General features: G+C 40.1%; 1 protein-coding gene across 3 annotated transcripts; it reads left to right on the forward strand.

Moving 5' to 3' along the window:
• Nucleotides 1–856: 856 nt before the first annotated feature.
• Nucleotides 857–59,076, forward strand: slc17a9b (solute carrier family 17 member 9b). 3 transcript variants are annotated; one of them, XM_060836373.1, is made up of 14 exons: nucleotides 857–1,116; nucleotides 1,341–1,539; nucleotides 8,196–8,393; nucleotides 14,541–14,680; nucleotides 21,466–21,565; nucleotides 25,172–25,302; nucleotides 25,428–25,524; nucleotides 31,676–31,772; nucleotides 33,468–33,555; nucleotides 40,516–40,550; nucleotides 40,649–40,764; nucleotides 43,169–43,224; nucleotides 50,597–50,626; nucleotides 57,070–59,076. In XM_060836373.1, exons 2-14 carry the CDS (start codon nucleotides 1,418–1,420, stop codon nucleotides 57,210–57,212), a joined length of 1,353 nt encoding a protein of 450 aa, XP_060692356.1. In that variant the 5' UTR covers nucleotides 857–1,116; nucleotides 1,341–1,417; the 3' UTR covers nucleotides 57,213–59,076. The 3 variants fall into 3 exon arrangements, with proteins under 3 accessions (XP_060692356.1, XP_060692357.1, XP_060692358.1); XM_060836374.1 differs by having other exon boundaries at nucleotides 857–972; XM_060836375.1 differs by lacking the exons at nucleotides 857–1,116; nucleotides 57,070–59,076 and adding an exon at nucleotides 50,824–51,534 and having other exon boundaries at nucleotides 1,201–1,539.
• The last annotated feature ends 13,013 nt before the right edge of the window (nucleotides 59,077–72,089 follow it).

The following is a 72,089-nucleotide window of genomic DNA, read 5'->3' on the forward strand; positions in this document are numbered from 1 at the left end:
TGGCTGTGTGTGAGCATTGAGTTACAATAGTCTTCCTATTTCTTTGGAGAATGATTTGTCCTCCTTATTCTTTCTAGAATATATCTCTGATATTAAACGATGTTTATCCACATTTAAATCTGTCTGAAGTAACTTAACCTGATTAATTCTAAAGTGAGCAAATCTTCAACATAAAATGCTTAAATTTACATTACTTACGTCAGGATTTTCAAAATATCTTCTCTGGAATCTAATGTGTTCCAGAAAGGATCCCAAACGATCAGCAAAATCATCAGATTGTGCTATTTGACTCATTCGTATCGCTATTTCGGTTAACATATTTGGAATACAAAAAAAAATCTATTTCAGTTCTTCTTGTCAAGTTTTTGTTTCAAACTTTTCCAATGATAAATTACTATCTCCACAGTTCTAATAGAAATTATTGACGTGAACTTGTCATCAACTATAACTCCTTACTGCCCATGGTGGCGATGTCCGAACTCGTCATCTTCATTAAGGTCTGCTTCCCAATTTAACTAAAATAATTAAAACAAATCAATTTTTAAAAAAAAACAGCAAAATGTACCCCCATTTAAAATAGAGATTGGTATTATTATTGTGTCGCATAATGACACAGTTAATTATAGACCGTTTGTGTGTACTGACAAGTGGGTACAAAAATTGCTACAACAAAGGTTGCGCTCCTTCTCTTTCAATGATTGTCCAGTCTTGCAACAGTTGTGGCATCTCTGCTAGGACTGTATCAACGTTTGCACGGGATTCTAGTATCAATTTTTGTACAGGACATCACATTTTCCCGCAGGGAACTTGGAAACCCCCGACTGACAAAAGCGGACATGACACTCAAATGAAACAACGCCCGACGTACAGGAAAAGTTCTTCGGGCGCTAGCGATGCATATTGTTGTTGTAACCGAGGGTGTTTTTCTATTTCTGCGAGGTTCGTTGTGACACACGCCTTTGTAGTCCCACCGTAAGTGATTTCGTTGGTTCTTTGTCGGCAACGATCAAGAAACTGTTATAAAAACAACAAGTTATCATGAGGCAACGTCCGGGAGAATAACATTGTGCTGGGGCCAAAGGCCGCTCTAGGATTAGAGTGATGGCTCTGTCAGAGGTAATTGTGGCTCGGAACTATGATTCTTCACTACGTTTGCTTCCATATTTTGCGGAAGTCCCTAAATTTATTTAGATGTACCCGGAAGTGCTGAAATGGTTTTCGATGTGACACGTATTACTGGCAGATCCGGATCGGAGGAAAAGGAGGACAGTGGAGTTTGGTCTCAGAACGGTGGAGCAATGCTTTAAATTGAATTCGTATTTCTGTTTTACTCCAAGCAGAAGTGACTCCGTGGCTGATGTTTGCTGCTTAGCTTTCCTGGAAATCGGATGCTGTTGTTGCTCGGAAACTTCCTTTGATGGCTCATGCTGTACACGATGGTAGCCTTAAGAACAGCACCATGGGCTTCAAGCATTCGGACGAACGACAACTTGTGCTAGCAAATGCCACAACTAACTCCAATGCAAAATTCTGGTCAAAGTAAGTAAGGGATTTATTACCAAGCTCTCCCATAAGTTTAAAAAAAACCCTCTATTTTGCCCGTCTACTTCCCGAATAGGTATCAGAAAATAGCAATCGCTGTCTAGACTGTCCTGCTGATCGGTGGGAACTGAAAATCCCGAGAACTCCATGTTTCAAAAGGGGCAGGAAAAACAACCAAAGAAATTATGGACCAATTTGATCTAATGCGGCCAAGTTTCAAAACTTATTAGGGACAGTGTGAGTGAGCGCTGGACAAATATGAACTGTTCAGAGAGAGTCGACAGGGATCTGTAAAGGCTAAATGAAGTCAAACAAATATTTCCTAAACGTGGAAATCTACGACAAATAAAGTAGATAAGAGGTTATCAGGAAAGGTTAAGGTTAATATTATGGAGAAGGCTTTTGATAATGTTGCCTAACTCAAAAATCGTAAAGCTAGAGAATGGGTGTTGGTAATCGAAATCCCATATTGACAAGACGTATAAAGATGCCACCAATTTGCTTAGCCCTGATTTTAACCAATCAAAACCCACTCAATACGCAGCGTTAAACAGCAGCCTCCGTGAGTCTAAATGCCGAGAAAAAGCGCGCACATCAATTCGTAAAGATCAATAAATGTACAAAAGTGGTCAGGAGGGTTAATGTGGTCGTTAAGAAAGAAAACAGAGCTGGCGTAATTTCTACTGTGTTAAGACTGAGAAACAATGAGGTTGTGTTAAATAAAAAGAAAAACTCTTGGAAATAGCAGGTCAATCAGGATCTGTCTAAAAAAAGCAGACCTTTCATTGATCTGAAACATTAATAGTACTGTTTGATAGATTCTGCCATCTGGTATTTTCTACTTTCATTTCAGATTTCCATCATCTGCATTGGCTTGCTTGTCTGTTAGGAGTCATGTTAAACTTATATGGAACCCAGCACAACTGAAAGATATACCCTTCAACAACAAAAGTTAAACAGACACAGGATCTTTCTACAGAAAGCAAATGGCTGAGGGATTATCTGATAAAGGTCTTTAAGATAATTAAGGATTGCAGTAGACTGGATGTAACAAAAAATATCCTACTTTCAGGAAGTCCAAAACTATCAGTTATAAACACAACATAGTCATTAGTACTATGGGAATTTCAATTGAAGCTTTCTTTAACCCAAATAGTATAAGGATGTGTAATATGCTGTCATACAAAATATAACTTTGGCATGGTGACTCAGTGGTTAGCATTGCTTCTTCACAGCACCAGGGACCTGGGTTCCATTCCAGCTTTGGATGACTGTCGGTGTGGAAATTGCACATTTTCCTGGTGTCTGTGGATTTCTCCTGGATGCTCCAGTTTCCGTCCACAGTCCAAAGATGTGTAGGTTAGGTGAATTGGCATGTTAAATTGTCCATAGTGTCCAGGGATGTTTAGGCTAAGTGGAATAGTCATTGAGAAATGCAGGTTTATAGGGATAGAGTGGGAGGAAAGGGGAGCGGTAGTGGATCTGGGTAGGATGCTTTTCAGAGGCTCCGTGTGGACATGATGGGCTGAATGGCCTGCTTCCACACTGTAGGGATTCTATGATTTAAAGTGAATAGCATGAGGAGATAAGGCTAGAGGAATGTTTTGATGGGGTAGGTTAAAAATGAAACAACACCAAGTTGTGCGATTTTTAACTTTGTCCACCTTAGTCCAACACTGGCTCCTCCTCTTGATGGGATAAGAGGAAGCTCGTAAGGAACATAAATGGTGGCATTGACTAGTCACCTAAGACAGCCCATTAAGTCTGTTCCACCATTCAGTGGGAACTTGGCTGATTTGCTAATCCTCGACTCTACTTTCTGTCATAATTCTTGTTTCTTTTACTGATTAAAAGTCTGTCTATCTCAGCTGCAAATATAATTAATGAGTCTCATCAGCCCTTTACTGTAAATAATTGCACTAATTCTCTCCCCTGTGAGAGAAGAACTTCCTCCTCGACTCTGTCTTAAATGTGAGATTCCTTATTCTGAGATTATGCCCCTGGTCCTAGACTCTCTCACAAGTGAAAACAGCCATTCTGCATCTACCCTGTCAAGTCCTCCAGATTATTGTATGTTTCAAGAAGGTTATGTTTCATTCTTCCCAATTCCAATAAGTACAGACCTAATCTTCTTGACGTCGTCATAAGGCAATCCCTCCATACCGAGTATGATTTGTTTCTGTGCTGTCAACTGTGTGTGCCTTTACTAACACAAATGATATGTAAATATAATTTGACTATTTAAATATAGTGCACTTCCACTTTTACCTTTGCCTGATTTTACATTGACCCTGCCTCTGTTCTCGAAAAGAAGTCCAAATGCAGCACTAGTCTCATTGTTTGATAGAGAATATTTGACAATTTCCTTAACAAACAATTGGCTAGAACCTACCCCACTAGTTGTGCAGTTTTATTATGTTACAAAATGTATAATTTAAGAATACTATTTGTGACATTGCTGAAACTGTGGGAGCAAAGAAAAACCTTATAGCAGTTGTTATAGGCAGCAATAACGTGTTTGGGCCAAAAACCAAACTACATTATAATTGGGTTTATCAAACCACGTTATAATTGGGTTCATTTCTCTTTTCTGTTCCAATTTTAGACTTGATGAATCTTTCAATCCATTCTTTTCAATAAAATCCAAAGGATTGTTCCATTCCAGAAAACAGGACAATCTGGAGGGGTCAAATACTCACTTGTGGAAGACCAGTTAGTCTAGAGGCCACTATTGATATTAAGAAATCTTTTCTGTACAAAGTGAAGTATGAGTTTGAGAGGTCTGGTGTGAGGTTGTTATGTTGAGGAAGCCGAGGGCAGCACACGCTTGGATTGAAAGAAGACACTCACTGAGGAAGTCTTAACTATCCTTTAACACTCTTGATGGGCTGCAAACAGGTTCACCTGAATTGGGGGATGCCCCACTCAGGCGAAAGTTGAAATTTCATCTTGGCATCAATTTGGCCATGGGATTCTGAACTCCAGAGTACACTGTGAGCCTCACCAGCTGCCAAACAATAACATTGAAACCATTAAAATCTTGCTGTTCCAGGGTGTGACAAGGACAGTTAGCCTGACATCAGATCTTTGTGCAGGAATCTGTTAACTTTAGTGATTATGATGAGGAAAGCCAGGTGGACCTCATAGAATGTGAGTTCCCTGACTGGGGTGTTAATCTGGAGCAATTAGGCAACTCCCCCTGACAGATAAGAACAGGAGTGTCAGACATCCTGTTCACTCTGTGAGCTGGCTCTGAGGGAGTTGGAACAATGTCAAAGACTTTCTTCATGTAAGTAAAAGATGACTTTGTGACAGGCCTCTGTGGAGTTATTTCATGAACAATGTGCTTAGAAAATCCCAATAATATTAAAGTCTGATTTATAAAAGGGTAACTGTGCTTGACAAATCGATTAAAGTTTTGTGAGCATGTAACTAACAGTGTAGGTAAAAGAGTATTCGTTGGTGTACCTGGTACCCAACAGGCACTCAGTAAGGCTCACACAAACAGTTAATAGCCAAGTTAAGGGCTCATGGAGGTTTTTTAAATGTATTATCATGGATAAAGATTTTGTCCAATTAATCAATGAGCAGAGAAAAGTGGGACATTTTCAGATTGTCAGACTGTGACAATGGAATGCTGCAAGGATCGCTGCTGGGTCCTCACTTATTTACAATCTACATTAATGACTTGAAGAGGCAACGAGTAATATACCTTAATTTTTGAAACAGTATAAAGCTAGGATGTAAAAAAGGCTTTGAGGATGATACAGAGAAGTTACAAAGAGATATATATGGGCAAAATGAGTGGACAACAAAATGGCAGGAGGAGTATATTGCAGAGAAGCATGAGGTTATTCACTTGTATGAATAGAAAGGCAGAATTATTTTTAGAAGGCATCAAACTTGTTCAGAGAAACTTGAGTGTGGTTTTACAAGTAACACTGCTGTGGATCCTGGAAATCTGAATTAAACACACTGAGAATGCTGGAGAAACTAATCAGCTTTGGCAGCATCTGTGGAGAGAGAAACAGAATTAATGTTTTGAGTCCGATATGATTCTTCTTAAGAACAGTGAAGTTAGCTTTCCTATAAAGCAAACAATTAGGAACACAACTGCCATGTTGGCTTTTATTGCAAGGGCATTGAAATACAAGAATAAAGAAGCTTTGCTACACATATGCAGGACTTTGGTGAAAGCACACTTGGAATTCTGTGTTCAGCTTTGATCTTCGTCTTTAAGGCAGACAAACAGAGATTCAATTGATTAGTCCCTCGGATGACAGGTTTGACTTGTAATGAAAAACTGAATAAATTTGGTCCCTATTTTCTGGAAGTTAGAAGAATGAGAGATGCTCTCATTAAAATATGAGATTTTGAAGGATCTAGACAGTGTAGACATTGAGAGATTGTTTCTGACAGATGGCAAGGTGTTGGAATAAGGAAATGAACATTTCAACAGAAATGAGAAGAAATTTTGGTTCTTTAGAATGCTGATGTTTGCAGATGCTCCATTGTTGAAGATATTTAAGGCTGGGATGGACAGAACTTCTGTCTCTTGGGAAATCAAGGAATGTGGGGAGTGGGCAGGTAAGTGAAGACCAGGCTCAGGCTTGATTCCGTAATAAAAGCAAAAATAGTTGGAAATACTCTGCAGGTCTGGTATAGCTACTCACTTCATTTCTTTCTCCGCACGGGCTGCCAGAACTGTAAAACATTTTTTTTAAAAGATGTATTTCTCTAAATATGAAGTACTTTATTTTCATGTTGTCATTGTTGCTATTTGGTTCTAGAAACAGTTGATGTTTGCTTTCTTCCACCTCTCCATTAATATTAACACAGTTGTGATTGAATGGTTATTAATCTGAAATGTGCATTCTATCTTGCCACAGACGTTGCCTGACTCGCTGAGTTTTCTCAGCATTTTATCGTTGTTATTGTTATCAGTAAAAATCCATCAGCTGAGAAGGAGGGCCATCAAAGTTGTATTTGCCTTTTGTTTATGTTCAGTTGTTTGTGCCTCAAAATTGGAAATTGGACCTTTTCCATAGAAAGTCCTGACCCTTCCTGTGCTGGGAACTACTGACTGGAATTTTAGGTGAATGGGTTGATCCATGGCCAGAGGGGATGCTTTCTGTCCAGTATGAAACCCTTAAGTATTGAAGAAGCTGCATCCTACTGGTCGGGTAAAGGGGAGGAGGGCACTTCCATTTTGATTTGTCCTGTCAGCCATTTTAATGACTTGAAATTGGCCAGAGCCCCCAGGGGTGGTTTGTGGATTCAACTGCCTCTATATAAACAGGTGGAGTCTTAAAGGCTACATGGAATGCTGAGCCACTGGCCTTCTGCTAGGATTCCTGATGAAGGGCTTATGCCCGAAACATCAATTCTCCTGTCCTTCGGATGCTGTCTGACCTGCTGTGCTTTTTGAGCACTACACTTTTTGACCCTTCTGGAAAATTCCAGACAACCTCTGATATTTAGCCAGAGTCTTACCTTAGTTGGCTTATCGCTACTTATGGTGGGGAGTCTTTCTGCCCCAAGACTACATTAGAGAAAATGGACAGGAATGGGATAGTGACAGTAAATGAGCACTCAGCAATGTGAACTTATATGCTGATCCCCTGCCTCTGTTCTTGCTCTGCAATGGACTGAACATTTATCCCCTGAACATTTATCATTTGGCAGCACCCGACACTAGAAGTGATATTGCTTTTTACTGAGTCTTTTATTCAATAGTTATTTTCTGTAACATGGTCACTGTTTCCCTTTGTGCCCTGGCGCACACTATGTGTTCACAGTGTGGAACAGCGTGCATCAATGTCAACACAACATAATGAATCATTGGATGAACACATTTTGCTAATTGCACTAACCTGGAGCTTAAATAAACACTCTAGGATTGGTCTGGATAATGATTTACTATTTGGGATGTATACTTCTTAAAAAAAGCAAAGAATAAGTTTGCAAATGTTCCCACATATTTCAGAACCCACATGATATTTATTCTGTGAGTTTCCATGCATATGATTAAATCTTTCACTTTTGAGAATTATGAAACAGATAAAAACATAACTTCAATCTCCTTCAATGAAGTAAGCAATTGCTATTACCTAAACTATACAGAATAGACGATCACTAGTTTGATTCCTGTCAAAGATTGAATGGTTCAATGTTTTCAGTTGAACAGTATTTGAATATTAAGGCTGAGAGGAATAAAAAAAAATGCCTGTACCCTTGCTGTTGATTTCCGTTTAGGAAAATAAGTGTAGGCTTCTAGACATTATGTAAAAGCAGAACTGGACCTCCCTGTGATGTTGTTCAGTCAAAATATCTCCTGATGTTCATAGTGTGGGTACAAATCGTAGAAAATTTCACTGACTGCAAGGATAAAAGGATACTGTAAACAGTATGACTGGGGAGAAGAGAATATTAGGTATCTCCTCTAGGACATGCCTACCTTTTATTATAAACAATACAAGTTATGTTTTCAGTATATGAATAATAAAGCATTTACTGTGAAGTCAGTTAACTGTTCACATTCACATTCTTTGGAAAAAGTGCCAACATCACTGCTTGCATCACAGTGCCTGCAGAAATGTTTTCATGGTATCTTCAGAATGATGAAATAGCTTTTCACTTTTTGATTCCAACAGGTTTGAAGCCAAGTCATGGATTGCCTTTTTGTTTGTGGGCACGTGCCTAGTGTACTGTGTCAGAGTAACACTGCCTATCTGCATAGCTACCATGGCAGAACAATTTGGATGGGACAAGACACAGTCTGGAATTGTACTCGGAAGTTTTTTTTGGGGATATTGCCTGACTCAAATCATAGGTGGCCATATCAGTGACAGGTGAGAAAGAGATCTTGTCTTAGTCGTGGAAACTTCATATTTGGGTACTTGCATGTTGTAAGTCCTTTGTTTTTAAAATATACTATAAAGCAGTATTTTACCTGCAGCATAATCAAGTAAAATGTAGATATTTTTTATCTGCTTTTGGTTTTGGACTTACGCTATGGGAGAAATCTTTAATTGCTATCTAACCTCAGAACAACAGACTTTTTTATACATGCAGATGGTAATTATTTGGCTTGAACATACTGTACTTTGCAAGTAAGTTTAGAAAGCAAACCATATTTAAGAAAGAAATAAATTGTTTTATCATGCACATGCCACCCTGCATCATATTGGTATTTGGTCTATAAATGACACAGACCAGCAAACAACACAGCTTCTTCTTGTGCCATACTTCTTAGAAGCTTTGCATTTCATTTGATTTTTTGGATGTGAGGTCATGGGCAAGGCCACCATTTAATGTCCATTCCTAACTGCCCTTGCGACCATGATAATAAGCCCACTTTTTTGAACTGCTGGAGTCCATGTACCAACCCTGGAAGAGACGTCATCATTTTGACCAAGGAACAGTAATGTAGGTGCAAGTTTGTGATTTGGAGGTGAATCTGTAGGTGATGATGTTCAGCTCTGTCTGCTGCTCTTGTCTTTCCAGGTGGCAGATGCAAGTTTGAAAGATGCTGTTGAAGGAAATTTGTGAATTTCTTGAATTGCTGCAGTGCATCTTAAAGATGGTACCCACTGCTGGCTAATATAGGCTGTGGTAAAAGATGTAAATTCTATTCACTGCCGTTCACCTGCCTCTTAATGCCACACATTCAATCAAATGATGTATTGATGTTAAGAGTAGCCAGTAATACCTCAGCACTGGATTCTTATTCCTTTGCTGATGATTGAGAGTAGACTGATGAAGAGGATTTGATTTGTCCTGTATTTTATAAATAAAAATAAGTACTCAGTGGTATTTATTAAGGTTTGAAAGGCCCGATATCTACCAGTAAAAGTGGTAATACCCCTACCAATACAATCTTTGGGAGCCGAAATGATTTGAGTCCCTATTTGGTGATCCTACTCCATGCAGGACATTTAATTGCAGAGCCCCCTCTACTCCCAATGCGAAAAAGACCAGGAACCATGACCCTGACAGCTAGCAGCTAGTTCAAGTCTGGCAGCTGTCATTTATCCAGGGAGTGACAGCAGCTATCAATAATATACTTGGGCCATTACTAGAGTTCCTTATGCATGTACTGGAGAAAGGTAAGCAGACACTTGGTAGTATAGAACTTTGAATTAGGATGAAAAGTAGAAGTACTGTCACAGCTTTCCATCTTGCATTCATCAGGATAGATACAACATTCCCACCCGTCCCCCCCTCCTCTACATTGATTGCATTGGCACCACCTTGTGCTCCCATGAGGAGGATGAGCAGTTCATCAACTTCACCAACACATCCCACCCCGACCTTATATTCACATGCACCATCTCTGACACCTCCCTCCCCTTCCTGGACCTCTCCATCTTCATTAACGATGACCAACTCAACACTGATATTTTTTACAAACTCATCACTCCCACAGCTACCTGGATTACACCTCTTCCCACGCTAACCCCTGCAAAAATGCTATTACGTATTCCCAATTCCTCCGCCTCCACCGTACCTGCTCCCAGGAGGACCAGTTCCACCACAGAACACAGCAGATGGCCTTCTTCTTTCAAGACCATAATTTCCCCACCCATGTGGTTGAAGATGCCTTCCAATGCATCTCATCCACGTCCTGCATCTCCACCCTCAAACCCCACCCCTCCAACCGCAACAAGGACAGAACCCCTGGTCCTCACCTTCCACCTCATCAACCTCCACAGAAACTGTATCCACCGACATTTCTGCCACCTACAAACAGACCCCACCACCCGGGATATATTTCCCTCCACACCCCTTTCTGCTTTCCGCAAAAACCGTTCCCTCCATGACTATCTGGGCAGGTCCATGCATCCCAACAACCCACTCTCCCCTCCTGAAACCTTCCCCTGCTATCGCAGGAATTGTAAAACATGCGCCCACACCTCCCTCCTCACTTCCATCCAAGGCCCCAAAGGAGCCTTCCGCATCCATCAAAGTTGCACTTACACAAATTTCATTTATTGTGTCCATTGCTCCTAATGTGGTGTCCTTTTCATTGGGGAGACTAGATGCCTTCTCACAGTGCAGTTTAGGGAACATCTCTGGGATACCCGCACCAATCAACCCCACCGTCTTGTGGCCAAACATTTCAACTCCCCCTCCCACTCTGCCAAGGACTTGCAGGTCCTGGGCCTCACCACTCGATGCCTGGAGGAAGAACGCCTCATCTTCCGCCTCCGAACACGTCAACCCCAGGGACTCAAAGTGAACTTCACTGGTTTCCTCATTTCCCCGTCCCCCCACCTTACCCCAGTTCCAACCTTCCTGCTCAGCACCGTCCTCATGACCTGTCCCACCTATCCGCTCCACGCTCCTCTTCAACCTATCACCTTTATCCCCACCTTCATCCACCTATTGCACTCTTAGCTACCTTCTCCCCAGCCCCACCCCCCTCCCATTTATATCTCCACCCCAGAGGCTCCCAGCCTTATTCCCGATGAAGGGCTCCTGCCTGAAACATTGATTTTCCTGTTCCTCGGATGCTGCCTGGCCTGCTGTTTTCCAGCACCACTCTAATCTTGACACAGAAAAGAGCAATAATTGTCTTGCATGGGAAAAGAGCAGTGATTGGTTGGCAAGTTACCTCTGGCAGTCAAAGGATTGGCATGGCAAATGCACCAGGGAACTATTGCCCCACAATAGTTTCTGTTTAAGAAAAAGGCTCAATTCATAGACATTTTCATCTTCCCTACAGAGGACAGGTCCCTGTCTATCAATGTATTCAGCTTCCAGCAAATAAAAGTGAGGCGCATGTGAGCCTATCAATTTTAATGCAGTTCTTAGTGTAATTTTTAGCACAATCCAGATTGCAAAGTAAGTGGTTTCTTTTAAATTTCAGAATCATATTTAATAGAGTCATTGAGTTGTACAGCACGGAAACAGACCCTTCGGTCTAACATGTCCATGCTTACAGATATCCTAACCTAATCTAGTCCCATTTGCCAGCACTTGGCTCGTATCTCTCACAACCCTTCCTATTCATATACCCATCCACGTGCCTTTTAAATGTTGTAATTGTATCAGCCTCCACCACATTCTCTGGCAGCTCATTCCATACATGTGCCACCCTCTATATGAAAATGTTGCCCCTTCTTACCTTAAACCTATTCCCGCTAGTTCTGGACTCCCCCACCCCAAGGAAAAGACCTTGTCTATTTACTCTATCCAAGCACCACATGATTTTATAAAAGTCTATAAAGGTCACCCCTCATCCTCCGATGCTTCAGGGAAAACAGCCCCAGCCTGTTCAGCCTGTCTCTATAGCTCAAATCCTCCAACCCTGGCAATATCCTTGTAAATCCTTTCTGAACCCTTTCAAGTTTCACAACATCCTTCTGATAGGAAGGAGACCAGAATTGCATGCAATATTCCAAATGTGGCCTAACCAATGTCCTGTACAACCACAACATGACCTCCTGACTCCCGTACTTAATGCACAGTCCAATAAAGGAAAGCATACTAAATACCTTCTTCACTATCCTATCTATCTGCAACTACATTTTCAAGGAATTATGAACCTGCACTCCAAGGTCTCTGTTCAGCAACACTCCCCAGAATCCTCCCATTAAGTGTATAAGTCCCGGTCTGATTTGCTTTTCCAAAATACAGCACCTAGCATTTATCTAAATTAAACTCCATCTGCCACTCCTCAGCCCATTTGCCCATCTAATCAAGATCCCTTTGTACTCTGAGGAAACCTTCTTCGCTGTCCATTACATCTAATGTTAGACATTAGGTTTTGAGTTTTATAGGCATAGGCTCATTGAATACCATCATAAACTACCTATTTCCAACTGCTAATGGGATGCACTGCTTGAAGCGATCTCCCAGTCATAGGGATGTCTGACTTAAGTGTCAGCATGGCACCAGCACTGAACATATAGCACATTACTCATTTGTGTGGTAAACCGAATGTCTTTCTCTTGACTGCAGCATCCTGTTAGTCGCTTATATCGCTTGTGTTACTACTTAATAGGCAGAGCATGAAACAACCCACTTTAGGTATTATTTGCCTTTTTGAGATACTGTATTTAACCTTCAGAGTAATTTGAGATAGACTCTACTTTTTGTGTATGATTGTGGAAGCTTTCAGCTCATTTGTGAGTGCATGTGATATACTGCAAACAATGACCCGAATGGGATAGCCATTATCCCACAGGACAGCTTTATTGCAGTGTATTTCAGCATCATGTTCTGCTCTGCAGAGTGTCCGGTCTATCTCTAGTCCTTAGCCTGCACCTTTCTATCCAATCAAACTCCATCTCCTTGGATCTCACTTCTAGGGGACTTTAAAATTGTCCATTAATTCTATTTCATATTCCACAGATGCTACCTGACCCGCTGATTGTTCCTGACTTTTTCTGTTTTATCTCTGGGTTAGTGTTAATAGTTTAGGGATAAATGTTGGTCAAAGCATTGAGTGGATTATTATGCTCTTCTTCAAATAATGTCCTTCCAAAGATGCAGTCTCTGAGCATATTTTTGTTTAACATCTCATTAAAAGTTATTATGTCTGGCATCACAGCGCTCAGTACTACACTGGTGTCCTCCTGGGATTACGAGTACAGGTTTTTGGAATTGAGTTTCAAACCACAAGCCTCTGACGTGGGTGAGAATGCTACCAGAGAGTTGGAATTTACTTTGAAGGAGCTGTTATTAAAATGCATTATTCATTTTTTGTTTTTAGTTGTGTTCTAGTATTCCTTTTGTATTAGATACACATTACACTGTTGCTTTCTACGTTTCTTTCTCTTTGATCAATGCAGGAATATGTTCCTTCTTTGGGTAGTTTGTACAAATCACCAATTTGAATAAGTTTTATTTTCTGGCTTTACTGTGTCTTTACTGTGGAAGTGCTCCATAACAATAGTTCTAAGCTTGGCTGTGTACATACTACTAGTGGAAGCTAAGTTGTAGTGGTGAGGCAAACATTCTGGGTATGCATTCCAGAATTTTCTTATTTTTTATTTCCAATTAACTTGGCTGGTGAGTTGGGAGGGAGAAAGAGTTGTAGAGCAGATCCCAACACCCCCCCCCCCCCATATTAAAATTATAATTATAATATTTTTTGTTAGGAAGAGCTGTGAACAGGGCCTTGCATTAAGGTTTTTGGTTGATTTCAAATTGTGAATTAGAATCCACATTTCAACTGTCTGCGTGTTCTGAACATCTGATATGTTTCCATTTTGGGGTAGCCTGCAGTACTCCGGACTGTCATACCTCAATGTTGGTGTTGATGACTGTATTTTGTTTATTCTCTTAATACAGTTCCAAATTTCAATTAAAGCATTCTACTCTAAATTTGTGATTTTTGACTTTATGAGCGTCACAGTGCTGCAGACTTTTATTTTCACTGCTTGAATGCTAAGCTAGAGGGTCAGTTTGTGTGTTTTTAATATCATTTCATTTTATTGTGCAGCCTAATTTTGTTGGAATCAATCTGCCCAAACACATAACTCCCAGGCAGTGAAGATGAAGTTTTATCTTTTGAAACCTTCCAATGTTATTGTAGCTCGTGTGCAACAAGTATAACAACTGGAGTCAACTTAGTGGTGGGGTGGGGGTGGGTGTTGTTGGTGACAGGGATTTGAAACTTTTCCTTGTCTAGCCTCAAGTAAAAAACCATTTTACTGTTACCTCATTAGCACCATACCACATTAAAATTTAGGAAAAGAGTTAACTTTTTTTAGAAAGAGCTCTGAAACCTTAATCTGACTTTTATCTTTCCAGATACTGTCAGATTCACTATCTTTATACTTACCTCTGCTGTTAATTTGGATTTAATTCATTTTTAATGTATATTTGTTAAAGGACAGAACTTGTAATTATATAACACCTATTAATATGTCAGGATGCCATTGTAATGCTTTCACATTGTATGGGTTGCAAGTTATTGTCATGCTTTCTCAGTAAAAAATGCCATATTTTCAGTAAGGTTCACTGACAAACTATTTTTTTTTACACAGATTGGGTGGCGATAAAATACTTCTACTTTCAGCTACTTCATGGGGCTCAGTAATTACTCTCACTCCACTCATTGTTCACTGGAGCTCTACGCCAATCCTTTTTTTAACCTTATCCAGATTCCTTATGGGCCTGTTTCAGGGTGAGTAGCAACAATTGGCAGTAGAGGTGGGAAATGGGTGGGGGATTTTCTTTGGAATTTTAAACGTAATGTAGAGTGGCTGAATGCTGCAGTTTGTTTTCCCAACAGTTGACTTTGCTAATTTTCCATGTGGCCAGGCTCTGAATCATGCGTACATGATGTCATCACAAATGAAAAGTCTCAACAGGCCTCAGTCAATTGCTGCCTTCATCATAACAGTCTCAAAAATCCATTCTTTTTCTGTCCAAGTTCCCGAAGAGGCCCAGAGAGAGGATGTGGAAAACCTGGGAATTAACTATTCCAGTTCATGCCTGCTTTGAATTACTTATCCAGGAAGGATGATCTGGGTTGGGCCAGGTCTACCAGAATGTGTAAATAGAAATGTTAAACAAATACAGAGGAACCTCGATTATCTGAACAAGGTGGACAGGCACTATTTCATTCAGATAATCGATTTTACCCTAAACAAAGGAAGCCATACTGATCTAATGCTGAGCTCTACCGGAGAATTTGTTTAAATCTATAATTTTAATGAATCTGCCATTTAAACAAACTAATCCTTGCAGTCTGCAAATTACAGGTTAAAATGAAAAGGACTTACCATTACATAAATATTGTAAATCAAATCCCAGCATTAAACAAGGTCTCGAACAGCTTCTATGATTGCAAGAGCATTTGTCAGTTGCCGGGAACTCGGTATCATAATAGAAAGACAGAAGCGCTGTCTCGCACATGCGTTTACGTTCTCTGCCTTTTTTTAATGAATGCCCTGGTAAACTGAGAGGAATGCAGGACTGTAAAACACTTACTTTGTAAAGGGCTGTGTAACAACCCTTACCTAAAAAATATCCAGTTGCGGATGCTTGAGCTGCTTGAGTTTCTTTTTTTTGCCAGCATTTTCACATCTTTTTCAGTACAGGAAAATCAAATCCACTTACCTCTTTAATGTAATTTTTTGTGGGACCTTGAAATCTTCTTCGGATATTCCATTATTCGGATAATCGAGATTTGGATAATTGAGGTTCCTCTGTAAATGATCTGGGTTGGGCCAGGTCTACCAGAATGTGTAAATAGGAATGTTAAACAAATACAGAGGAACCTCGATTATCTGAACAAGGTGGACAGGCACTATTTCATTCAGATAATTGATTTTACCCTAAACAAAGGAAGCCATACTGATCTAATGCTGAGCTCTACCAGAGAATTTGTTTAAATCTATAATTTTAATGAATCTGCCATTTAAACAAACTAATCCTTGCAGTCTGCAAATTACAGGTTAAAATGAAAAGGACTTACCATTTGTTGATGGTTACAATACCCAAATGATAAGTAGAAGGGATAAGAACAAAATTCAGAATACAAAAATAAATGCAGCTGCATGGAATCTGTGGTCAGTGGTGAAATGATATTGCTCGCTGCTGACCTGGAAGAAGACTGTCCACAAAGGACTCTCAATCTTTGTGACATGGGTTTCACTGTTCCTGACATTTCATTTGATTTTGGTGCCAACTACAGGGGATTTCTAGTGTCCAGCTACTGTGATGATATCAGTGGCTAAGCAGTCACACTGAAGAATTCTTACAGACGACAAACCAGAAAATGTAGCTCACTGGAAATCCTTCATTTTTACAAACTGAAAAACATTGACTGGGACAAACATACAGGATTAAGGTAGAAGCTAAAATTCCATAAGGAAGCATAAAACCCATTATAAACGTAATGGTATTTTATGATAATGGAGATATGACATTCACAATCATCAAGTTGGCATTTCAAGACCAAATAAGTTATTCAGTGATTATGATTTAGTTGCACCCTATTCAGATAAGGCATGTCATTTCCTGATTCTTAATAGCAAGTCAGAGCACAAGTGTATTTTCACAAAAAGCATGATTTCTAAAGATTTCTACCTGTGAGGGCTTCAATAATGTACCTTGTGGAGAGACAGGGCTGACTGCCAGCAACCTCCACATTTCGTATTTTACTGTATACATGCATCCCCTATCATTGGAACCACAAAGTATGTGGCAATATCAAAATTCAGAGTGCAGAGAAAAGTGTAGGGAGTAATAATAAAAACCTGATGAGAACAAAGCAAGAGTTCTGAAAAAGACGGGTATATTGCTTTGTTTGTAATACGCTGGACAAAGCATCAACAACAAACAGGAATCGGAGTCAATATTTAGAAGGAAGGAAGTGGATGTATTAAGAACAGCAAGTGTTGGAAAACCTCAGTCAAAACATTCCACAGTCTCTTGAACAATTGCAGCGTTTTCCTTTGATTACCAGAGTAGATTTTTGATTGGCTGATAAACAAGCCTGAAACGATAAGGCCTGAATTTTCCTTTTGCCAAATATTGTTGGCGAGTCATTAACATATGTCCGTTATGATTGTGCCATTTCTCTTAGTGGTCTGCATACTAAATCACCAACTCTGTAATGCACACAATTTGAATTATATTCTCAAAAAGTAACAAATAAAAATGAAAGGCTAAATTTGTGAGGATATTTTTTTATTTGACTTTTTAAATAGAGGGGTTGATGATAAGACCATAGGACACAGGAGCAGAAATTAGGACATTCAGCCCATTGAGTCTCCTCCGTCGTTCAGTCATGGCTGATAAGTTCTCAACCCCATTCTTCCGCTTTCTCTCGGTAACCCTTGATACTCAAGAATCTATCTATCTCAGTCTTAAGTATACTTAATGATCTGGCCTCCATAGACTTCTGTGGTAATGAATTCCATAGATTCACCACTCTCTGGTTGAAGAAGTTTCTCCTTATCTCCTTTCTAAAAAGTCTTCCCTTAATCTAAGGCTGTGCCATCAGATCCTAGTCTCTCCTACCAATGGAAACATCTTTCCAACACCTACTCTGTTCAGGCCATTCAGTATTCTTATGTTACAATTAGATCTCCCCCTCATCCTTCTAAACTCCATCGAGTAGAGACCCAGAGTCCTCAAATGTACCTCATATTTTATGTTTTCCATTCCTGGGACCATTCTCGTGAACCTCCTCTGAATAGGCTCCAGGACCAGTATGTCCTTCCTGAGACATGGGGCCATAAACTGCACACTGTACTCCAAATGTGATCTGACCGGAGCCTCATAGAGCCTCAGAAATAAATCCCTGCTTTTATATTCAAGTCTTCTCAAAATAAACGCCATCATTGCATTTGCCTTTCTAACTACTGACCCAAAGTACAAGTTTACCTTCAGAGAATCTTGGACTAGAACTCCCAAGAATCTTTGCAGTTCAGACTTCTGAACTTTCTACCTATTTCGAAAATAGTCCATGCCTCTATTCTTTCTATCAAAGAGCATAACATAGAACATAGAACAAGACAGTGCAGAGCGGGCACTTCGGCCCTCAATGTTGCACCGACCTGTGAACTATTCTCAGCTCATCCCCCTACACTATCCCATCACCATTCATAACCTCACACTTTCCCACGTTGTACTCTATCTGCCACTTCTTTGCGCACTCTCCTAACCTGTCCAATCTTTCTGTACCCTCCCTGCCTTCTCACTGCTAGCTGTTCTTCTACCTATCTTTGTATTGTGTGTAAATTTTTGCCAGAATGCCCTCAGTTCCTTCACCTAGATTGTTAATGTATAAAGTGTAAAGTTGTGGTTTCAACACTGAGCCTTGCAGAACACCATCTGTCACCAGCTGCCATCCTGAGAAGGACCTTTTTATCCTAACTCTCTGCTTTCTGCCAGACAGCTAGGCTTCTATCCAGCTAGCACCATACCTCTGACACCATGGGCCCTTATCTTACTTAGTAATTCTCCTATGTGGCACCTTGTCAAAGGCCTTCTTGAAGTCCAGATGGATAACATCCATTAGCTGTCCTTGGTCTAACATGCTTGTTACTTCCTCAAAGAATTCTAGCAGGTTTGTCAGGCATAACCTCCCTTTGATGAACTCATGCTGACTTTGCCCTATTTTACCATACACTTCCAAGTATTCAGAAATCTCATCCTTCACAATGGATTCCAGGATCTTACCCACGACCGAGGTTAGGCTAATTGGTCTATTTTAATTTGTGCTGTTGCATCTGGTGAAATAGTATGTACCTTGGTGTAGTGGTTATAAATCTCAGGCAAAATCTTGATGGAGACATCACACTTAATAATAAATTATTTGTGTAGAAGTCATTTTTCTGGTTGAAGTTAATGTAGTTCCTCTATCCAGACATCACCTCATCAGAGCCACCTCCTTTTTCCTCCTCCTATTCTTTGCCAGTTTTGGAACAGAGCATTTATTACCATCGTTGAATAGCTAAAACTTAGTCCTGTAATAAACTTGGATTCCTCAACATGAAAGGAATGTTAGATTGTGTAAGTAACATGTCCTAATTTTGCAGCAAGGAGCGAAGTGGTAAAGCACACAAAAACAGAAATTGCTGGAGAAACTCAGCAAGGCTGCCAACATCTGTGGAGAGAAAGCAGAGTTAATGTTTTAAGTCTAGTGCATTTGAAACGTTACTTCTGCTTTCTCTCCACAGTTGCTGGCTGACCTGCTGAATTTCTCAAGCAATTTCTGCTTTTTGTTTTAGATCTTCAGTATCCACAGTTCTCAGGTTTATTTGCAGAGAGATGGTGTTTGGTATTCATTATGCCACTGCTGCCTACAGAGTTTCCACTGGTTGCTATGTGGAGATGTACATCTGATGGCAAATCCAATGTGGTACCTTCTACTGGCCATACCAAGAAACAGGCTGTTTAACAAATCAGTTTGAAGAATTTCATTGAGACAAATAGCACACAGGTGGATACAGATATGCCTGCACTTCCACACATTTGGCTGCATGCTTGATGGCTGCCAGATACCTGCCTTTGGTCCCTTTTCAGGGAAGTGACTTCTGCGAATGATTGTATTTGTCTGTCAATGACTGGGAGGCAATTTAATGCATTCTTCACAATCTGCACTTCCCCTCCAATGAGGCTTGTGGTCATTTCGGAATGGTGACAACCTCTAGATGGCAAGCTGGGGTGGGTGGATCTTGCAAAGTTACCCAATATGGAACTGCTGGGCTGCAACAACCATTGCCACCATTGGCCATCCTTTGGAGGACTTTCCCCCCAGCTGTGACAGTCTGGAAGCTGAGCTCACAGTCTGCTTTGCATTAATCTATGGAGGCCGACTCCAGCCCCACACAGTCTTGTCAACTACTATGGCAGAACCCCCTTCTCCTGTTGGAAGTGTTGCTGTTCAGAGCCTCATTATCTCTTCCATCGATAGATTCTACCTGCCGTCTGATTGTTGGGTCTCCTGGAGGCACCCTCTTCATTCTGCCCTTCCTTCAAAATTTCTTCCCTGGTCCTTCTGTAGACACTTCTGTTTCACCAACCCACTGAGATTAGGGCCCTGGAACTAAAATCCAGCCTGCAAAGTATAAGTCAGGAAATGTAAACTCAGTAAAAATCCTCCAATGCCATAAATCATGTTTAAAAAGGAAAATGACTTTTGGGAAATTCAGATGAGATTAATTAGATAGAAGAAGCACAAAAAGTAAAGGAAAAACATTTTTAAAATGTTCTCTAGCATTAATTATCTTCAGAGAGAATGAGACAGCATATATTCTCACTTGTCCTCAAAATTGATTTTACATATATGCTGATGTATGTTACAAGCACACCTTGCTCATGAATGCATCAGCCTTTAACTTCTCTGTTGTCTTAAATGGGAAACTGGTCAGCAACTAAGTCACGTTTCACAGTTGTATTCATAATTGCAACAGTACACCCCGATGAGGAGCAAGATAGCTCTGGAAACAACACCTGGTTTTGCATACTCAAGTGCATGCGTGTGGACAGCAGAATTGCTGTGCTGTTAGCCTCACTATTAATCTAGTAAGAAAATCCAGTCCATTATATTTTCTTTGCTTTTTGGAAGTTAAAAAGCATTTAAAAATATAATTGAATGTTAAACTTGCTCTTCCTGTGCTGGTTTTTCTCATGACTCTCTACCCTAATTTTAGTGGCTAGTTTATTGTTCCATTTTGCTCAAATGACTATTCTTTGTTTGAGAATTTGTGAGATATTAATCCCTGGGGTTCATATAAATTGACGACAGCTGTATCCTTGATTGATATTTACAGTAGTGATTAAATAGCAGGAGCTGGAACAATGCTGATTTGTTTTATACTGAGTTAAATATTAATTCTAATCAGTCATCTTGCTAATTATGGTTTAGTAATGCACTGCATGGTGTATTCACTAGTGGAGTTAAAGGAGAAGTGCTATTGTACATGTTTTTAATACTTTTTAAGCAGCATCACCGTTCATCTTTTTGAAATGCATCAAATTTTATTGCACCATAGCCCAACACATAAATTGAGATAATATTGGAATGTTGGCAGTGATTACAGTGTATGTTAACAGTACAAACACTGTTGCAAAACTAGCAAAACTCAAATCACTGAATAGAGCCAATCAACATAGATAACACTTCAGATTAAAATCCCCATTCTAGTTTGGAGCATAGTTAGAAGCAAGTGCTAAGGTAAGCCACAGAATTGGACCAGAGTATGATAACCTTTCTTCAAACCTGTATTCTCAGCATGAAGACTCAGCAGGTAGGAACAGAGTCTTGCAAAATTACCTCTTGTATGTTGAGTATCCTGCCTTGATAACTAGAGTTTAAGAAATTTTATAATGTTCTAAATGCTTTAATTCTGAGAATAATTTAGCTGTTTTGACTTCAAAAAACAATTATATTTGAGTTAAATAATAATTGAATAAAATATTAAATTTTGTATGTTTCTTGGGAAAATTTAGGTGTGTTTTTCCCATCTCTGTCGAGTCTATTCTCCAATAGAGTGCGAGAGAGTGAACGAGCATTTACCAGCAGTGCGGTGTGCACTGGCTCCCAGGTTGGGTAAGTCACATCTTCCAGGTTTATTGCAAAAAGTCAAGTTTGTAGGTTGGGGTAGAAAAGACACTGTTAGCAACAGATGAAAAAACTGTGTGCATTACTATAAAACTGAATTAATCAAATAAGGTTATCACTGGCATCACAAAAAATAACTAGCACACTTAGTTGAAACATTGTAGGCTAGAAATTGCTATAACTATTATTGGTACATTCCTGAGATTCTACTTCTGATACAATGCTGTAATTTCCTGAAATATAAAAAAAAATGTGCTGGAGAAACTGAGCAGAATATGGAGAGAGAAACAGATTAAACATTTCAAGTCCAATGTGCACTGGATTGAAAATGAGCATAAGTTTGGCTCTGAAACTCTAGTGTCCCTTCTGAAGCAGTCACTCAAAGGGACAGACAATGGATTCATGTTGGGCTTTGTTTGCCATTGTCCACTTGGATGAACAGCACTCACCTGGCTCCATTTTTACCTGTCGTGGCTGGAGAATTACCTTTAAGTTCTGACAATTCTGACATCACAGACAGATGCATTTGTGGCCCCTTGTCATTCTTAAATGTATGATGCCTGAAAACCCTGTTATTGTTCACATATACATTGATGATTCTGAGTTCGATCTCGGCATCACCTTTCTCAACCATTTCCCTCTCCATAGATTGCTTCCCTCATATTCAACACTAGATGGTCAGAAATGATCATTGACGAAGTATTGGAATGACCAAAATCATTGTCTTCAGTTCCTTCTCAATGGCACATTCTCTCTCCCTGACCACAATTTGTGACTAATCCAGAGTGTATGCAGCCTTGGTGTCATTCTTAACAGTGTGATGAGCTTCTGCACACATAACCATCGCTAAGACTGAATATTTCCACCTCTGTAATATTGCCTGACTTTACCCCAGCCTTAGCTTATCTTTAGTGATAAGGAAATTTTGAGAAACAGTTCTTTAGGTTAGACTTAATAGTCATGTGGAAACATGTGAGCTGATTTGGAAGAGCCAGTATGGACCTATTGTGTCTAATTAATTTGCTGGTGTTTGTTAAAGAGGTAACAGAGAAGGTGACAGAGAGAGTGTCGAGGACAAAGCTATTGATGTGATATTCATGGACTTCCAAAAGACATTTGATATAGTATCACATAACAGACTTGCGAGGAAAGTTATAGGTCATGCAATGAAAGTGACAATAACAGCATGGATGAAACATTGTCTGAGGGATGAAAACGAGAGAGTTATGGTTAATGAGCAACCTTTTGGGCTGGAAGAAAGTTTGTTGTGAGATCCCCAGTGCCTGTTATTGCACCTTTGCTTTTCCTGATTTTTATAATTGATCTAGGTCTTGGTGTGCTGGAGATAATTTCAATGTTTGTATTTGACAAAACAAAGATTGCAACATAAAATCTGGAAACATTGTGAACAGTGAGGTGTATAGTGTAGACATTCAAAAGGACATTGACACATTGATGAAGTGATAGATAGGAAGCAGATAAATTTAAGTGTGAAGAAGCATGCAGTCATTTGGTACAAAGTACACGAAGAGACAGTGTAAAACAAAGGGTACTATCCTAAAAGGTGTATAACAGCAGAGTGACCTTTGTGGACATGTACATCTGTCAGGTATCAGGTCAGGTTGAGAGACCTGTTAGTGAATCAAATAGTATTCTTGGTTTCATTAATTGGGCATGAAGTACAAGAGCCTGACAGTTATGATGAAATTATGATGATGCTGGTTAGACCTCAGCTGGACCATTGTGTCCAGTTGTGGGTGCCACATTATTGGTAGGATATAATTGCATTGGAGAGAGTGCAGAAGACGTTTACAAGAATGATTTCAGGAATAAGACACTCCAGTTATGAGGACAGATTGGAGAAATTGCGACTGTTTTCTTTGAAGAGGAAAAAGCTAAGTGGAGATTTGATAGAAGTTTTCAAAATGATGAAGGGCCTGGGCAGTGAATAGGGAAAAACCGTTCATACTCATTAATGGATTAAGACTCAGGGGACACTGGCTTAAAGTGATTTGCAAAAGAAACAGATGCTGCCAGACCTGGTGAGATTTTCCAGCATTTTCTCTTTTGGTTTCAGATTCCAGCATCCGCAGTAATTTGCTTTTATGCAAAAGAAACAAATGGATGGTGACAAAATTTGTTTTCATACAATGAATAGTTAGGTTATTGAATTCCTTCCTGCAAGAGTGAGGGAGGTTTAGTTGAGGTATTTAAGAGGGCATTGGATGATTATTCATACTGTACAAAGGTTATAAGGAAAAGGCAGGAGATTGACATTAAGTTAAAATATTCAGAGGCTAGTGCAGACATGATGGGTCAAATGACCACCTCCTGCACGGTAACAATTTTTTGATCTCCTATTGAAACACTCCTGAATCCCTTTTGTTTTCTACAGGCTTGGACTATTCCAACAGCCTCCCAAATGCTATCCTTGTAAATCCGAGGTAATCCAAAACTCACCTACTCATTTCCTAACTCCTAAAACATCGTTGATTAAACATCTTTCTCCTCCATGACCCACATTGGTACCAATGCAAACAATGCCTCTTGCCTTTCTTAATTGTTATCCTTTTTTTCAGATCCCTTATTTACATTGCCCCTCCCAATCTCCATGATCTCCTTCACCCCCACCACTCCTCAAGGTAAACTGGGTTTCTCTAATTCTGGTCTCTGAGGAACGTCCTTGATTTTAATTCCTTCACCATTTGGAGCCATGCTTCAGCCAGGAAGCTCCTATGCTTTGGGATTCCCTCCCTAAACCTCTCTGTCCTCCATAAGTTGCTGTTTAAACAGGTTTGATTTAGATTTCTGTCACCTAACCGAATATCTCTGGGTTTGGTTTGGTGCCCATATATGCCTGATTCTGTTCATGTTAAAGGCATTTCATAAAGGAAACCGTAGTTATAGTTTCAGTTTCGTTTACATGATATTACCATGAACTGTATTAATGTGTAGTACTGCACTGACATTTTTGATATTCTTCTCAAAAATTAGAATTCATTGCCACAGAAGGCTGTGGATGCCAGGTCCTCGATTACATTTAAGACAGAGATAGATAGGTTCTCGGTTGTCAAGAGGATCAAAGGTTATGGGGAGAAAGTGGGAGAATGGGGTTGAGAAACTTATGCTTGAATGGCAAAGCAGACTCGATGGTCTGAATGGCCTAATTTCTGCTCCTATGTCTGATGGTCTCATCGTATCAAATAATTCAATTAAAATAATCAGTTTTAGTCATTGTGTTAAAGGTGTCACTGATACCAATAGTTATTGCAGTAAATGTGCCTTGTAAGTGTTACTCAGGGAGGGGAACTACATACAAATTTATGACCATTTAGGCCCTCAAATTTGTCTGCATTCAGTAAGATCATGGCTGCTCTCATTGTTTCAAGTTCCACATTCCCATTTACCCCTGATAAAATTAGCTAATGAGAATCTATCCACCCTTTCTTAAAAAAATATGCAATGATCTCTGTCTCCACTGCCTTTTGAAGCAGAGAGTTCCAAAGCTGCACAACCTTTGGAGAGAACTTGTTGACTTTGCATTAAATAAACGTTTGCCATTGTATGTTGATGTCCTAATCTTTTATCCTATAGGACATTAATAATCGGAGCTTTTGGCTCAGTGTTGTTGGACTGGTTTGGCTGGGAGAGTGTGTTCTACTTTTCTGGCATCCCTTCAATTCTGTGGGCCTACTGTATGTGGAAATACTTCCTTAAAGGAGAAGGTAAATAAACATGATCATTTTGTTATAGTTCCTGCCTTATAATTTTATTGTCAATGAGATATTCTCTTCCTCTGTGCAAATACCTTCATATCATTATGACATTCATAACAATTTATGTCATGTAGACCAGATTATATCTTTGGAAAGTTTGGGCAACAGTCTAGTGAATTCAAAGGACGATAAAGTCGCCTGGAGAAAACTGTTTAAAAGTGCTCCTGTCTGGTAAGTGACTGTAGTGTTTTTTTCTAGATGATAAAAGAAAGGAAGAAAGATTTTTTTTGTGTAGCTCCTTTCAAAACCTGAGGTATTAGTATTTCTCAGGCCATTAGGAATTGCCCATGGCCTTCTTCAAATTGCACCTTGAGATCTTTTAGTTTAGTCTGGAAAAGCAAATGAAGCACCTGATGACAATAAGCATCTCATCTGAAAGCCGGAACTTCTGATGCTTCCTTGCTATAGTCCTAAAGTAGATTAGATTAGACTTACAGTTTGGAAACAGGCCTTTCAGCCCAACATGTCCACACCGACCTGCCAAAGAGCAACCCACCCATACCCCTACATTTACCCCTTACCTAACACTACGGGCAATTTAACATGGCCAATTCACCTAACCCGCACATCTTTGGACTGTGCGAGGAAACCAGAGCACCCAGAGGAAACCCACGCAGACACAGTCAGTCGCCTGAGTCGGGAATTGAACCTGGGTCTCAGGCGCTGTGAGGCAGCAGTGCTAACCACTGTGCCACCGTGCTGCCCATAAGTAGTATCTGTATTGTGTATTCAGGGCCTGGAGTGGGCCTTGAACCCATGACCTGCACATTAATTAAATATGACCTTAAAATATGACCACTTGTGACAAGAGATTTATTATGATTAAGAAGTTTATGTTTTCACTCTCTGAGAGACCTTTATGACATTCTGAAAACTAATAAAATAAGTGTAGAAATTTGGAGATTCTGTTGCTCTGTAGTACAATATGTATCCTATGTTAAAGTGACCAGAAAGTGGAGGGAAACACTATATCTCCAAAGGTGAGTGCTAATGGATTTCTAAAAACCCATTTAAATTTGAATATGTGATGGTACAGAGATAAACTATTCGATTCTGCAATAGATATTTAAGAAAATAACATTACAATTAACTTTAGTAACAAGTTTAAGATGTGCTAATTTGCATAGTTACCATATGTACCACAAATCTACAAGGAACCTTTTGATTAATCACTTAATAGGATTTTCCTTTCTTCTGTTTTATTTTCTTGCTTTCAGCTTGCATTTTTGAATTGTTATAGGAAGGGTTGCAGCATGTGAGGACTGTTCTGTTGGTATTGATAATCCATTGGTTTCAAATGACATAAATCCTTGTTTGAGATGATTGTACCCCCTTTAATGTTTACCTTCAGATATCTATATTAAAGGTGCTATGTAATGCATGTTTTGCTGATTATAAAACATTTAATTTGTATTGATCATCTGCTAATTTGTCACTAGGTTTTTATTAACAAATATTTCATAGCACAATTTTTTTTAGCTTAGATTCCATACCACAAATCTACAAGGAACCTTTTGAATTGTTATAGGAAGGGTTGCAGCATGTGAGGACTGTTCTGTTGGTATTGATAATCCATTGGTTTCAAATGACATAAATCCTTGTTGAGATGATTGTACCCCTTTTAATGTTTACCTTCAGACATCTATATTAAAGGTGCTATGTAATGCATGTTTTGTTGATTATAAAAGAGTTAAATTGTATTGATCATCTGCCAATTTGTCTCTAGGTTTTTATTAACAAATATTTCATAGCATAATTCTGCACACACTGGAGATATCACATTATTGCATGTGTTCATAACACTGGATATCAATTAGCAAAGGCACAATATTCAAATATTACCAAACACCATGGCATATGTAAAGTAATCTTTGGTGATTTTATTTTATCTATAGGAAATGACATTTCAGGAGAGGGTTGTGATTAAGTGTGTGGAAAAGTTTTTTATAAGTGAAATTTGAACTTCTTTTACTGCATTGTATTACTGAAATAAGATTTCCCTTTGTCAGAAAAGGTTTTGGATGGGGTTTCTAGCCTCTAGATGGCAGCATTTACTTTATAATTAACATAGTTACATACTTGCAGAAGCCTTGTCCTTGAATTGTTTTGTGAATGAAAAGATTGATATTAAGAGTTTGTATCTGTAGCTCAGTTGTGGCACAGCGATCAGACTTTAGACATTTCTTTTGTTATCCATAATGTTTTAAACACAGTTAAAAGACTTTATGTGCAAACTTGAGATGTAGCATTTCTTCTCATTTATTAAAAAAAGAATACATTTTACCCTTTTTTAAATTGATGAAAGATAGTGGTTAAGGGTTAAAGGTAGAGGAAGAATACATACCTAATTACACTATGGACTGTGAACCAAAAGCTGTTATTGTTTGCTTCGCTGCCTAGATGTTCTATATTTCATGTTTGAAATTCCTCTATGTCTGGTGAAAATCAGACAGGGTAGTTAAAATGGAGTGGGGAATTTGCCTACTACTCCCCTGCCAAAATTTTAAATCTGCCCAAAGACAGTGATTTTTGTTTCTGAATATATAGATCAAACTCTGATAATACAATTGCCTTCTGTTTACTTTCCTAACTGAAGAGCTTAAGCAGTGGCAAGACCTGAAGTACTCTGGAAAACTGCATTTTTCTTCTCACAAAAGACATAAAATTCTGATAATAGATCTCACAGCATGTGCAGAATAAGAAATAATGTTAACACTTCAGGCTAATGATCTTTTCATCAGAACAAGAAAGAAAAGTAAGATGCAATAGGTTTTAAGCAAGTATTGAGGATGAGAAAAGTCGGGAGCTGGGAGGAAGAGAGTCTAATGATGGCCGTGAATCCTTTGTTGATTGTTGGAAAATCCATCTGTTCACTAATGTTCTTCTAGGAAGGAAACTTCTATCCCTCTCTGGTCTGGATTACATATGACTCTAGACCTATAGAGATGTCATTCACTCTTTACTGTCCTCTGGAATGGGCAATCAATGCTAGCCTAGCCAGTGACACCCTCATCCTGAGAATTAATTTTACAAAAATAAAAGAAAGGGCAAAACTGATAAAATGGCAAGAGGGCTGAAAGGGCGTTTTAACAGGATTGGGACAAGTGAAAAGAAACAAAAGTTGTATTTGGAGGAAATGCGAATGGAAATGGCAGAGTCAATACTAACTGCTGTCTACAAAGCAAACAAGAAGTGGGGCAGAGGTTATGATCTGAAATTGTTGAATTTCATGTTAGTTCCAGACTGCTGTAAAGTGCAAAATTGAAAGGCGAGGTGGTCCTTGAGATTGTGTTGAGCTTTATTTAAATGATGAGGCATCTGAGGATAGAATGAATTCAGTGGGAGTGGAGTAGGGAATTAGTATGATAGGCAACTGCAAGTTTAGAGCCACTTTTGTGAACTGAACAGCTGCTCAGCAAAACTGTTACCTTTTCACTCTTTGGTCTCTCACATTTTGAGCAGCAACTACTGTAATTTGCTGTTTCACCTGAGAGCAGTTTTTTGGGACAAAACACCAAAGAGCAGAAATTGCTGGAAAATCTCAGCAGGTCTGGCAGCATCTGTGGAAAGAAATCAGAGTTAAAAATTCAGTAGGGATGGTTTTTATACAGAAGATGAGAAAGGGAGAGTGTAAAATGATAGGTGGAGGTAGAGCCCAAAGAGAGAGAAACAATTGGACAGATGAAGGAGTGAGTAAAGATCAGAATGGGGAAATGAATAGCTACTAATGGGGACTATTAGTGGTTGGCAGTGGATATTGTGGAAGCAACCCGTGTGATGCCAAGGTCTGGTATGTGGGGGTGGGGAAAAACATGGGGATGGGTGCTCAAGTCCTAAAATTGTTGAACTTGATATTAACTCCAGAAGGCTACAAGGTCCCCAAACAGAAAGTGAGATGCTATTCTCCCAGCTTACGCTGAGCTTCACTGGACCACTGCAGCAAACTTGCATAGACATTGGCCAGAGAACATGGAGGTGTGTTGGAGTGGGAAGAAACTGGAAGCTCAGAATTTCCTTTGTGGATAGAGCACAAGTGTTGTATGAAGTGCTCACCCAACCTGGGATGCCGGATGGTCTTCTGGATAATGAAATGGGAATAAACCTGAAAGCCATGAATGAAGTGCTCAACTGTGTTAGTGGCTACAGGGATGAACCTGACATTTTCACTGAAGACTGCTAACTCAGGCCAGAGAGGAGAGGGGATATTGGAAGAAGAGATGGGTGCTAGAGGAAAATGAATGATACTCATATCCTTTTTCCTCAATTAGGGATTCCTCTCCATTGTGGTCAACAGAACCTGCACTGGGGAAACCAAGTATAGATTGGGTGATAATTTTTAAGAATACTTGTATTTGCCTGCCAGCGTGGACATGAGCTTCCAATCACGTGTCATTTTAATTCTCTGCCCCACTTCCTCTCTCAAGTGTTTGTCTTCACAATTCCATATAATTCATATGAAGTTCAACATAAGTTGAAAGACCATCGCTCATGTTTTGATTTGACAATTTACGGCCTTACAAACTCAATATTAAGAACAAACTAGGATGACGGGGAATGGGAACATAAAAAAAGGAGACAGGAATAAGGGAAGCAAGGTTGAAAATGAACAATAGAAAAGGAGAATGAAAAACTGGAAGGTAGGAGAAAGAAGGGCGAGCACCTAGAGGGTGGAGAATCTCTGGAATTCTTTATCACAGAATGCTGTGGGGGTGACATCACTGAATATATTTAAGAAAGAAATTGATTTTGAGAAGATAAAAGTGTCAATGGTATGTGGAGAGAACAAGAGTGTGACTTTGAGACAGGAGATCAGAATAATCATGTTGAGTGGTGAAGTTGGCTCAATGGCCATGTGACCTACATCTGCCTCTACTTTCCATATTTCAACAAATATAGATCTAAGTCTTTGCACTTTGTTTTTGGGCAACACTTACTAGTGATTCTGTAATCACAGTTTATATCTTCTCTGATCATATCTTAGTGTTTCTTTACTTGTTCCATACCCATTTCCTTTTGTCCTTGAATCTATCCTGCCCTCCACCTTATTCCTGACTTTTTTCAGTCCCAGCAAAAGCTCACTAAGTTGCATACCGATTCATCATTTTATGTTAACCTCAATCTTCCATTCAAGATGAATCTGAGGTAGCATGGCCAAATACAGCAAGAGATTCTGACTAATACTTTAGTGCACAATCAGTTAATGGCGGTGCTGCATGAAACAGTTGCTATCATTCATAGAATTATTGAATGCATATATTGATCAGCTGTCAAAAATAAAATCTACATTGATTCCATGAGTAACTGAGTGACATCTAACTGTTGCAGAATGATGTTCTATCTCTTGCCCCATCTTTGCCTTCTACCATTTGTCATTGACCAACTGAATGAACAGTAGCTTCCTTTCTCAAGCATTTCAAAAGTTGGTTGTGTGTGCTGTGGCTGGATTTGTATGTAAAAGCTTAGGAGTGAGAAAAAAACTGTGCGACTCATTGAGCTCTCCCTTTTCATTGACCAGATATGTACAGTCCACATTCATTAATTGATTTCATCCACACCCAAACTTATATTCTTCAAGAAAGATTTGATAGAAATGGTCCTTAACTGGCAAAGATGATCAAACCAAGCTCTACAATATCTGCATTTGGAAACTAATCATCCTTGGTTAGCCAACTTCCAAAATTAAAGTAATCTGCTGACAATACAGAAGCTACCTTACCCTCCCCTATCATTTCAGCACATTAATTTTCCGCAATCTTCCAATTATTCTTAGCTAGTTATTAATTCACTGATTTTGCAAAGCTTCTTAATTAAGCAATGACTTTTGTGCTGATATTGTCTTTCACATTACTAAATATGGGGAGTGGAAGTTGTTTCCCCTATCTATCTGATTGAGTCCTATTCATTTTAAACCAATGCCTTGCAGTTCTCTGCTCACATTCAAAATTAAGAAGATGGATTATATCTACAGAATCAATAGGAAAGCATTGTGTCTTTTCTTGTGTTTCATTTCATCCTACACCTTTGTCAACTCCAGTTAAAACAACTTCTGTTAAAATGTGGACTGAGGTCTCCAATAATTGTTTTTCTCACCCTCACGGGGAGGGAGGGGAAAGCAGTTTCATCCGTCCTTAATCTCTCGAAGCAAATGTACCGTTTTGATCACCTTGGCATTGGAGTTTCATTGATTTTGACCCTTTTTATGGTGTCTTCCTTTCTCATTGTCAATTTGATTCAGAGTTATGGTCATTTTCCATCACTATTACATTTATATGATTTAATCTGTTGCACGTCATTCTTTTAATAATGTTTGTCTTTTTAACAGGGGTGTCATTGTAGCTCATGTTTGCATCAGCGGTACTTTTTTCTGCCTTTTGTCATGGATGCCAACATTCTTCCATGATTCGTTTCCTGAATCTAAGGTGTGTTGTCTCTAGCCTGTGAACTATATCAAGTTCTTTTATAAGATGTAACAATGAATTAAGTAAATTATATTTCAATTTAAAAATATTAGAATTTTGTGATTACATGTGCTACTATTTTCTAACTAAAACAGGATCTTCAAAACTAAGGATTAAAGCAGAAATAATTTCTATCTATCCAATGTTCTGTCCATTCTATCATTATTCTATGTAAACTGTAATGGTGACCATGGTGATGAGGTTCTGATCTACTTCATAGCATCAAAAGGAAGTAAATCCTTGTGGTTTGGTGTTTCTCCCTCAAGGAAGATAAAAATCCTGAGTATGTGCAAACGGATTCTTTTTGGCAGTACTTTTTTAAGCATGTGGGTAGAGTTATATTAGCAGAGATTTGACTGCTGTTTCTGTTGAAGAATGTTGCATGCTATATGAAGAACAATGGAAAACCTGGAATAAGATTAAAAAGCTAATTGTTGTAAAGGCTCATTTTAATAGGTGAATCTATGTGACTGCATAAATATTAAAATTTTAATCATAAACTTGACCACATCTTTAAAATCCAGAATAGCTGTAAAACGTTTTTAATTTTAGTGAAGTTAAATCTTCACACATGCTGAACTGGAAAATTGTGATTGAGCAACAGAAAACATTTCTCTGTTTTCTACTTCTAGGCCAGTAAATAAAGGGCAACCTATAATGATTTTTTAGCTTTTTTTTAGAAACTATTAAATCTAATTCTTTATCAGTGCTGATTTTCTCACTGAAAACTGGCAGCAGATTTGCTTTATCAATATTGTAAAGTCACTCTGATTTTTTTTTGGTCAAGGCACTGGAGCCATATAATTGTAAATTTAAGGAAATAGGTTATTTTTGTTGTTGCCCATCTGTTGTTCAGACACTGGGAAAGTTAAGGGAGCAAAGGGAATATTTTGTATTTATTCCAACACATAGCTGCTTTCTTATGAAAAAAGTTACTTTTTTTTGCTTCTGTAGCTTTGCAATTGGCTGGAAAACCTATCCACAGAAAGGAAGCAAAATCATCATTTTCACTGAGGGAATTTAAAAGACATGTTGGAATAAGCGTGGCAACAGATTAAGCCTGTAAAATTTTTTTTTGCTTCAAGTTGATTGTCAGATTCCAAGAAGCTCCATTAACTTGTCATAATCCTTGTTAAAGTATCCTTTGATTGTATATAATTTTGGAAGATGTTAAAACAGCTGCAGCTCAGACTCTGAGAGCACAATGCAACATACGTATGGAGTTGAAATTTTAAATGCTGCTGGAAGACATCAACCTTCCTATTTAACATTGCAGTAAACACCTACTTTCCATTATACACTACCACATGCAAGGGGCTTCACCCACAACACAAAGTCAGAGAACTATCCATGTTGGTACAATAGGATTTTGTATCTATTACAAGACTCCTCATTGAAAATATTGTTATCATTTCTGACTGGGTTTCTCTTTGATTCTGAGATGTATATTAACTTTATATAATCTCTCTTGCGCTTCCTTTGTGATTGGAAAAGAGAATACATTAGTATAACCAGGTGAGCAGCTGACAATATGGGAGTTTTTGTTTGATTATACATTTCTTGGACATTCAGATACTAAGATTGAATGAATAATTTTTGGATTTAATTTGAAGAAAAAGGTTCTCATTGAGATTGCATTCTGTCTTTGTCTTTCAGGGTTGGATTTTCAATGTAGTTCCTTGGGCTGTTGCAGTCCCCTTCTCATTGTTTGGTGGCATTCTGACTGATCATCTGGTCAAGCTTGGTGAGAAATGAGCTTAGCCTTTCTTGTGAAACTGTATAAACAAACAGAAACAAAATAATCTTTCGCTGAAAATAATACAACATGTTTTCAAGGTTGAGTTTTCGTGGAATAATAGAATTGAGGAATTTAATTAAGCCAGCATCAATACATCAATATGACTTGATCTGCTGAGCATAAATTCATGGATCTACATATATGAATAAAATCAGATCAGCAACTTTCTAGTTATACATAGCTCATTTTCATATATTGTTGACACTGCACCAATAAAAACATAGGCATACTACTCAAACACACAACTCTTTGTCTCTCCTATGTGTCTCTCTTTTTAAGAAAAACTGTTTTTTGTGAACCAGTTCACTTTCCCAACACTCAACTCTGCTTCACCCACCAGCTCAATCCTTCCTAAACCCTTAACCTTTAATTAATACTCTCAACCTAATGCCCTTCATCCTCCCCCATCCCTGCCACCCCAGTTTCTATCGATGTTTGGCCTTTCGCCCACAACTTGATCGTCCCTTCAGGCTTTGTGAAAAACAATAAGCTAACACTTCGTAATGTTCGTTCAGGATTGGTGCGGTCAGTACAGTAGAATCAAGTAAGCTTATCTTGCTTCCAAAACTTCACAAACCACTTTATAATGGAAAACATTGGGTATACAAACATTGGAAGATTTCCTTTCCAGTTTCTGTTCCACCACCAGACAATTAGTGCTGTACTGTAAACATTGTTAATTATCCTGTGACAATGAAAATCTAAAGAAATAAATTGCATTAACAAATAAATAATTTACTGTTCTGATCTATGGTCCTGATCTATTTCCAATTTTGCTTGAATAGTTGATCAGTGATGACATATGCATTCATAGAATGTTATTGGGAGAGCTTCTGAGAACAACAGGTTTTGTATGAAACATGGGAATGTGCAGTCAGCATAATGAATGTTCTAAAATGAAGGCAGCCCTAGGTAGCAGCAACCATAATCTGATTGTATCTTTTATTTGGTTTGAGGGAGAGAGGAGTGGGTCTAAGCCTATTTTAATATGTAAATAAGAACAGTAATGAAGACATGAAAGCAGAGTGAATCAGCAAATTATGGTAAAGAATCAGTCAATAGAAATGTACTGACGTATTAAGTGGATATTTCAAAATATACAGAATAGTTTGTTCCAATGAGGAAGAAAAAACCCAAAGCATGGGCCTGCATTTGGGGTTAAGGTGATTAACTATTTTAACCAAGTTATAGGTAGTATCACACCTAAGGAAAAGCATAAATTGTGCAAAGACAGGAGACAGGTCAGAAGTTTAGACAGAATATAAAAGAAAACAAAGAACAATCAAATTTTAAAAAGGAGTGTACAAGAGAAAGCTTCTGAGAAATATGAAAAATTTCTATAAAAATTAAACAAAGGATAGAGGTGACAGAGTATTGGTCCCATAGAGAGTCAGACTTGAAAATTAAGAATGAAAATTAGGGAATGACATGAATTGAACAGATATTTTGCATCAGTCTTCACTGTAGATGATACAAGTAATATCCCAAAAACAGCGATAGATAAAACAAAGGAAGGGAAGAACAAGCTCAGGGTACCTCTCAGAGAAGGAGTACTGAGTAATTGTTGGAGCTGTGGGCTGACAAGTGCCTGAGTCTGTAAGATATAAAAAGAGATGTCTAGTGAGGGAGGTGGAGCATTAGTTCTAACTTTCCAAAACTTTCTTGAATCAGGGACAGTCCCATTAGATTGGAAGATAGTGATAATTGCTACATATTTGACCACTCTTCTAGCCTTTCTATATATTTTGTAACCTCATATTCCCTTCACAACCTACTTTCCTACCTATCTTTATGTCATCAATAAATTTTGCAACTATGCCATCTGTCCCTTCATCTAAATAATTTCCATAAATTATCAACAGTTGAGATCCCAGCACTAGTCCCTGTGGTACACCACTCATCATATCTTCCTAACCTGAGAAAAGGCCTATTCATACCAATTGTTTACTTCCTGTTTATTACTCCATTTTGCAAAAAGGGAGGAGGAGAAAAATTAGACAACAACAGGCCAGTTAGCTTAAAAATGTCAAAAGCTATTATGAAAAAAAGCTAAAGCATCATACTTACAAAAGTTATAGTCAGTTACAGCCAGACTAGTTTTCTGAAAGGGAAATCATGTTTGGCCAATCTATTGGCATTCTTTGAGGAAGTAACCATAATGTGGTTAAAGGGAAACCAATGGATGTAATGTACCTAGTTTTCCAGGAGGTATTTGATAAGGGGCTGCATCAAAGGTTATTGTGAAAAATAAAAGCTCAGGGGCAGCCTATTGACATGGATAGAAGATTGGTTAGCTAACAGGAAGCAGAGAGTATTTGAGAAAATGTAACAAATGATGTGCCACAGGTATCAATACTGGGACCCCAACTGTTTACAATTTATATAAATGACTTTGATGAAAGGATGGAAGGTATGGTTGCCAAATTTGCTGGTGAAACAATCATAGGTAGGAAAATAAGTTGTGAAGTGGACAAAAGGAGATTATACAAATAGTAAATGAGTGGACAAAAATGTGACAAATGGAGTATAGTGTGGGAAAATGTGAAATGGTCCATTTTGGCAGGAAGGATGATACAGAGGCATGTTAACTAAATGGAGAGAGACTGCAAAGCTCTGGGATGTCCTTGTGCATGAAATATAAATGGTTTTTAATGTGGTACATAAGTCATTAAAAAACCACTAGAATTTATCCTGAAGGTAATTGAATACAAAGTAGGGTGGGTTATGCTTCAGTTATTTAGAGTACTACTGATACTGCATCTGGGGTACTGTGCACAATACCCCGGTCGCCTTATTCATTTGCTCTAGAGGCAGCTAAGAGATGAATTTATGAGACTACTACCTGGATTAGATGTGTTATGGAAACAGGTAGCACATGTTAGGCTTGGAATTTTGTCCATCGTCAACATATTGAGGTGGGGGGGTGGGGGGTGGGGGCGGAGCGGTTAACATCAACCAGAAACTGAACGGGACTATAGATACAAGTACTGTGGCTACAGTCATGCAGAAAATAATTCACCCACGGATTTCCCAAAGCCTGTCCACCATCTACAAAGAGTAGGTCAGGAATGTGATGGAATACTCCCCACTTGCCTCGATGGGTGCAGCTCCAACAATGTGAAAGAAGCTTGAAAAGCTCACTTGATTGGCACTACATCCACAACATTCACTCCCTCCACAATTGGCACTTAATACCAACAATATATATCAATCACATCCTGGCTCAACCCATCCATTCCCGACTGTGTACTTCAGGCTAATGGGTTTTCTATCCATCGTGTGGACCGTACAGTGTCCTCAGGTAAGACAAAGGGTGGAAGGGTTTGCTTTTTAATCAACAACTTGTGGTGCATGGACATTGCAATCCTGGGCAGCCATTGCTCGCCAAACCTTGAATTCCTCACCATCAAATGCCGCCCTTCTGTCTACCATGGGAATTTACCGCTGCTATACTAACCGCTGTGTATATGCTACCACAAGCAAAGGTTGAGGAAGCTCTGGATGTGCTGTACTGCACTACTAACACCCTGGAGGCGGAACACTCCGAGGCCCTGTTTATTGTAACTGGTGACTTCAATCAAGCCAATCTAAGGAAGGTGTTGCCCAAGTACCATCAGAACCTTACCTGTCCCACTAGGGGCCTGAACATTTTAGATTACTGCTACATCACTGTGAAAGATGCCTACCACTCCATCCCCTGCCCTCATTTCAGGAACTGTGACCACAATGCTGTGTTTCTTCTCCCGGCCTACAGGAAAAGCTCAAGCAGGAGAACCCCTCGAGGATACACATCCAGTGCTGGTCAGAGGAGGCACTCTGGTGCTGTCTGGAATTGGCTGAAATGGGCAATGTTCAAACAGTCTGCAGGTACCTTGGATGAGTATGCCACTACCGTCATAGACTTTATCAGCAAGTGTGTGGATACCGAGGAAGTCAGTCCGGGTGTTCCCCAGCAGGAAACCCTGGATGAATCAGGACATACAGAACCTGTTAAAAACCAGGTGTGAGGCCTTCAGATCAGAAGACCCACTCAAATATAAGGAATCCAAGTAGGACCTTTGCAGAACCATTAAGATAGCCAAGGATCAATACCGATCCAAAGTAGAGACCCAGACAGACAACAGGTGACTATGGCAAGGACTGAATGACATCACAGGTTCGAAAAAGAGACAGTGCATGATAGCAGACAATGACATGTCCCTCCCAGATCATCTCAACACCTTCTATGCTCGCTTTGAACAGAATTTCCGATAAGTCCTGACGAACCTATCCCAACAGTCACTGCATCAGAGGTCAGATCAGTTTTCCTTTGTGTGAATCCAAGGAAAGTGATGGGACCAGACAGAGTACCAGGCCGTGCACACAGAGTATGTGCAGATCAACTGGCAGAGGTCTTCTCTGACATCTTCACCTTCTTCCTGCAGCAGGCCCCTGTCCCTGCCTGTTTCAAGAGGGCCAACATCATCCCTATGCTGAAGAAGGCTCATGCAGCATGTCTCAATGACTACCGACAGTTGTCCTAACCTTGGTGGTCATGAAGTGCTTTGAAAGGCTGGTAATGGCATTAATCAACTCCAGCCTCCCCACTACTCTGACCCACACCAAATTCCCTATCAGAACAACAGACCCATGTCAGATGCCATATCACTTGCCCTTCACTCCTCCCTAGAACATCTTGACACCAAGAATAGCTACATAAGAATCCTACGGAATTGACTACAGTTCAGCCTTCAACACTATTATCCCTTCGAGACTGATTACTAAACTTAGTAATCTCGGATTAAGCCCCACTCTCTGCAACTGGATCCTCAGTTTCCTTACCAACAGGCCACAATCAGTGAAGATGAGGGGCAATGTTTGATCGTCACTAACAGTCAACACAAGAACCCCAGGGGTGCATACTCAGCCCTCTCCTGTACTCACTGTATATTCATGACTGTGTCACCAAATACCAGACTGATGCATTTACAAGTTCGCTGATGATACCACCATAGTCAGTCAAATCTCAGATGGCAATGAAACAGACTACAGATGGGAGGTGGAAGACCTGGAAAAATAGTGCACTGAGAACAATCGAGCTCTCAATGCCGGCAAGACCAAGGAACTCATTATTGACTTTTGGCGGGATGTTACTCATGCCCCCCTACACATTAACAGCACAGAGGTGGAATGAGTGGAGAGTGTCAAGCTCCTGGATGTGGTCATCAACAACAAGCTTTCTTGGACTCTTCATGTGGATGCACTGGTTACAAAGGCACAACAACTTCTCTTCTTCCTCAGGCAGCTGAGTAAATTTGGCATGAAGGTGATACCCTTGCCAACTTTTATAGGTGCGCCATCGAGAGCATTCTGTCTGGATGTATTACTACCTGGTATGGCAACTGTACCATTCAAGATCAGAGATGGTTACAGAGCGTGGTGAACTCAGCCCAGATAATCACAAAGGCCACCCTCCCTTCTACAGAATCCATCTACCAGGCCTGCTGTCAAGGAAAGACTGCTAGCAATCTCAAAGATCCATCCCACCCTGGCAATGTTTTTCTACAACCTTTACCATCGGGGAGAGGGTAGAGAAGCCTGAACACACACACCCGCCGGTCTTGAAACAGTTTCTATCCTACTGTTGTTTGAATACTGAATGGACTCACAAACTCTTAGCATTCGCCTGTACCTGTGATTTTATTTTTGCCGATGTTTACCTATTATTTACTTATCTATGCTATTTAACTCTGTGATCTGCCTGTATTCCTCGCAAGACAAAGTTTTTCACTGTGCCTCAGTACACATGACAATAAATTCAATTTAGTTCAATTCAGTACAGATACACCTCAGAAATTCACCAAGGCTTCTTAGACAGCACCTTCCAAACTCATGACCACTACCATTGAGAAGGACAAGGGTAGCAAATACATAGGAATGCCATCACCTGCAAGTTCTCTTTCAGCCTTGAAATAGCTTTCTAATCATTACAGGAATCGAGGGATGACCCAGGAAAGTAGAATTGAGATTTATCGGATTAGCCATGATCTACTTTAATGGCAGAACAGATATGATGGACCAAATGGCTGATTTCTGCTCCTACAAGTTATGGTCTTAAACCACTCACCAAACTGACTTGGAAATGTATCTTTGTTCCTTCTGTGTCGCTGGGTCAAAATCCTGGACCACTCCAAAAAAAAAACATTGTGATTGTACTTACATTGAATGAACTACAGTCATTCAAAACATCAACCCACCATCAAGGGCATTTTGAGATGGGCAATAAAAGCTGGCAGAGCCAGCAATACCCATGTCCTGTGACTTGATTGAGACATATAAAACCCTGAGGGACCCTGACATGGTAGATTTGGAATGGATGTTTCCTCTTGTGGGAGTCGCTGTTTAAAAAGTAGGGGCCATTTAAAACAATTTTCTTTGGGCAATTTTCTTTCTTTGAGATTTGTGTGTATTTGGAACTCTCTCCTTGAAAAAGTGAGGGAGGTCAGTAACTGAATATTTTTAAGGCAGAAGAATATAGATTTTGGTTGGTCAGGGGTTGAAAGATCGTTGGCAGTAAATGGGAATGTGGATTGGTGGTTGCAGTCAGCTTAACTATTATTGAATGGCTGAGCAGTTTCGAGGGGCTGAATGGCTGAAATGATTTCCCTCGTGAACAACTAGCTCAAACTTTCTTGTGAAACTATGAATCAACGGAAAGTAGTGGAAAACAAGCTTTGGTTTTGGTGTCATAAATGTTTTGAATTATTAACAGGTCTATTAATCACTAAGTTTTAGAAAGGAAAAAGAAATTGTAAATTGAACTGAACATATGAAGGAAAATATTAATGTGAATGCAAAACGTTACAAATATTTGCTAGGAGCGATAATTCTGTCTTTGCATATTACAGAGTTTACTCTTTTTTTTAGGGTTTGACACTGCTAAGGTGCGTAAATTAATGCAGGTATGAAGACTAGTAGTTTATTTAAAATATTTTTTAAATTGTTTGACTGTATGAAAGAACACAATTAAAACCAGTTTCTTATATTTTCCTTCAAACAGGTGATTGCCATGGGATTATCCAGTATCTTTACAGCATTATTGAGTTACTCAGGCAGCTATTACCAATCCTTACTGTGTATATCAGCTAGTTTAGGACTTCAGACCTTCAGTCACAGGTAAGCTAAGATTAGATACAGTATAATTTCACATCTTGGGCCAGCTTTGACACAGTTTGATATTATACATTGTCGACTTAAGTTATTAGCTTTGGCTCAGTGGTTGGCCTGTTATCGCTGAGCAAGAAGGTTATGCGTTCAAGCCATACCTGATATTATCAACTCAGTATTCTACTGGCAGATGTGCCAATTTTTAGTAAGTTACAAAACTGAGGCCCAATCTCATGTAGACATAAAAGGTCTTTTCTTTTTATTATATACTTTATACTTTATTCATAAAAAAACTTTATGTATACATAGAGTCAAATGCAGGTCAGTTCTGTACAGTAGCATATGAAGCGAACAAAGCGAACATGGAGTTTGACTCTATTAAACAAACACACCTAAAGCATCTCTTAATTGTACAAAACCAAATGCACACAAAAAATCCTATTGTATTATTGAAAGGTGAGCAGGAAAGTTTTCACAATGCCCTGGCTAAAGTTTTCCTTTCCAACAATACCTAAACTAGGTGTCATTTAGATCATAGTTCTTTGTGGAAATTTTGCTACATGTGATTTGGCTGCCCCAATGCTGACAACACAGAGGACATTTCAAGAAGATACTTTGAAGCATCTGAAATGCATTTAGGATTTCTGTGCATCTGGCTGGCATTATGTAAATGCAGGTTGCACCTTGATTTTCCTCAGTCTAAATAATAGCTATTATCTTTTAGTATGTGGTGAAAAGACCACACCCATACTGCCTTCTTTAACATGTTACCTGGTTTTACCTTTAACATTTGACCCTCTTTAGCTGAACCTCATTTTTTCCGAATCTTAGAAAACCTTTGGGCTCTGAATTGATTTTCAATCCAATATTTCTTCATTTCATCTCGAACATCACTCATCACCATTTTTCCCTCAGTCCATCTAAGACTGAAACCCTGCTCCATACCTTTCTTACCTCCAGATTTGATTATTGAAGTGTTCTCCTCCAATTTGCTTTCAACCAAAGTGCTGCTCCCTGTTTCCTGTGCTGCTTTCCTAAATTCCTGCGCTGACCTGTCTTTCTTCAGTGGGACACCCGCACCTACCAACCCCATCACCCCGTGGCTGAACACTTCAACACCCCCTCCCACTCCATCAAACCGTTACTGCCAGACGCCTGGAGGAAGAACACCTCATATTCTGCCTTGGGACCCTGCAACCACATACGATTAATGTGGATTTCACCAGTTTCCTCATTCCCCCTCCCCGCACATTATCCCGGTCCCAAACCTCTAACTCAGCACCGCCCTCCTGACCTGTCCATCACCTTTCCCATCTATCCATTCCACCTTGACCTATCACCTTCTCCCTCACCTTCATCTCCCTATCACATTCCCAGCTACGTTCCCCCCAACCCAAACCCCCTCCCATATACCTCTCAGCCCTCTGACCCACAAGCCTCATTCTTGATGAACAGCTTATGCCCGAAACATCGATTCACCTGCTGTGCTTTTCCAGCACCACACTCTCGCCTCAGTGGTATCATTGACTTCTGAGTGAGAGCATTATAGATTCAGGCTACATTCCAGAATATGAATATGTAATCTCATTTGACATCTCATCCCTTAGAGGAATTGCTAGATTGTTAGAGGTGCTCCCGCCTTTCAGTTGTTAAATTAAACTGAGGTTGCTTCTGCCATTGAAATAGATGTAAAACATCTCATTTTAAAGTAAACTGGTATCACATCCAACATTAGTATTTTAATCCTAATCTATTCAATCAGATGATGTGGGTATTTATTTCTTCCCTGTTTCTGGGCCTTTGTGTGCAAAATGGCTGGTATGATTGCCTGAGAAAATAACATTTCAAAGATCAGTCATTAGCTGTGAAGTGCTTTGCTTGTCTGGATTACATGAATAATGCTTTTAACTGCAAGTCTCTCTTATCGAACATTACATTGAGATATTGCGTGCCTGATCAGGTGGTCAGGGATAATTCCACGGCATTTTTTTTCCTCAAACAATGACAGTAAAAAACAGATTATCTTGTTATTTATCACAGTTGCCATTGTGGGATCTTGCTATTTTCAATTTGTCTGCCACATCCCATAATAGCAAATGCCTGCAGGAATTCCATTGATTGTAAAGCACTTTAGAATGCCTGAGAATATGTTAAATGTTCAACAGCACTAGCTTGTTAGTTTTGTGTAGATAGTAACAAATCATCTTCACAAGTAATTCAAAATATTAAATTGAGTTCTAATTTTGAAATTGAAATTTTGAATAAATAACTAAAGGAGCTATTGTCTAAAGGCTTGCAAATTTTATTTACCTGATCAAGGGTTGGTGCTAAACAGATCTAAGTTTATTCTAGATGAATGCGTTGTGCAACAAGTAATGGTTGAAGTATTGTTCTGTTCTTTTTGTTTTCATAGTGGGGTATCTGTCAATGTTCAAGATTTAGCACCATCCTGTGCTGGTGTACTGTTTGGTAAGTAACAGTTACAAAAACATTTTACATAGCTATGTATATCTTCTACATTCTGCTGTGATAATAAATATATATCAGAGGTTAATGATCATTGACAAGGCCCAACCATCATTCACCTACTTTCTAATTATGAGTTTACAGTGTGTGAAGTGATGTGTGTGAATCTCCATTTAATCACTTTGGTACAAAGCATGATAGCCTGAAATCGAAAGTCAAAAAGGCCAATCAGTCCATCACATTAGTAATGTCCTCTGTAATAGCAGTTCAATTAGTTTGATACCCCCTCCTTTGCTGTAACTCTCAAATTCTTTATCCAAATGTCCTTTAAAATTCACTATTCAATCTGTCTGCACCAATCACTTAGTGCATTCCAGGTCCTAACTACTTTATTGCATAAAAATGTTTTTTTTCTTCTGTTGCCTTTTGTTCTTTTTGCTCATTCCTCTGCCAAAGACAATAAGCTTTATTTCTTCTCTCTTTCTTTCTGTGTCTCTCATCTCTTGGTCTTTCTTGATCCTCACCCCCACTGTCCAATGTTCTCTCAACCTCTTTACTTATAGGAAAACAAGTCCTACTTTTTCAGTCTATCTTTGTAATGACCTAGACCTTATTGTTTAGGGTACAGTTTCAAAGTTTACAAACCACACAAAAATTGGAACTACTGTCCATTGTGGGAAGGATAGTATGGAACTTCAGAAGGACATCAATAGTATTGGGTATTGCGTGGACAAATGACAAATGAAACTTAATCCAGAAAAGTCTTTCTTTGAAATGAAATCTTCCAGTTTAGACAAAAGAATGCAGTGATATGCTATAATATGATGGTTTAGCTCGAAAGAGAATACAGGAGCAGGATCAGGAGGACCTGGCTGTATATGTGCATAAATCATAGAAGGTAGCAGGAAAGTATACATTAAGCTAGGTTTTATTAACTGGGGCAGAGTGCGCAAAAGCTAGTGAGACCCTCCAGTTCTGAGGGTCTCACTTTAGGAAAGATGTGAAATTAGTAAATGGGCTGTTGAAAAGATGCATAAGAATGGTTGCAGTGATGAGCAACTTCAGACATGGAAATAGATTTGACAAGTTAGAATTCTTGGAGAAAGGAAGGTTGAGAGGTGGTTTGATAGAGGTGTTCAAAATTGTGATTGGCCTGGACACAGTAGATAAGGAAAACTATCCTCAGAGAAAGAAGATTGAGAAATAGAGAGCACAAGTTTATCAAAGTAGAGTCACTTCAATTCTAGCATTTCAGTTAGTAGAAATTTACTCCAGTACCCACAAAACTTTGATAGGTATTGTCTTTTTTCTTAAATAATTTCCCCCACTTTCAGTTACACCATTTCACCTATGGGTTGAGTGCTGAACTTAAGCACCAGTACAGTGTATTATATTTCATGGGCAGCACGGTGGCATAGTGGTTAGCACTGCTGCCTTACAGCGCCTGAGACCCGGGTTCAATTCCTGACTCAGGCGACAGACTGTGTGGGTTTCCTCCGGGTGCTCCGGTTTCCTCCCACAGTCACAAAGATGTGCGGGCCAGGTGAATTGGCCATGCTAAATTGCCCGCAGTGTTAGGTAAGGGGTAAATGTAGGGGTATGGGTGGTTTGCTCTTCGGCGGATCGGTGTGGACTTGTTGGGCTGAAGGGCCTGTTTCCACACTGTAAGTAATCTAATCTAATCTATGTTCATGGAAGGGTGAACTGTTGCCTGTCCTAGAACCACTCCTCCACTGATTGCAACAAAGGTTGAAATTTAAAGAAGTGTTTAAAAGGAGTTCTGTATCAGAAACACACCAGTCATGTTTCTTTAGTTAACAAGCACTGTATGGTTTATTATAAAGAACATTTACACAAGCAAAGGTACGAAGGTTATTAATAAAAGAGTTAGAATGAGCAAAAAATATATTAACTACCCTTCTTGAAAACTTGTATGGACACATTGAAAAGTCCTATGTATGAGAAAAAAGACACTGCAAAATGTTATCTTAAAAAATACTTTGGCCAAATGACAGTTAAACTCAGCAAAAATAATTAGTCCTGACTGTTCCAAATATCAATTTGTAGCCAAAGACATTTTGTATACCCTAACTATTGGCACTGAGATAAATTGTTGAATTGGTGGCTGATTTCTCTTTACTGGTGATAATGAGTTTGATTCCAGAATTTTCTTTTAGAACCCTCCATGAGTGGTGAAAGGGTCTTTAAAGTGTTTATGGGACTTATGGGTGACACGGTAGCACAGTGGTTAGCACTGCTGCTTCACAGCGACAGAGACCCGGGTTCAATTCCAGCCTTGGGCAACTGTCTGTGTGGAGTTTGCACGTTCTCCCCGTGTCTGCGTGGGTTTCCTCCTGGTGCTCTGGTTTCCTCCCACAATTCCAAAAATGTGCAAGTTAGGTGAATTGGCCATGCTAAGTTGCCCGTAGTGTTAGTTGAAGGCGTAAATGTAGGGAAATGGATCTGGGTGAGTTGCTGTTCGGAGGGTCGGTGTGGACTTGTTGGGGGCGAAGGGCCTGTTTCCGCACTGTAAATAATTGCAGTGTTGCAATAAACGTCATAATTGAGTCAAAACATATGGTGCTGGAAAAGCACAGCAGGTCAGGCGGCATCCGAGGGGCATAAGCTTTTCATCAAGAATGTGGAGGGGCGAGGGGGCTGAGAGATAAATTGGGGTTTGGGGGTGGTAAGTGGAAAGGCGATAAGTGGATGCAAGTGGGGGTAATTGTGATGGGGGGGTGGGGAGCGTGGAGCGGCCAGGTAGGAAGGAGGATGGACAGGTATGACAGGTTAAGAGGCTGGTGCTGAGTTGGAGGGTTGGATCTGGGATGAGGTGGGGTTACGGGAGATTTGGAAACTAGTGAAGTTGATGTTGATGCTATGTGGTTGGAGGGTCCCAAGGTGGATGATGAAGCATTCTTCCTCCAGTTGGTGGGTGGCTTGGATTTGGCAGTGGAGGCAGCCCAAGACTTCCATGTCCTTGGCAGAGTGGGAGAAGGAGTTGAAGTGGTTGGTCACATGGCAGTGGGGTTGTTTGGTGCGTATGTCCCAAAGATGTTCCCTGAAATGCTCTGCGAGTTGGTGTTCTGTCTCCCCGTTGTAGAGGAGACCACATCGAGAACAATGGACACTATAGATGAGGTGGGGGGGTGGTGCAGGAAAATCTCTGCCAGATGTGAAAAGATCCTTTGGGGCCTTGTACGGAGGTGAGGGGGAGGTGTAGGTGCAGGTTTTACACCTCATGTTGCAGCAAGGGAAGGTGTCAGGTGTGGAAGGTGGATTAGCGGGGGTGTGGACCTAACAAGGGAGTCCTGGAGGGAATGGCCTCTGCAGAATGCAGATAGGGGTAGGGAGGGAAATATACCCCTGGTGGTGGTATCTGTCTGTAGATATCACTGCTCAAGCCACCGAACCCACCGCGTGCCTTCCAGCAATCCCCCCCAGCTTCATCACAATCCCCTATTTATCTCTCAGCTCCCTTTCCCCTCCACATTCTTAACAAAAAGCTTATGCTTGAAATATCAACTCTCCTGCTCTTTAGATGCTGCCTGCCCTGCTGTGCTTTTCCAGCATTTCAACTTTGATTCTCCAGCATTTGCAGTGCTCACTTTCTCTTAATTAACTTCATGTTACTTACTCAACAAGCATCTTCTAGTTAGGCCAGAATCTATCCTCTCTTCACCCTGCAGGCACTCTGCCTCTATTCCTAATGAAGGGCTTTTGCCCGAAACGCCAATTTTCCTGCTCCTCGGATGCTGCCTGAACTGCTGTGTGAAGTGATGTGTGTAAATCTCCATTTAATCACTTTAGAAACCCACAATATCTGTGCAAAGAGAAACCCAGTTAACTGTTCAGTCCAATATGACTTCAGTGAGAAAGTGGTAGGTTTGTAGAAAAAAGTGAGGGGGAGCAAGTGGAACATAAGGGAAGGTTAGAGAGTGTGACATTACAGATTTATGTGGGTCACAGAAGAAAGGATAAAAAGAATGATAATAGTTGTAGAGATGAGTGGTGTGTCTCGTGTATGTGTTAATGGTAAAACATCTGTGCTGAAGGCAGAACAAAGAAATCTCGACACTGGGGAGGGGGAATATAAGGGAAGGAAAATGGAGGACATGATGTTCATTGTCTGAACGTTTTGATCTCACTGTTGAGTCCAGAAAGTTACAAAATGCCTAAGCAGTAAATAAGATGCTATTCCTCCAGCTTTTGTTGGACTTCAATGGAACAATGCAGCAGACCTGGCACAGAAAAAAATGGGCATGGGCGCAATGCAGTGTCTTCAAATAGCAAGTGACCAGAAAGTTGCAGTCATGCTTGTGGACTGAGTAGTGGTATTTCACAAAATGGTCACGCAGTCTGTGTTTGATTGTTCCAACATAGAGGAGTCCACATTGTGAGCAGAGAATACAGTAGACTGAATTCAACCTTCTTTCACTCTATTTGTGACAATGTGACAAGGACTTGATCAGAGTAAAGAAAAAGCAGACAGACCTGAGGCAATTGTTCTCTGAGCCACTCTTTAGTAATGTAAGTCAGATTCATGCACTCTGTAAACAGTTGTTGAAAATCAATTGAGTTCATATTGTTTACTCAACTAAACACTGTCTTCATCCATGCTAGAATCACTAAAGCCTTGAAGGCACCCACACATATAAAGTTATCTGGTGTGTTTTCTTTTTATGAGGATTTTCAGAGAAGCAGAGAGAGAGTGTGTGAAGGTTTGTTGCTCTTTAACCAAGTTTTCTCTGCCAATGTATTCAAAATTCCTTGCATCCACAAACTGGATAATGTGATCTAACTATGACAGTATTGTAGACATGCAAATTATATAATCCTTACAGTGTGGAAGCTGGCCATTTGGCCCATAAGTCCACACTGACCCTCCGAAGAGCTTATCACCCACCCACCCTGTAACCCTGCATTTACCATGGCTAATCCACCTAGTCTGCAATCCCTAGTCACTATGGGACCATTTAGCATGGCCAATCCATCTGCACATCTTTGGACTGTAGGAGGAAACTGGAGTACTCGGCAGAAACCCACATAGACACAGGGAGAACTCCACACAGAAGTCATGCAAAGCTGAAATCAAGCCTGGGTGGCTGGTGCTGTGAGGCAGCTACTACGCTCATTGTCATTGTAGTGTCTTTGCTGTTGCAGCCAGTACCTTTTGCTTTGAAAAGTATCTATTTTCAAAATTCAAGAAATGCATTCAATTCTATTGTAAATTAATATTTGGTTCACATATCTTCATAACTAAGTATCACAATCTTCCTCTCAATACTTCCAAGTTGTCATCTGTACATTTTGAAATTGAGTCTTGTACACCCATCCCTAAATTCTTAATGTATGTCAAGAAAAAACATTGGCCTTGATACTGATCAACTACACCATGAATATACTGGACCACTCTGTTCGGACCCACAAAAATTAATCATTTTTCGAGTGACTACCTGGAACTTGATAATGAATTATTTTTCATTGTCATTAGGCAATTGAAATCTACCAAACATTCCTATATTTGCACTAATGTCTAAAAGCTATTACTCCACAGTGATTACTATACTCAGAACAGCTTTCAGAATCAGGAAAGCCAAAAGAATATGAAGGGAAGACATAACATAAAGAACTTCCAGTGTGCTATGAATATAAGTTTTGTAAAATCATTCTGGATTTTAAGATTTGTTTTGTTTGCACCAATTGAATTTTGTCCAGTTTACTGCTGAAAGGCAGTTCTAAAATACTAATTTAGTAATCTTTAGACAGGCTGTGTTATTTTATAATTCAGTTTACACCCCACCAGCACTTGTATAAACTTGTACAAATGTGGAATTTTAAAATACCAATTTTTCCCTGACTATTAAGCATGTATTCAGTGCGGGATGTTCATTTTTTCTTACTGACATCTGACTAATAATTTTATTCCTGCTGAATTAGTAAAATAGTTAAGCTGGTTATTGACAAAGAAAAATGCAGTTGCTGGAAATCTTGGATAAAAAGAGAAAATGCTGTAAATATTCAGTAGGTCTTGCACCAACTGTAGTAATAAAAGTGGAGTTGACGGGCAGTATTTAATGCAGGTGATTGAGAGCTTGCTCACTGGTTGGAGAGCCTGTGAAAGCCTTTTGTCCCTCTTTCTGGAAAGACCAGTCACATTAAATGCCAGTCAGGCATGTAGCTGGGTAAAGGGCCTATCCCAGGATTGCAAATGCTGGGGGTGCAGGTCTTGCACCAAGATCAGTGGTCGGCTGCTCGATATTGCTGAGCAACGTCACCAAGGACACAGTGGCTGCTGTCGGTAATGTAGCCACACAAAGTCAGAATGTAGAAACGACTAGGCTGAGAGAGTTCTACAGCAGCAGCAGCAGAAAGCTGACTTTTATTGGTTTGCCTTTTTACAACCTATGATCACCCTTGATCAAGAGACACCTTCACCCACCTTGACCCCAAACGCCTTCTTCACTATCCTATCTACCTGCGACACCACTTTCAAGGAGCTATGAACCTGCACTCCAAGATCTCTTTGTTCAGCAACACTCCATAGGACCTCACAATTAAGTGTATAAGCTCTGCTAAGATTTGCTTTCCCAAAATGCAGCACCTCGCATTTATCTGAATTAAACTCCATCTGCCACTTCTCAGCCCATTGGCCCATCTGGCCGAGATCCTGCTGTAACCCTCTTCGCTGTCCACTACACTCCAATTTTAGTGTCATTTGCAAACTTACTAACAGTACCTCTGATGCTCGTGTCAAAATCATTTATGTAAATGACAAAAAGTAGAGGGCCCAGCACCGATCCTTGTGGCACTCCACTGGTCACAGACCTCCTGTCTGAAAAACAACCATCCACCACCACCTTCTGTCTCCTACCTTTGTGCCAGTTCTGTATCCAAATAGCTAATTCTCTCGTGGTTCAGCTCAGTAACATTTTAGTAGAATGATCCGTCGCTGTTCTAATGAAGTTAAAAAGTTGAAATGTTGGGTTGAATTTATGGGTCATCCATGGGCAGGAAACCAGGTGAGGGACCCCATGAATTAGGGCACTGTGTGCCATTTGTGGCATGCTCCCCATGGTTCCACCTTGTGGCAGGTGGGTGTGTCAGATGGGTACCTGATCTGTCACCCAATTGATAACCTTAAATCAGCGTTCAATGCCTAATTACATGACTCATCACTTTGCCTCTCTGGTTGAATGGTGTTGGGTGAACCAACCTTCAGCATATAATCCAGCTCATTAACTCTGTTTCTGTTTGATTACTTTTTGTGATGTATCTCATTTCTAATGTTTTTCTATTATCAATATTAATCATGCTTCTTGGAGAGTAAAGTCAAAATCTGTAGATCTTTAACCTTTTTTTAATAATTATTTAGGTGTTATGAACACCGGTGGAGCGTTATTTGGTGAGTTTTGTTTTTACTTTTACGCTTGGGTTACCACTACATTTTGCATAATTGATTTTATACATACATAATGTCCATCGTTAAGTCCACAAAAACATAGACTGTAATGTATTTATAGAGCTGATATATCCATTCTCACCATTTTGGTATTTGAAATTTGTGGCCACAATGATTGCTTCCTTTCTTTTTATTTAAAGGAATTACATAGTATTGCTGCAACATGGAACCATAACAACTCATCCCCAACTGGTCTATGCTGGTATTCATATGCCACAAACATCCTCCTGCTTTTAATTACCTCTTCTGACTCTGGTACTATGTCTTCATGCTTGGACTGACTGTTAAGTGTGTCAATGCTATCTGGTATCAGGTACTCCATGTGGCAGCATGTCCTAGTTTCTCAATGCTTTCTGAGTAGAGAATTGCCTCTAAATTCTTGTTGATCTTTTAGTAGCTGTCATATTTATGAGGCCTTGTTCAGTTGTCACGCACACGTTAAAGTAGATTCTCCATTGGACTCTCATACTCGTAAAGACCTTTATCTCTCTTCTCCTTATTTTTTTTTATCTATTTCAGGATTAATGTGACAGTCTGTATTGCAAATTCTGTTGAATAATTTGTTTCTGGTGATAATATAGAAACTATCTTGACAAAGTATGTTGAGTGCAGTCAGGTAATTTTGGGAACTGAAGGAAATAAATTTTATAGTATATATGTGATATATGTTCTATAATTGTCCAGAAAACCTACAGCAAACATGTGATGCTGCAATGTCCAGAAAATCTCAGACACTGTCTCATGTTCCTTGCTCTCTATCATATAACGCCCTGTTACAAAAGCCTGAAAGACAGTTGGCTGGTTTGCTGTATTGGTGCACAAACAAAAATTGGTACAACCTTTAGGAAAAGTCACTTTTAGTATGTAGTAATTAGTAATATTCTTCCAAGATGATAACTTCTGAATGTTCTTTTTGAAATTAAAAAAAAACTCTTATTGGCTTGACCCCCACATTGTGTATTCATTTATTGCATTTAATGATATATTCCCAGATGCTTTCAAGATCACATTCAATAAATACCCTTATAAATAAATTTTCCGTTTTTGAAGAATTTTGAAATAATATACACTCTCTCCGAATTGCACATTTGGAGAGTGACTTAGTGCAGCATTCCTGTTACCAAGCAATGGCTAGTGAGAAAATGAGGGAGGAGCAGGAAAAGACAAAATAGGTTTTGTGTCTTTTGAATTCAATTTTTTTCTCTTTTAGGATGACCTCCAGACAATGAGCACTTAGAACATAGTAAAGTACAGCACAGAACAGAATCTTCGGCCCACGATGTTGTGCCGAGGATTATTCCCAATCTAAAATAAAATAACCTAACCTACGCACCCCTCAATTCATTGCTGTCCATGTGCATGTCCAGCAGTTGCTTAAGTGTTCCTAATGATTCTGTTTCCACCACCATTGCTGGTAACGCATTCCAGGTGTTCACAACTCTCTGTGTAAAGTACCCACCTCTGACATCTCCTCTTTCCCTTCCTCCTAACGTTTTAAAACTATGGCCCCTCGTGGCAGTCAATCCTGCCCTGGGGAAAAGTCTCTGGGTATCGACTCTATCCATGCCTGTCATTATCTTGTACACCTCGATCAGGTCACCTCTCTTCCTCCTCCTCTCCAGAGAGAAAAGTCTGCCACAGCCTCGATACTATTAATGGCACCTCTAACTTTTGTGTCATCGGCAAATTTACTAACCCCACCCCTCAACTTCCTCATCCAAGTCATTTATAAAAACTACAAAGAGCAGAGGCCCAAGAACAAAGCCTTACAGGACACCACTCTCCACTGACCTCCAGGCAGAATACTTTCCGTTTACAGCCACTCTCTGCCTTCTGTCAGCCAAACAATTCTGAATCCAGAGAGTCAAATCTCCCTGTATCCCATACCTTCTGACTTTATGAAAGAACTTACCATGGGGATCCTTATCAAATGCCTTGCTGAAGTCCATATACAACACATCCACTGCCCGACCTTTGTCAACCTGTCTCGTCACCTCCTCAAAGAACTCAATAAGATTTGTGAGGCATGACCTGTCCCTCACAAAGCCATGCTGACTGTTTTTAATCACACCATGCTTTTCCAAATAGTCATAAATCCCATCCCTCAAACTTCTTTCCAAAACCTTGCTGGCCACAGACATAAGACTGAGGGGTCTGTAATTGCCAGGGATGTCTACATTTCCCTTCTTGAAAAAAGGAACAACATTTACCTCATTCCAATCCTCCAGTACGACTCCCATGGAGAGTGAGGAAGCATAGATCTTTGCCAGTAGCTTAGCAACCTCCTTTCTCGCTTTTTGGAGCAACCTAGGCTAAATCTGGTCTGGCCCTGGGAATTTATCAATCTTAATTTTTGCCAACTTCCTCAATCTCAATCTGTTCAAGCCTGTTTCCCGGCTCCTCGAAGTTCTCATTCACAACAAGGTCCCTTTCCTAAGTGAAAACCGAAGCAAAAAACTCATTTAGGGATTCTCCTATCTACTCAGACTCCACGCACAAGTTCCCTGCCTTCTCCCTGATCATTCTCTTATTCCTCATATATGAGTAAAATGCCTTTGGGTTTCCTCCAGGTGCTCCGGTTTCCTCTCTCAATCCAACGATGTGCAATTTGGATGACTTGGCCATGCTAAATTGCCTATAGTATCCAGGGATGTGTAGGCTAGGTGGAGTAGACATGAGAAAGTGAGGTTTATAGGGATATAGTGGGTGGGGGGAGGTGGAGGAGACAGTAGCGGGTCTGGGTGGAATGCTCTTCATAGACATGATCGGCCAAATGGCCTGCTTTCACGCTGCAGGGATTGCTGAATTAGCCATGCTAAATTGCCCATAGTGTTCAGGGATGTGTAGGCTAGGTGCATTAAGTTAGTTGAAATGGAGAGTAATAGGGCATGGGAATGGGTGGGATATTCTTCAGAGGGTCAGTGTGGACTTGTTGGGCCAAATGGCCTTTTTGCACACTATAGGGATTCTATGGTGATTCTATGATTCTGTGATCACTGTGAAGCAGACGTTATCACAGACAAAATTAACAGTGGTGCTAACAGGCCACTGTTCACAAAATGAATGCAGCATCACACAGACTGCACATGGCGTAGCTGATTCCCTCTCACCTTGAACTGAAAGTATTCTGCAACATGATCTGTGTAATGCTGCCTTTCAGTGATATGTCACTGGGTATGAGAAGATTTCAGCAACATAGAAAACATAGGAATAGGTTTAGGCCACTCAGCCTCTTGAACCTTTTCCGATATTCACTGAGATCATGGCTGATTGTGACCTAACTCTATCTACCTGCCTTTGGCAGGTACTCATACAGCACTGACAATCACCCATTGTTTCTTTATCTCATGCCTGACACTGCATTCCTTGGAATCAAGTCCAACTCGAAGTCTCATGGAGAGGCATTCCAAGGCTAACCTTGTCGGGGAGCTCCATTTCTGACTGTATGGAGCAGCATGTGAAACTTTCATCAGACAGTGATGTGAAGGCTGGCAGCTCACATTACAAAGACCTTTCTTATGTTCCACATGCAGATTCATTGAAAATGTGACTGATGGATCCAGCCCCAGCAGGGGCTATATCACCCTTATTGTAATGCAACAAAGATGCAGGTAAACAAAAGATGAACAGATGTGTTAGCAAACCCAGGACCAGCAGCAACTCCAGCAGATGCTGAACAGCATTTACTTAAAGAGGTTATAGCTGCTGCGTGCAGCAGGATGTCAAAGGAGGTATGGGAAGTCCAGAGTCCATCATCTTCAACGAGTTTTCTCTGGATGAACAAAATGCAGTGTTGCCGAAGACTGAGGATGTCCTAGACACCATCATAGACAAAGCTGACTGCTGGAGTGGGACAGACCACCTGAAAGGGTGGGTAGCCATTCAATCCCAGTGGCTGTCAAGATGATTGTTACATTGAACTTCTATGCAACTGGCTCTTTTCAAGGAGCCATTGAGAAATTTTGTGAGATCTTTCAATTCTTCATCGCATTTCCCCTTGATAAGGGCAATGCTGCAGTTCAGGCAGTAGGCTTTGCCTGGCTAGTTGGCTTGCCATGTTCAGTGTGCTGTAGACTGTACACACACACACACTGAGAGTACTGTATCATGAGGCAGCTGATTTTATCAATAGAAAAGGGTTTGATTCCATCAAAGAGCAACTCATCTGTGATCTTTGTCACCACATTCAAAGTTTAAATGAGGTTGGTGGGGGAAGGGCTTGCTGTTGAATGCAGATAGAATGTGCAGCCTTACCCTAGCACACTGTCCTCTGCACAAAGCAGGCAAAGCAGGGATGTGATGGAGGCTGATGAGCTGGGAGAGCAGGAATCGTTCTGTGAGGGAGAAGGTAAGGAGGAGCAGCACCTTCAGTATGAGAGTACTGATTCATCAAATACAACAAGCCTTACATGATTGAATTGACACTCGGGGGTTTCAGGTAGATGAGAGCTGAGTGCAGTGATCACTCATTGATAGTGAATTTGTTGTTGCTTGAAAGGAAGCAGTCTGTTTCTGCTCTGTCCTGACAGTCAGAAGCAGCTTCTGCTTGACTTTGTTTTGTTTGTTTCTGCTGTTGCTGAATAAAAGTGAATGTTTTCAACCATTTGAAGGCTCTTCAGAATATAATGGACCCACACTGAACAATGAGAAGATACTGGCCTAGACTGGGCATTGGAGAAAGGGTAACACTCACTTAGACATGATTGTAAGATGGGACGAGGCTAAGGACGGGTAAATTCTTAAAGAGCAATAGATGTAAGACAATGCAATGAAGCATCAACAATGCCACCTCTGTCTTCTGAGATGCATTGGTTGCAGTTACTCTCCCACTATGTGTACAATGAAGACAAGTTTGACCTGCCAGCACTTGACCAGGTATGTGGCTGAGCTTTAATAATGGCACTAGTGCCAAGGATCCTAAGATGTTCCATTGCTGGGACAACTACTTACAGTGAGTGGGAGAATAGGATGAGTGCAGCATCATAGGGGCATGATAGATAAGTAGTGAGGCCTAAAATCTCTCTAGGCCTGATACAAAGTAACCCTCCGAAAATGACATTCAATCAAATTCTGGTAAGCATTTTAAACTTATAGTTTAAATCTTTTAAACTTTTAAATTCAGGTTCTCAATTTTTCTAGCAGTAGACTAGTTTCTCAGTATTTACTCTGTCCCAAATTCATGTGATTTTTGGTATCTCTATCAAATCTTGTCTCAACCTTCTCTTTTCGCAGGAAAATAATCTCACACAAAGAGTGGAGAATTTGAATTTGAAGTCCATCATCTTTTCTGCACCCTCTCTAACCCATTGCCATCTTTTCTAAAGTGTGGTGCCCAGCTCTAGAGACGAGGTTTAAAGCATATTTATCACTACTTCTTTGCTTTTGTATTTTGTGTCCCTCTTCATAAAGCATATGGTGTTGATGCTTCAATAACTTTTTTCTTGACCTGCCTACCACCTTTGATAATTTATGCAGATATTCACCTAGGTCTGCCTGCTTCAGCATCTTACTTTGAATTGTATACTTTATATCATCTTCCTGCATTCTTTATACTAAAATAAAACACTTCATGCTGCTCTGAAAAAAAATCCATCTACCATCCTCATCCATTTCATCAATGTGTGTACAGTGTGGGTGGCACGGTAGCTCAGTGGTTAGCACAGCTGTCTCACAGCACCAGGGTCCTAAGTTCGATACACACCTCAGGTGTCTGTGTGGAGTTTGCACATTACCTCCATGTGGTTTCTTCCGGGTGCTCCAGTTTCCTCCCACAATCCAAAGATGTACAGGTCAGGTGAATTGGCTATGCTAAATTGTCCCTAGTGTTAGGTGCATTAGTCAGAGGGAAATGGGTCTGGGTGGGTTACTCTTTGGAGGGTCAGTGTGGACTGGTTGGACCGAAGGGCCTGTTTCCACACTGTAGGGAATCTAATCCTTTCAAAGTTCTGCATTAGTCCCATCACAGTTCAAAAAACTTGCAAGTTTTAGATCATCCACAAATTTTGAAATTGTGCCCTCCACTCAGATGTAGGTCATTAATATATCAGAATGGGTAGGGCTGCTAACATTGACTCCTGGGGAACTTCACTATAAATCTTCCTCCAGTTTGAGGAAGGAAGTCTCTTTTAAACTTAACGGTGTAACAAATTGTGCCTACTTTCTGTAGGTGGACTCTTGTATCCTGACTTGAATAAATGAGTTTTAGATCATCGATTTCAAATTTTGTTACTAATCTAGTACCAATGCATTTGAAAATCATGCCCAATGCAAAAATGGCAAAACGGCCAACTTACATGGGGCACCAGAGATTTATGTTGAGCTACTACATGTGCTTTCTTTCTTCTATGAATGCCAACATAGTTAATTTTATTTTCTCTTCATTACAGGCGTTGCTTTAGTCTACTTTGCAGGTTACCTCATTGAAACTTCAGGATCCTGGCCATCAGTTTTCAGCTTGATCAGCATAGTCAACACATTTGGCCTTTCTATCTTTATCATCTTTGGTCAGGCTACACGAGTAGACATTTAATTAATGGCAATATTTCAGATTGAATTTCAAAGTTGCTGAACACAGACTTCAAGAAGAAAGAGAGAACATAGTTTTTAAAATATAAAGGTTCCAACTAGTTTTTCTCGGTTTGAGGAACTTATTATTGTACTTTGTTTATAAACAAATTGCTGCTGAAGTCCTGTTTTGAAAAAAAAACAAGACTTAAATATACACAAAACCATTTATGCTATTTTTAGTGATTTTATTTGTTGGAGAGATGCTATTTTTACATGAATAAACTATTTATGAGAAATAAATATATAAACTTATAAATATATAAACTTGACTTGTCAGAAGACATGATACAAGATGTGTCTTCTTAAAGGTGGATGCTGACAGAGAGCCAAGCATAAATTCTGAAAAGATGTAACTGCCCTATGCTGTTCTTCAATTGTATCAGCTGTTTTTTCATTGACTCCATGCTTACAGGTGCACTTAGAATTTTTGTTTCCAATTAGCATAATAATCTAATACCAGCATTAGTAGTAAATGTTAGATTAATAAGTATTTTCATTTCTGAATCTTGCAGCTTACAAGTTTATCGTTTTATATTCCAGTTTCTGGACCTATAACTTGTGATGAAAGCAGTATATTATACGATTTGGATCCAAACAGAGGCTGATAGCTATGAGTCAGTTCTGTGAAGTTTTTTTTGTAAAAGGTTAAAAAGCAACTTAGAACAGTGACTTAAATACATAATTTCCAGAAAGCATATGATGGCAATTAGGTGTCTGGTAGAACCCTGTAATATTAGTGAATAAGATGTTTATACTATTAGGTTTATGGAAGGTAGAGTAAACACATTAAGGCAATTGGTTTAGTTTTACTTTAGAACAGAGGTTCAGCTTTGTTTTGGATCAGAAGAACTCAGACTTCCGTGCCAAACGTAAAACAGTTTCACCTAGCAAAGCAATTAAGTCAGTTCACAGGATCCAGTGAGCTCAGCAGAAATCCTTTTTAGTGTATGAAGCTTTAAAGCCAGGAGATTCTGGATAACTGCCGTTAAGTTGTGCAGACTGAAAAGGTTTCGGTCATAAGAATTTTGAGAGGTTAATGCCAACGGATTCAGAAAGGACAAAACTCTCTCAATAATAGAAGTGAAAGAAACTGTAAAATGCCAGTTAAATAAAGTTTTAAAAAACTGAGATAAGAGTGATATTTCTCAGGGATTAAGTCTCCGTAATAGATAGTAATGGGAAAAGGTTGAAACTTTCCTTTAAAATTTGTTCCTTTAAATCCACTTATGCAGTTAATTATTATTATGCACATCCCAGAATATTTCAATTTAGTGTTTATCACTGGGTATAAAAGCGGCAACTGTCTTTTATGTGTCCTGGTGATAAGAAAGTCTGGCACCAAGCAGCTGTCCCAGTTCAATTTTTATCATATTTGCGTGTGGTATTTTCTGACTGTTGCCTTGTCAACTCAGTGAAATGCAGTTCATTTACAGTCTATGTTACATGTATATCATAGTATGAATTGAATTGTGCAACTTTTAAAATTTATTGTTGCATGCTTTCACTTTCTGCATTTGCAATGGGAACAGCAAATCCACATGGCAACTTCAATTTTAACATTGGATTACTGCATAAAATAAGAATAACTAGTTTCAATCCACTGTGTTTATATTTATAAATATCTGTATATTCAGAATCAAACACATGTTTAAATGCTATCTGTAATTATTCAACTTTAACTTGCTTGCAGTTGTAAGATGCTTAAATAATAAATCATTTCTAAATCATTAACTCTGCAGATAACGATTTATCTTACGGCCAAGTTGAAATATTTGAACTGTTGCTATTTTGTAGAAAATTGACAATAAAGTTTTATTTGTATCTTATGGATTGCTGAATTTAGAGTCTGTCCAATGACATTTTTTTTGCAGATTTACCATATTAAAAATTTACAACTGATCCTTAATGCTTCATTTAAAAGAACACCTTTAATCATTTGAAATTGTTCTCAATGTTATAATACTGCTGAAATTAATACTTCTTAAAAAAATTAGTGTCAGTAATTCTTAAATCAAATATGCTTTTTGAAAATTCAATGGACAATGTAATATCTCAGTGTAAAGTATTCCTTAAAGGATGAACAGCGTCAGTTTACTTTACCTTCCAGAATGGAAAAAGTTGAATTCACCCTGCCTGATCTGGAATAGATATAAGACCATAACACCATAAGACATAGGAGTGGAAGTAAGGCCATTCGGCCCATCGAGTCCACGCCGCCATTCAATCATGGCTGATGGGCATTTCAACTCCACTTACCAGCATTCTCCCCATAGCCCTTAAATCCTCGTGACATCAAGAATCTATCAATCTCTGCCTTGAAGACATTTAGCGTCCCGGCCTCCACTGCACTCTGCGGCAATGAATTCCACAGGCCCACCACTCTCTGGCTGAAGAAATGTCTCTGCATTTCTGCTCTGAATTGACCCCTTCTAATTCTAAGGCTGTGTCCACGGGTCCTAGTCTCCTCGCCTAACGGAAACAATTTCCTTGCGTCCACCCTTTCCAAGCCATGTATTATCTTGTAAGTTTCTATTAAGTCTCCCCTCAATCTTCTAAACTCCAATGAATACAATCCCAGTTTCCTCAGCCATTCCTCATATGTTAGACCAACCATTCCAGCGATCATCCGTGTGAATCTCCGCTCGACACGTTCCAGTGCCAGTATATCCTTCCTGAGGTATGGGGACAAAAACTGGGCACAGTACTCCAAATGGGGCCTAACCAGAGCTTTGTAAAGCCTCAGTAGCACAACGGTGCTTTTATATTCCAACCCTCTTGAGATAAATGACAACATTGCATTCGCTTTCTTAATCATGGAGGCTATCATTAAAACAGTCTAATTTTCATATTTTCCTATATACATGTGTGCTGTCTTTTTGACAGTTTGTAATTTTTTTAAGCTTTGATGACTGATACTGCTTATCGTTATCTGATTGAGCTTCACAATAAAATGTCCCCTATATTTTTGCTATATAGAGTCATAGAGATGTACAGCATGGAAACAGACCCTTCAGTCCATCCCGTCCATGTCAACCAGATATCCCAACTAAATCTAGTCCCACCTGCCAGCACCCGGCCCATATCCCTCCAAACCCTTCCTATTCATATACCCATCCAAATGCCTCTTAAATGTTGCAATTGTACCAGCCTCCGACACATCCTCTGGCAGCTCATTCCATATACGTACCACCCTCTGTGTGAAAATGTTGCCCCTAAGGTCTCTTTTATATCTTTCCCCTCTCAACCTAAACCTATGCCCTCTAGTTCTGGACTCCCCGATCCCAGGGAAAAGACTTGGTCAATTTACCCTATCCATGACCCTCATAATTTTGTAAACCTCTATAAAGTCACCTCTCAGCCTCCAACGCTCCAGGGAAAAAAGCTCCAGCCTGTTCAGCCTCTCCCTATAGCTCAAATCCTCTAACCCTGGCAACATCCTTGTAAATCTTTTCTGAACCCTTTCAAGTTTGACAACATCTTTCCGATAGGAAGGAGACCAGAATTGCCCGCAATATTCCAACAGTAGCCTAACCAAAGTGGATTACTTACATTACCTACCTGATCTGTGAAGGTATACACTGACCTTCCTTACAGTTTATAATGTTTTCTAACTTGAAATCAGCAAATCTGATGCAAGGAAAATTGAAATTAAGGCTAGAGACTTGTAAGTACTGCTGAGCATCTGAGGAGGGTCGTAGTCCAGTAAGATTTCAGATCATTCAATTTTAATGTCATTCAGGAACGTTGATAGCACAACTTGGGATTATTGTGGGACACAGAGGTGAAACTAGGTGTTGATATACAGAATAACCTTGATAATCTAAATAAGACAGGCGGGTGTATTTTGTTCAGATAACTGACTGCTCAGATAGCTGATTGTTATTATGTTTTTACGGGACCTTGAGATCTTGTTTGGATAATCTGAAATTCGGATAACCAAGGTTGTTCTGTATACATGTTGAACTTTAACGTGTGTAACATTGCTGAGCATCAGCACATTGATGAAGAAGGCATGAGAAGGAACCCTATGCCACACTAGGTATAATCGTGTAACAGGTGAAGAAAAATTGTTGGAGAGATAAGTTGCCTTCACTGTGAAAATATGCATGAATTAGGATTCAGGGCTGTGTTGGAAGTGAATAGTAGATGGATTTTTTTTTAGATTAGATTACTTAGATTACTTACAGTGTGGAAACAGGCCTTTCGGCCCAACAAGTCCTCACCGACCCACCGAAGCGCAACCCATCCATACATTTACCCCTTACCTAACACTACGGGCAATTTATCCTGGCCAATTCACCTGACTCGCACATCTTTGGACTGTGGGAGGAAACCGGAGCACCCGGAGGAAACCCACGCAGACACGGGGAGAACGTGCAAACTCCACACAGTCAGTCGCCTGAGGCGGATTGTTTGATGGCAGTACTGTTCTGAGAGCAGAGTTACCCAGGATTTTACTTCTGACCTTCTTTAAGATTGTTGTACAGGTGTACCCCTGTATCCGCAGGTGATACATTCCATGACCTACCGCGGATGTCTGAAACCCGGATAGTAGCAAAACCCCATCATTTAAATGAGAAACTTACCTCCCTGGCAGCCCATGGAATTATTTTTGGAATGTTCCATGTAATATTTTCGAGCTGTGGTAAACCGTGGATAACTGAAACCGCAGAAACCGAATCCGCGGATTTGGGGGTTCTACTGTATATGTACTCTTGGGTGTCTTTTCCTTCGTTCCAAATTTGGTTACCTTCTTTGAATTTGTTGCATTCCCCTCATGTCCCCCCAAATATACCACTTTGTAATTCCTTGCGTTGACTGTCAGAATGCAATGTCTGAAGATAATTGTGATTCCCTCCGAAGAGTTATCTAATTCAAGTTGTGAGGTTGGATCAAATGGGATCCAGGGAAAGCTAACCAATTCGATAGAAAATTGACTTGATGGTTGGAGACAGAAAGTGGTGATGAAGGGTTGTTGTTCAGTCTGGGGGTGTTGACCAGCAGTGTGCCACAAGGATTGTGGCTGGGCCTGCTGTTGTTTGTCATCTATATAAATGATTTGGATGAGAAAATAGAAGGCATAGTTTGTAACTTTGCGGATGTAACCAAAATTGGAGGTATAGTAGACATGTTATCTTAGAGTACAATGGGATCTTGATCAACTGGGCCATTGGGCTGAGAAATGGCAGATGGAGTTTAATTGAGATAAATGTGAGGTGTTGGATTTTAGTAAGACAAACCACGATAGGACTTACACAGTTAATGTTATGGCCCTGGGAAATGTTATCGAACAGAGAGACCTAGAGGTGCAAGTATATAATTCCTTGACCATGCCATCACAGGTACACAGGTGAAGAAGACATTTACCATATTAACCTTTATCGGTTTGAGCACTGAGTACAGGAGTTGGGAGGTCACATTACAACTGTACAAGGCATTGGTAAGGCCACATTTAGAGTGGTGTGTATAATTCTTGTTGCCGTGCTACAGAAAGTATGTTATTAAACTGGAAAAGGTACAAAACAATTTACAAGCATGTTACCAAGACTGGAGGGTTTGAGTTGTAAGGAGTGGCTGGAGAGGCTAGGACTTTTTTTTAACCTGAAGAGGCTGAGGGGTTATACAGGTTTATAAAATCATGAGGGGCAGAGATAAAGTGGATGGCTAATGTCTTTTCAGGGTAGGGGAACTAGAGATCATAGGTTTCAGTCGAGAGGGAAAAGATTTAAAGGGTACCTAAGGGGGAACTTTATCACACAGGTTGGGTACATATATGGAACGAACTGCCAATGAAGTGGTAGAGGTGGGTACAATTACAACATTTTAAAGGCATTTAGACAGGTACATAGATGGGAAAGGTTTAGAAGGATATAGGCCAAACACAGGCTTATAGGACCAGTTCAGTTTAGGAAACCTCATTGGCATTGATAAGGTGGGCTGAAGGGCCTGTTTCAAAACAGTATGCCTCTATGACTGTAAGTCATTCAATCAGTTTTGTTGAGTACAGGGAAGCATACTTTTTTGCACTCTTCATATAAACAAGCTTTAATAAAATAAACTGGAAAGGAATCAAGATCATTTTCATTTGACAGTCAGAGAAAAACTAGTCTAACCAGGAGTTTTGAGAGTCATATTGGACTCAAATTTCTAACTTTGTTTCTCTCCCCACAGACGCTGCCAGACCTGCCAAGGTTCCCTAGCACTTCTTATTTTTAACCAAAAGGAATCTGCTTTGACTGCTTCACTTCTAATCAATTCATTACACTGAGTTCTTTCCTTTGTCATACTCATATTGAAACCAAACTTACATTGGAAATGTCAATGATTTCAATAGGCTTCATGGATGTTATTTTAATTATTTCCTAGCTTTCTTTACTTGCAATTTAAATTATATATTTGTATTTATAGCTAGATCATGACAGTGGGAAGTATGATTTAGAATGGGCCAAAAATTAAACAGAATTGATCCTAAGATAGAGAAGCCCAAGTAGACAATTTGACTCACTGAGTATACTCCATCATTCAGTTAGAACACGGCTAACCTAATAATCTTCAATGCTACTTTTCATCCTTACCCCCACAACCTTTGTATTCTTTTATGCTTATGTCATGCGATATTCATCTTTTTTTTACACAGAGGGTGGATGCACATGGAATGAGCTGCCAGCAGAAGTGGTTGAGGCGGGTACATTGCAACATTTAAAAGGCATTTGACAAATACTGTACAGGATAGGAAGGAATTAGAGGGAAGGATATGGCCAACTGCATGGAAACGGGGTTAGCATTGATGGACATTTTGGTTGGCATGGAGCAGTTTGGGCCAAAGGGCTGTCTCCATACTGTAGGACTCAAAAGATTTTTTTCATTGAGTTTAAGTTTAAGGAAGTCAAAAATCCAATGATATAATTTGAAACTTCTGAATAAATCAAATAATTCAATTGTTTAGAATGCGTGGGAGTGGGGGGTGGGGAATGAACGATGTTGTGAAGATTTGAGGGGTCTAATGATAACCTTCAGTGAACAATGTGTCATTTTAGTCATGCATTCTGAAGTATGGCCGTAAGTCCCTAGAAGGATTATACAGTTTATTAGGTAAATGTAAATTTTGAAAAATAGAGCATCTTGGAGTCAAAAGTGCCATAACTGTGTGGCTTAGTGGTTAATACTGTTGCCTCACAGTGCCAGGCACCCAGGTTTGATTCCAGCCTCAGGCGAATGTCTGTGTGGAGTTTGCACATTGTCCTCGTGACTGCATGGGTTTCCGCCAGGTGCTCCGGTTTCCTCTGACAATCCAAGGATGTGCAGGTTAGGTGAATTGTTCATGCTAAATTGCCCATCGAATAGGTTAGGTACACTAGTTGGGATAAATATAGGGAAATGGTTCTGGGTGGGTTGATGTAGACTTGTTGAGCCGAAGGGCCTGTTTCCACACTGAAGGGATTCTATGATTCATGTAAATTATTATCCAATATAACACACACTAACTTTATTATTTTTGTCTTCAGTTTACACGTTGTAACTATGGTGGGACGTATCCGGCCTATTTTCATCCAACCAAACGGGAAGACTATTGTGCAGTGATAGTGTTCTTACTTCCGGGTGGCTCCAGGGCTGGGTACTATCACCTCTCGCTAGACAGGCTGATTGGGAAAAAGTGTGGATGGGTGGGTTGCTCTTCGAAGGGTCGGTGTGGACTTGTTGGGCCGAAGGGTCTGTTTCCACACTGTAGGGAATCTAATCTAATAGGAAACAGAGCAGGAGCATACTTAAAAGCAGAATTCCAGCATTTTCCCATCTGGTAATGCCGACGCTGCAATTGCAATCATTTGGTGATATTTTTCGAATCGACCTTAAGGCATATCAGTACACACCTCCGGGACTTGGACCTGGACCCCCATGCTCAAAGGTTGAGACATTACCCTTGCACAACAGCACCTGTCAAACTGTCTTAGCCACATCTAAAGCACTTCTGGTTGAAGCTGGAGAAACCAGCTAGCAATTCTCAGGGACACATTCTGTACTGGTCCACGCTGTTCCCAAAAACCAGAGAGCTTTGTAAGCTGTATTTTTGAGGAGCTGGAAAAGTAGAAGTATTTCTTGTGGCTGCAGAAAAGAACTGTGGCTCGCCTCATTCCTCAGCGCTTAAACTCCACCCCCCCCCCCCTCCCTGTTGTACAGATGGCCGGTAGGTTGCTGTAAAAAGGCTGACTTGGGGGCAGGCAGGGCGCCTGCAGCCTCTTCTGATGCTGAATGGTGTGAGGTCAGACCAAAGTTGAATTGTTGACATACAGTTTCCATTATCCTTACAGCTTCAACAGGCCCAAGCCTGAAATAATTGAGGGTTCATACATGTCAGATTTTTAAATCCGATGATTTTCTAGAAACTTTGTGGTAATGTTATAAAAAGAACGCGATTTTCTTTCCATCCTGAACCAGCTACTGGAAAGAAAGGAGCGGCCAACTCAAGAGGAACATTTTGGATTGTTCCAACAGGTTGCTTTGCACAATTATTATAAACTGTACCCACCAACGGAAGACTGTTTTTACCAGTTTTTTTAAGTTCATGTGAATTTAGGCCTTAAAATTTTGCGTAAACTTGCAATGAGAATTTAAATTCCGGTTCGTATCTGTCTACCTTTCGGCTACAGGTCTCAGTGTCAAATTAAGCTACTGTTGAGAGATGTGGATTTAGAACAGTGTATCTAACCTGTGAACAGTCTCATCACATGTATTTTCACAAGAACATCATTTAGCTAGTTGGAATATGATGCAGCTTTCACGAGAAATAAGAAGTTGTTAATTGAAATAGCAAAATGCGCGGTTTGGGAAAACGTGCCTGAATTCTTAATAGTTGGCTCCCAAGAGTGTTGTCGGTTCGTTGGGCTAACCTCCCAAGTCGAGAGGGTTACAACGCAATATGTTTTCTTTTCATCGCGCACAGTGGCACTGTCCTGTAATGTGCATGCACCTCACACGGTAAAAGTCATGGGGTCAATTTAGTGCCTCACTCTAATCGGCACAAACGGGCAATGTCAGAGCTAAGGCGGCCATTCATTATTTTCAGACTCTGCTAGCGTTTCAGGTTTCTGCTAGCGTGCTGGTGAGGTTCTCCCGCACCCAGCAATGTTTAGTGTTTGTATTATTTGAAGTGTGTAAATAGTTGTCCCATGGCGTAGATATGCCTTCCTTTGAGGAATTGATGGCAAACAGTGAGCATACTGCTCCACTCAGTAATATATTCCGCGGCCCTATTTTAAAGACATTTGAAGAATTCTACCTGAAACAGCATCCCTGAAACTTGACCTGATCATTGTCACTCTGCTGCTTTTGGCGTCTTGCTGTGCACTGAAATTTCCGATGTTATAATGACTACACTTTGAAAAGCTCTACATTGACCGGAAGGTATTTTGAGTAATCTCGAGGTCATAAATCAAAGTAAATATTTATTTCTAATAGTATAGCAAGAGTCTTGGAGATGTACAGTACGGAAACAGATCATTTGGTTTAACTGGTCCATGCCAATCACATATCCTAAAATAATCTAGTTCCATCTGTCAGCACCCGGCCCATATCCCTCCAAACCCTTCCTATCCATATACCCATTCAGTTGCCTTTTAAATGTTGTAATTGTACCAGCCTTCACTACCTCCTCTGACAGCTCATTCCATAGACACACTATTCGTTGCATGAAAAAATCGTCCTTAGGTCCCTTTTAAATCTCTCCTCTCTCACCGTAAATGTAGTTTTGGACTTCCCTACCCATGGGAAAAGATCTTGAGTATTTACCCTATCCATGCCCCTCAGGATTTTATAAACTTCTATAAGGCCACCCCTTAGCCTCGAACTCTCCACAGAAAATAGCCCCAGCCTATTCAGCTTCTCCCTCTAGCTCAAACCCTACAACCCTGGGAATATCTTTGTAAATTCTTTCTGAATCCTTTCAAGATTCACAACATCTTTTTTGTAGCAGGGAGACCAGAACTGAATGCAATATTTGAAAACTGGCCTAACCAATGTCCTGTGCAGCCCAGTGGAAAGGCCCTGGAGATAACTGTGAATGGGTGTGATCTTTAGTCAAGAGGAACAGAGGGCTTGGCTACAGACTGAAGTACCAGGCCACATCTTACTTGAACAGATACCTTGTGATGTGCAGAAATCTTTCCGCAGACTTCAGCTTGAATTATGTGTAAAGTGTAAAAATACAAACGAATATTAGTGCAGTGAAGTTAACAGGATCTTGGTAGTCTCCATGAATGAGGGAACCAATGGCTGATCTGCTTAGTTACTGAATTGTAAAAATTGAGAAAGAAACAGGTTAACCTGAGAAGCAGCGTGAGTCAGATTAGGGACAAATAAATAAAGGGATTAGAAGGTTTAGCGCTGAAAATGTGTTGTTGGAAAAGCGCAGCAGGTCAGGCAGCATCCAAAGAGCAGGAGAATCGACGTTTCGGGCATGAGCCCTTCTTCAGGAATGAGGAAAGTGTGCCAAGCAGGCTACGATAAAAGGTAGGGCGGAGGGACTTGGGGGAGGGGCGTTGGAAATGTGATAGATGGAAGGAGGTCAAGGTGAGGGTGATAGGCCGGAGTGGGGGTGGGGGCGGAGAGGTCAGGAAGAAGATTGTAGGTTAGGAAGGTGGTGCTGAGTTTGAGGGTTGGGACTGAGACAAGGTGGAGGGAGGGGAAATGAGGAAACTGGAGAAATCTGAGTTCAGGATGAATTACATTCTGAATTGGCTGGTTTACTGGCATTGTGTTAACAATTGTTACATTATTAAATGTGTCATTTACTGTTAAATATGAGTCTTAATTTTCTGCAGTACTTTCAACTAAAGTTCTAAAAAAAAATGGGGCCAGCAAAAGGTGAGTGCCACTTGTGTGAAACAAATAACATAAACAATGGCAATGGGCCAGCAGGGTGTGGCAGTTTGTGATTTATCACTGAGTCCACTGAACTCCTTCCTCAATTTCTGCTATCAGAACAGTTTGCAACATTTGCATGCTGTTGTTTTTTTTCCCAATACACATTTCGTCCATTATGTAAAATAAGTTGTGAATTAAAGATTGATTGATTGAATATAGACATAAAGCAAACCGCTGAGTGTTAACAGATACATAAACTTGTGGGGAATAAAATGTCCTGTTATTTTTAATGGAAATGGTGATTGAATATAATTGAAATGGTTGGCAGAGAAGAATTTATTCAGGTCCTTTGTACAGTTCAGGCCACTAGAGGGCGCCTTTTCCTTTAGAACTCCAAAGTTGGGATTTGATGTCATGAAAATATATTCATTACAATAATTTTGGATGATTTTGTTCATTTGGTCAATTTGAATACATCCATTTGGAGAGGTTCTAATATAATACCAACACAAACACAGTTCATAAAGTCTAAGTTTATCCTCCAGTATTGATTAGGAAGTCTTTTCCATGTGCTCCCCACTCATTCACCTGGTCTTTAATTTATCTGATCCAGTGAGTATGGGAAGGGAGGTGCTGAGAATTTGGGAAGTGGAGAAGGAGAGAGAGAAAGACAGGAGCTACCAAACCCAAGATCCTAACCAGTCTGAAGTTTGGAAATCTGGGGGATAGGCAGGTTATCAAGGAGTGCAAGGAACAGGTTTCTCTGTGATAAGAATATAAGAGGCCTGCAAAGTGGGAAGGTCTTAAAGGAGATTGGCGACCACCTGGAGAAAGCCAGAGTTAGGGCTGCCCAGTCATGGGTGGAAATTGATTCACTTGCAGTATCTGACAATCCTCCACCCAAAGCACGTTGGCCAACCATCGAAAAGCACTCTGAAGAATTTTTAAAAATTCAGTCTAAGCTTCTACTAGTTTAGACCTAGGTGCTTTTCAGTTACAGAATTGCTCTGATGCAGTCCATTATTGCTCCATCTTTCTGAGCATTTTGACTTTTTCAGTTCCTTGAGCATTGTTTCTGTTTAAATTTTCTATTTAAATATTTGTTTAATGCCTCAATGGAAAGTGCCGCCACCATACTCCAAGAAGTGTAATTCAGACCATAACAACTCACAGTGTGAAAAACTTGGCTTACCTCACATTTGCTTCTTTTGCAATGCTGTTTATATCTGCCTATATTAATTCTTGACCCTTTTTAAGAGTGGAAACAGTTTCTCCCTATCTACTCTACCCATACATAAAACATAGAACAGTACAGCACAGTACAGGTCCTTTGGGCCTTGATATTGTGCCGATCTTTTATCCTACTCTAAAATCAAACTAACCTACAAACCTTTCATTGTACTATCTTCCAATTACCTATCCAAGAGTCACTTAAATATCCCTAATGTATCTGAATCTACTACCACCACTGGCAGTGCATTTCACATACCCACCACTCTCTGTGTAAAGAATCTCTCTCTGACATCGCTCTAAACCCTCCTCCAATTACCTTAAAATTATGCCAGCTCATGCTAGATATTTCTGCCCTGGGAAAAAGGTGTCTGGCTATCCACTCTAACTATGCATCTCAACATCTTGTACACCTCTATCAAGTCACCTCTCATCCTTCTTCGCTCCAATGAGAGAAGCCTTAGCTCCCACAACCTTTCTTCATAAGACATGCCCTCCAGTTCAGGCAGAATCTTGGTATATCTCCTCTGCACCCTCTCTAAAGCTTCCACATTCTTCCTAAAATGAGGCAACCAGAACTGAACACAATTTTCCAAGTGTGGCCTAATCAGGGCTCTATAGAGCTGCAGCATAAGCTCGTGGCTCTTTAACTCAATCCCTCTGCTAATGAAAGCCAACACACCACACACTTTCTTAACTCGATCAATTTGGGTGACAACTTAGAGGGATCTATGAACATGGGCCCCAAGATCCTTCTGTTCCTCCACCCTGCCAAGAATCCTGCCTTTAACCCTGTGATCTGCATTCAAATTCGACCTTTCAAAATGAATCACTTCATACTTTTCCAGGTTGAACTCTATTTGCTCCTTATCGAACCCAGCTCTGCCTCCTGTCAATGTCCTGTTGCAAACTACAACATCCCTCCACATTATCCACCACCCCACCAACCTTTGTGTCATCTGAAAACTCACTAACTTACCCTTCCACTTCCTCATCTAAGTCATTTATAAAAATCATAAAGAGCAGAGGTCCCAGAACCAATCCCTACGGAACACCACTGGCCACCAAGTTCCAGGCTCGATACTTTCCATCTACTACTACCCTCTGTCATCTATGGGCCATCCAGTTTGGTATCCAGCCAGCCAAATTTCCCTGTATCTCATGCCTCCTTAATTTCTGAATCATCCTACCCTGGGGAATCTTATCAAATGCCTTGCTAACTTCCTTGTACACCACATTCACTGGCTAACTTTATCAAATAACTCAATAAGGTTTGTGAGGCATGAGCTGCTCCTCACAAAGCCATGCTGACTATCTCTAACCAAGCTTTAGTATTCCAAGTCATCATCAATCCTGTCTCTCAAAATCCTCACCAAGAATTTGCCCACCATAGACGTAAGATTGATCAGTCGGTAGTTCCCACGATTATCCATATTCCGTTTCTTGAACAAGGTAATAACATTTGCTGCCCTCCAATCATCTGGCACTATTCCAGTGGACAGTGAAGATGCAAAGATCATCGCCAAAGGTGCAGCAATCTCTTCCTTCACTTCCTGTAATAACCTTGAGTATATTCTGTCTGGCCCAGGGAACGTGTCTTTCCTTATACTTTTCAAAATTGTCAGCACTTCTTCCTTCTTAACATCAACCTGTTCAAGCATATCAGTCTGTTTCACACCACCCTCACAAACATCAAGGTCATCTCAGTATTGAAAACTGAAGCAAAGTATTCATTAAGGACCTACCCTACCTTCTCAGACTGCAGGCACAAGTTCCCTCCACTATCCCTGATCAGCCGTACCCTCACTCTGGCCATCCTTTTGTTCCTCACATAAGTATAGAATGCCTTAGGGTTTTCCTTAATCCTACCCACTAAAGCTTTTTCATGCCCCCTTGTAACTCTCCCAAGTCCATTCTTCAGTTCCTTCCTGCTATCTTGTAACCCTCTAAAGCCTCCTGTCTGATCCTTATTTCCTCAACCTTAAGTAAGCTGTCTCACAGTGCCAGAGACCCAGGTTCAATTCCCGCCTCGGGCAACTGTCCGTGTGGAGTTTGCACGTTCTCCCTGTGTCTGAATGGGTTTCCTCCGGGTGCTCCGGTTTCCTCCCACAGTCCGAAGATGTGCAGGTTAGGTGAATTGGCCATGCTAAATTGCCCGTAGTGTTAGGTGAAGGGGTAAATGTAGGGGAATGAGTCTGGGTGGGTTGCTCTTCGGAGGGTCAGTGTGGACTTGTTCGGCCGAAGGGCCTGTTTCCACACTGTAGAGAATCTAGTCTAATCTAATCTTCCTCTTGACGAGATGTTTCGCATCCCTTCTCACCCAAGGTACTTTCAACCTACCATCCTTTCTTTGCCTCAGTGGGACAAACCTTGTCTAGCAAGTGCTGCCTACACAACTGCCACATTTCTGCAATGCATTTCCCTGAATACACCTGTTCCCAATTTAGATGCACCAATTCCTGCCTAATAACATTGTAATTCCCCCTCTCCCAATTAAGTACTTTCCCATACCATCTGCTCCAATCCCTCTCCTTGAATATAGTAAAGGTCAGGGAGTTGTGACCACTATCACCAAAATGCTCTCCCCCTGAGTGATCTGACACCTGGCATGGTTTGTTGCCAAGCACCAAATCCAACATGGCCTCCCCTCTAGTCGGCCTACCTACACATTGAGTCAGGAACCTTTCCTGGACACACCAGACAAAAACTGCTCCATCCAAACTATTTAATCGAAGGAGGTCCCAATCAA

Source organism: Hemiscyllium ocellatum, chromosome 15 (genome assembly GCF_020745735.1).
Source record: "Hemiscyllium ocellatum isolate sHemOce1 chromosome 15, sHemOce1.pat.X.cur, whole genome shotgun sequence".
Taxonomy (NCBI): Eukaryota; Metazoa; Chordata; class Chondrichthyes; order Orectolobiformes; family Hemiscylliidae; genus Hemiscyllium; species Hemiscyllium ocellatum.

Excerpts from the sequence above, each read along its gene's own strand:
- slc17a9b (XM_060836373.1), top strand. The coding sequence starts at position 1,418 with ATGGCTCATGCTGTACACGATGGTAGCCTTAAGAACAGCACCATGGGC. Across the intron at positions 8,394-14,540 it reads GGTGGCCATATCAGTGACAG|ATTGGGTGGCGATAAAATAC; the intron begins GTGAGAAAGAGA and ends TTTTTTACACAG. Across the intron at positions 31,773-33,467 it reads ATTCGTTTCCTGAATCTAAG|GGTTGGATTTTCAATGTAGT; the intron begins GTGTGTTGTCTC and ends TTTGTCTTTCAG.